This window comes from Prenolepis imparis, unplaced genomic scaffold (genome assembly GCF_030444845.1).
Source record: "Prenolepis imparis isolate NDT839.2.m4 unplaced genomic scaffold, iyPreImpa1.0 SCAF_7, whole genome shotgun sequence".
NCBI classification, from domain to species: domain Eukaryota; kingdom Metazoa; phylum Arthropoda; class Insecta; order Hymenoptera; family Formicidae; genus Prenolepis; species Prenolepis imparis.
This window is the reverse complement of record NW_028141165.1, coordinates 19,511,290-19,583,378: the sequence shown is the minus strand read 5'-3', so window position 1 is coordinate 19,583,378 and position 72,089 is coordinate 19,511,290. Positions and strand designations below refer to the sequence as shown.

General features: G+C 37.8%; 7 protein-coding genes, 1 long non-coding RNA gene and 1 other non-coding gene across 10 annotated transcripts; 7 read left to right on the top strand and 2 right to left on the bottom strand.

Annotated features, from left to right (window-relative positions):
• Nucleotides 1–12,842: 12,842 nt before the first annotated feature.
• Nucleotides 12,843–17,326, top strand: LOC145938755 (uncharacterized). Its single transcript, XM_083042505.1, has 2 exons — nucleotides 12,843–16,570; nucleotides 17,287–17,326. Exons 1-2 carry the CDS (start codon nucleotides 12,843–12,845, stop codon nucleotides 17,324–17,326), a joined length of 3,768 nt encoding a protein of 1,255 aa, XP_082898631.1.
• A 7-nt stretch (nucleotides 17,327–17,333) lies between these two features.
• Nucleotides 17,334–18,068, top strand: LOC145938754 (uncharacterized). The gene has a single exon (XM_083042504.1). The coding sequence runs from the start codon at nucleotides 17,334–17,336 to the stop codon at nucleotides 18,066–18,068; it is 735 nt and encodes a 244-aa protein (XP_082898630.1).
• A 5,701-nt stretch (nucleotides 18,069–23,769) lies between these two features.
• Nucleotides 23,770–25,732, bottom strand: LOC145938121 (uncharacterized). The gene is made up of 3 exons (XR_014425680.1): nucleotides 25,677–25,732; nucleotides 25,107–25,303; nucleotides 23,770–23,921 (listed from the first exon to the last, which is right to left on the bottom strand). It is a non-coding gene; the product is annotated as an uncharacterized LOC145938121 (long non-coding RNA).
• Nucleotides 25,733–38,827: 13,095 nt separating this feature from the next.
• On the top strand, nucleotides 38,828–42,375 carry LOC145938899 (uncharacterized). 2 transcript variants are annotated; one of them, XM_083042782.1, is made up of 9 exons: nucleotides 38,828–38,933; nucleotides 39,244–39,434; nucleotides 39,543–39,606; nucleotides 39,671–39,806; nucleotides 39,915–39,977; nucleotides 40,045–40,159; nucleotides 40,641–40,833; nucleotides 41,240–41,437; nucleotides 42,089–42,375. In XM_083042782.1, exons 6-9 carry the CDS (start codon nucleotides 40,076–40,078, stop codon nucleotides 42,250–42,252), a joined length of 639 nt encoding a protein of 212 aa, XP_082898908.1. In that variant the 5' UTR covers nucleotides 38,828–38,933; nucleotides 39,244–39,434; nucleotides 39,543–39,606; nucleotides 39,671–39,806; nucleotides 39,915–39,977; nucleotides 40,045–40,075; the 3' UTR covers nucleotides 42,253–42,375. The 2 variants fall into 2 exon arrangements, with proteins under 2 accessions (XP_082898908.1, XP_082898909.1); XM_083042783.1 differs by having other exon boundaries at nucleotides 38,922–39,004.
• An 8,779-nt stretch (nucleotides 42,376–51,154) lies between these two features.
• LOC145938753 (uncharacterized) lies at nucleotides 51,155–53,725 on the top strand. Its single transcript, XM_083042503.1, has 3 exons — nucleotides 51,155–51,209; nucleotides 51,263–52,122; nucleotides 52,205–53,725. Exons 1-3 carry the CDS (start codon nucleotides 51,155–51,157, stop codon nucleotides 53,723–53,725), a joined length of 2,436 nt encoding a protein of 811 aa, XP_082898629.1.
• Nucleotides 53,726–53,736: 11 nt separating this feature from the next.
• Nucleotides 53,737–54,117, top strand: LOC145938752 (uncharacterized). The gene has a single exon (XM_083042502.1). The coding sequence runs from the start codon at nucleotides 53,737–53,739 to the stop codon at nucleotides 54,115–54,117; it is 381 nt and encodes a 126-aa protein (XP_082898628.1).
• A 44-nt stretch (nucleotides 54,118–54,161) lies between these two features.
• Nucleotides 54,162–55,883, top strand: LOC145938751 (uncharacterized). The gene has a single exon (XM_083042501.1). It carries the CDS (start codon nucleotides 54,162–54,164, stop codon nucleotides 55,881–55,883), a length of 1,722 nt encoding a protein of 573 aa, XP_082898627.1.
• A 759-nt stretch (nucleotides 55,884–56,642) lies between these two features.
• On the top strand, nucleotides 56,643–59,205 carry LOC145938906 (uncharacterized). Its single transcript, XM_083042790.1, has 4 exons — nucleotides 56,643–56,897; nucleotides 57,232–57,502; nucleotides 58,383–58,673; nucleotides 59,120–59,205. The coding sequence occupies exons 1-4, from the start codon at nucleotides 56,744–56,746 to the stop codon at nucleotides 59,181–59,183; spliced, it is 780 nt and encodes a 259-aa protein (XP_082898916.1). The 5' UTR covers nucleotides 56,643–56,743; the 3' UTR covers nucleotides 59,184–59,205.
• On the bottom strand, nucleotides 57,878–57,950 carry Trnaa-ugc (transfer RNA alanine (anticodon UGC)). The gene has a single exon. It is a non-coding gene; the product is annotated as a tRNA-Ala (tRNA).
• Nucleotides 59,206–72,089: the final 12,884 nt, after the last annotated feature.

The window sequence follows — 72,089 nt, the reverse complement described above, 5'->3', positions numbered from 1 at the left end:
CGCAAATCCTGTTTTGGAAACGAAGTCCGGTGTCCCGTGTCTGTGGGAATATCGCGCGGTAAAGTAACATAACCCAGTAGAAAAAATATTATTGCGACAGCGTTGTAATTCTTACTAATCGAGCAGCGTGCAAGAAGTATTTGTATTTTTTCGAATTGGCGACCGTGACAGGACGTTGCTAACCAAGTGTCGTGAGTGCTTTACGAATACGTGTTCACGCGGTGAAGTCGAGTAGCGAGCGTGACGAAATAACCGTGTTCGATCGTGCGTAGCGATACGGCAATAGTTAACGGTAGAGCCTGATACGTGGATATAGCATAATGACCGACAAAGACGAGAGAGAGTGTGAGGAGCGGGCGAGCGAGATCGCTACGAAAATCCCGGGACCGGTGATGCATTCGCCGATTCGTGGGGAAAATATCGCGAAACTCGTAACCGGAAGTCAAAACGAGAGTGCGACGGACGCGAACGAGGACGCGAATGATGAGATTACGTCGCGATATACGGAAGTACGCGAAAAAGTAACGACGCGTTCGAAGTCAACGTTGAGCGCGGAAGAAATGTTGGGTGTCAAGTGCGCGGAAGTGGATATGCTGCGTGCACAGTTAGACAAAGTGACAAGTAGGTTAGGAAGGATGATGACAGAGTCGTCCAAGACAATTCCAAAGTCACGAGTCGATAAGGAAGGAAGGGACTTGACCGACGGGTACGTCGGTAAAGTCGATAACTACCAAACCGATCCAACAGTCGGTAAGGTAGGAACTGACCGTATCATGCGAGTCAGGCAAGGCATGGTCGGTAACCCATCAACGGATGATAAGTTATCGACACTGTTGAGGTCAATTAGTAACCGACTAGACGCGATTGAGGCTCGAGGTAAAGGAAACGCGACCGAAGCGAGACGCGCCGAGACTAACAGGGTCCGCGACACAACGTCGAGCGATGAAGAGGTTTCCAGGGATCCTTTCGTAACTATAGGTGAAAATACGATCGTACGAGCTAAGTTACCGAGGGGGGGGTTGGTTAAAGAACCCATTCGAGGAACTAAAGTTCACCGGGAGAAATGACGAGCAGAATCCTATTAAATTCCTACGGAAATTCGAGAATATCGTAAAGTACGAGGGGGTAGACGAGCGTGACCAGCTCTATTACTTTGGTAGGTGCATGCGTGGCGCGGCAGCCAGCTGGCATGATATCCGCGATCCCGACGATATAGTGGACGCGAAAGAAGCGTTCAGAGACTATTTTTGGGGCGAGGAACAACAGGCGCGATTCCGCGAAGAGGTATACGACGGAAAGTATAAATACGACTCCGCGATCTCGATGTCGGAATACGCGTTGAATGTATCCAAGCAAGCCAAATACTTGTCACCGCCAATGGCGGATCACGAAGTCATAAGATGCGTAAAAAGGCATTTTGGCGAAACCGTAGCTAGGGAAATTAGACCGACTACGGTAAAAACAGTCGAAGAGTTTATAAAACTACTAGACGAACTAGATTACGAGCGTAAAAGGATACAAGCGCAGAAACCGCGTACCGAAACGCCGAAAACTAAATCCGAATATCCAAATAGGGATCGGGTAAACAACAAACGGTTCGCAAACACGAGTGAGCGAAACCAAACAAGCGCGAAACCTAATACGGGTTATCAAGCTAATAACGCGAAACGCGAAAATTCGGAATATACGCCAGAAACCGCGAAAACCTCAGAACCAAGAGAAAGTGTCGGTAAAATGGGCAATAAAGGGGTCAATAAATACGACAAGAGCGCCGGTAATAAAACGTTCAAACAAGTGTCGGTAAAAAATGATCTTGCTCAGCGAAAACAAGTAGCGACTATCGATACGAGGGAAGAGACGAGCGAAGCGGAGGACGACGTAGAACCCGATAAGAAGATCGCGATTATGAGAACGAAGGAAATAATTCGCGAAGTAGACGATCTATCTAAGGAGGATCAGAAAAAAACCAACGCGAGGGCGATGCCGTACGCGGAGGTAAAGATAGGGGACGTGTCGGTAAAAACGTTAATCGATACCGGGGCACAGATATCCGCGATAACTAAAGCTTTATACGACACGTTAAACCAAAGAAAGATCCCAATGAGGATCATACCGATAACGAAATTTTCCTTGGTAGGAGCGTTTTCCGACCGAGGACAGCCAATCGCGAACCGAGTACAGTTGACTTTCCTTTTAACGGGTAGAGAATTCACTTACGAGGTATACGTGGTTAGGAACTTGTCTTACGACATGATTTTAGGGCATGATTTCTTGTCCGAACAAACCGCGACTTTACGATGCGATGTAAGCCGGTTTACAATAGATTTTCCGGAAGGAGAGGAACCGATTGTCGAATTAAACGCGATAGACATAGACACCGCGGAAAGACAATTAAATATTATAATCAACAACAACGGCGAGCTGTTCGAAGACGTGATAGGGTGCGTGACGCATTACCGACACGAGATAAAAATGAATTCGGAAAAGCCGTTTAAAACGAAAATATATCCTGTGCCGGAGGTACACAGAGAACGGGTGCGCGAACACTTAGCGGAACTCGAAGACCAGGATATAATCGAGAAAGCCACGACTCAGTATATAAACCCAGTCGTGATAGTAGTGAAAAAGTCTGGTGACATTCGACTTTGCGTAGATGCGCGCGAGTTGAACAAACGAATGACCAACGACCACGAACAACCTCCGACGATCGACGAAGTATTTCGCCGAATAGGCAATAAAAGTTACTTCACGACGTTGGACGTGGCCAAAGCGTTCTGGCAGATACCGCTAACCGCGGAAAGCAAGCGATACACCGGATTTATGTTCGACAATAGATCGTACGTCTTTAAACGTTTACCTTTCGGGCTGAAAACAGCGGGTGCTTCGTTTACGCAAGCTATGCGAGCGGCGATAGGGGACGAATGCGATGCGTTTACCATCGTATATTTGGACGACATACTGATCGCGTCGAATACTATAGAAGAACACTTGTTCCATGTGAACTATGTGCTCGAGAAATTGCGCAGAGGGTTTAGATTGAACCGCGACAAATGCGAATTTCTCCGAACTGAAATAACTTTTCTGGGACACACGTTCGATAACGTGAAGGCCGAGATGAACGAAAGTACGAAAAACGCGATTAGAAACTTCGAGAAACCCAAAAATAAGAAAGCCATTCAAGCTTTCCTGGGACTCGTAAACTGGGATCGTCGTTTTGTGCGAAATTTGTCCAAATTGACAAAACCCCTCGAGAACTTACTAAAGAAATCGATAAAATTCCTGTGGACCGAAGAAACGCAACAAGCGTTTGAGGCGATTAAACGAGCGTTCGAGGAAGCGGATAGTTTATTCGTAATTCGTCCGGGGATGAAATTTGGTATTTACGTCGACGCGTCGAAGTACGGACTAGGCGCGATGCTTTACCAATACAACGACGATAAATCGGAGGAAAAATTCACGGTAGCCTATGCGAGCCGTAGCCTGAAGGGGGCTGAACTAAACTATACGGTAACAGAGATAGAATGTCTCGCATTGGTGTGGGCGCTTAGAAAATGGCACACTACGTTGCTAGGCCGACACGTTAGAGTTCACTCCGATCATCGGGCGTTAAAGTTTGTAGGAGCATGCGCGGACGACAGTTCGCGAATCGCGAGATGGATGTCGTTTCTCAACGAATTCCAGCTCGAAATAATACACGTACCGGGAAAAGAAAACAAAATCGCGGACACACTGTCGCGAAATAATGTCAAAAACGGTTACGTAAAGAAGGAGGAGAAAACTAAGCATATCGCAGCGATAAGCAAACCGAACGACGATACCGAAACGTCAAATTGGTGCGAGATCATTGCGGAAGCGCAACGAGCGGACGAGGAACTGTTAGAGCAAACTCGCGAACGTCCATACAATTTTATAGAACGCGAAGGTTTAATTCGATTAAATAAAACAGGCGGAGATCGAGTAATTGTACCAGAGTCCATTAAATGGAAGATTGTAGATAGGGTACACAATTACCTACTGCATTTTGGTACCGACAAAGTTACCGACTTCGTGGAACGATATATGTCGATATTGAATTTAGAGCGCGTGGTACGAGACGTAGTAGCGTCCTGTGAAGCGTGTCAAGCCACGAAGTACTATACCCGACCGACGAGGGGTACCGAGTACTACACATTACCTGAAAAACCTGGCCAAGTAATATCTTTGGATTTATTTGGATCATTGCCGCAAACGCCACGCGGAAACAAATACATACTGGTCCTAATGGATCAGTTTTCAAAATTAACGCGACTCTTTCCGTTAAAAAATCAGAAATTAGACTCCATAATGGATTGCTTGCAATTAGAGTACTTTCCAACAGTCGGTATACCGGACGAAATACTTACCGACAACGCGGGTCAATTTATAACGAATAGATGGCGAGAGTTCGGGACGGAAATAGGGTTTTCCATCCGAAAAACGTCGCCATATAACCCTCAATCGAACCCGGTTGAGAGGGTTATGCGAGAATTAGGCCGAATTATTAGGCTATATTCGCACGAGAGACAAACAGGATGGGACAAGATCGTCAAACGCGCGGAGATCACAATCAACGCAACGACACACCGAAGTACGGGTTACCGACCGGTGGATCTACATCCTAACTACGAAGACGCACTGCATATCGATCCTAGATTCGAATCACAGCGTAACATCGATGACGAGGAGGAAGACATCGATCAAGCCGAGGAGGAAGAAGATCTAGAAGGAAAGATCAACAAGGCGGCCGATACACTCAAAAAGAGGGCCGACCAAAGGAAAACGCAAACCGACAAGCACGGAGAGGCTAAGCCATTCAATCCGGGCGACAAGGTTTGGCTGAAACTACATAGAAGGAGCGATGCCAGTCGACGGTTGACAAAAAAGATTCATTTAGTCTTCGAAGGTCCATACACCGTACGACAGGAAGTACGTCCAAACGCTTACGTGTTGGAGGACGAGGAGGGGAACAGTCTAGGAACGTTCAACTCCAGACAACTGAAACCGCACCGCGAGGCAAAACTAAAGCCCGAGATGCAAATAAACATGTTGACAACCGATAAACCAGTCGGTAAAATTCAGCATAAAGAAATCGACAGATTTATCAACGATCTAAGAGGTCAAGATGAAACAACAAGGGAGGAGGAACTTACCTGGAGCGAGCCGGATGGAAACTCAACGCCGATTGATGTGGAAATCACTGACGACGAAGCAGGAACGTCAACGGTCAGCCAGGAAGTCAGCCAGAAATCCCTGAAAAGAAAAAGAAGAGAAAAGATTAGCGAGAAGGGGATGCGCCATATATCAAGAATAACCAAGTTGATATACGGAAACAAACAAATTCCGTTCACGATGGGTCTAGTAGAAGGTCAAATAATGAAGATCTTGATGGACACACGTGGGGAATTCAATGTTATCACTAAGAAAGCAGTCCAACGGATTGAAAGTGATGGACACATCTTGGAGAGGATAAAAACTCCAAAAAACATCCCAGCTTATCTGAAAAGGGAGAAGAACATTAAAATCCGAACAGTTCCAATAAAAATGGAAGCATACGGAAAACAGTTAAGAATTGAAGCGATGATCCTCGAAGGAGACGAACCATGTCTTATGATCGGGAGGATTACGCGAAGAGAACTTGCCAAAAATCTTAACAAGAGCAAAGGTGCATCAATCGAATCACAATATGCTCTAACGAGATGGAACGAACACTTATCTTTGGAGTCCAGGGTAGCAGACAGCCACGGTGACCAGAAGGATGATCAGGAACCCGGAAGCAGCCGAGCTGACCAGAAGGATGATCGTAAACCCGAGGGAAGCCAATGTCAACCCCAAAACGAAGGACGACCCAAAATAAGGCAAAGTGTGCGCGAAAATAGTTTTCGGGTGCGCGAAAGCAGAGAAATTCCGATGCAATCGGAAATCCGTATTCCCGACAGTGCAAAAAGTGCATGCGTTGCGGGAAATCCCCAATTTAGGGATAAACCGAATCAGAAAAAAGATTTCGGCAAAGACTTAACAGACATTCATAGAGACTCTAAACTTAGTCTTAAGAAACCGAAACTGTCCGAAATTAATCGGAATTTAACTTTAAGTCACTTAGATTTAAGGTACGATGTCGAAAAGTCACTAGATTCTAGTGATAAGATATTTATAAAACAAGAATCGACCAATGAAGTCGAAATAGTCGATGAATTAACGAATTCATCGTCAGAATCAACATTTTTAATACCTATCGATAGCGAGATAGAAAGCGGTGCAATGGCGATGCTAAGTACCCAAAAGCTGAACAAGTTACTTCAGAATACAGAAAAAGGCAAAATTTTCAATAATTTAACTAAATTTAAAGAAGTTACTAGGGAAAAATCACTAGAATCTAGTGAAAATTCACAAATTAATAATAATAAAACAGGAATATGCGTTTCCGAAAGGAAATATTCCAACAATCCGCTATCAATTGAGAAAATAGCGGATAACAACGTTAATAATACTAATTTAGCGTTTAAGAATATAGAAATTAGTTCAAACTTTAGTAATAAGGTAGAATTAAGCGAGAAATCGCGAGAAACAGCGAAAAATACGATTTCCTCAAAAGTTACTAGCCTAGGGGAAAATATTAATCGTATTAGCAATGAAAGGAAGACTTTAGAACACACCAAGGATAGATGGCAGGACAGCGACCGCAGCCACATGAAAGCAAGCCCTAAGGTCGAGATCCAATATGGCCGTTTACGTGTGACAGCCGACAGCACGTGCGACAAGTTAAGAGTGAAATCCAGTGAGATCATGGAAAGTGAGCAGCAATCGAGCGCCGTGCGAACATTTTTCGAGGAAGAGGACGACGCATATAAGCGTGCGTTACAGATCATCCGTCTGAAGGGTGTAAAAAGGCGAAAGGAGACCCGCACACAAATGTTACGGAAATTCGCCGAGACAGAGGAGGAGCTAAACGTTTTCTCGGTCGAAGAAATCGATGAACTCATCAAGACTGAAGACGAGAAAACAAAGAGAATAAACGCGATGATCATCTCGGCAATCAAGGCTCAGGGGTTATCGCAGACTTATTTTGACAAGTCAATTGTAAAAGACGTTGACGGATCCGACCTGTTCGAGGTACAGACAATCATGGAGGTCAAATTTTTAAAAGAACAGGCTGAAAAAGCTAAACCGTTCACCGCAGATTTTCTCATCGAAAATGGCCTGATGCGGAAAAACGTAAGGATCATAACGGAAGAAGAAAGTGACGTCATCGAGATAAAGCAACCGGAACGGAAGGCGATCGAGGACGACGTCAAAAGACAAGAGCCGAAGACGAAACTAAAAATAATTAGTGACGTCATTCTAAAAGAGGCAAAGAAGAAAAGAATTATACCGGAAGATGACAAGGAAAACATCGCCGGGAAAAGATTCAAAGCATCAACACCTGACAAGCCCTTAATAAATAAAGAGCCTAGTCGTGATTCGCAGGATGCGAAGTCACGACGAAGCCCTTTAAGGGGGGCAATGCAACCGCAGGTATGAGTGGAGAGAATGGCCACAACAACAACCAGCAGGGAGCCGGCAAATCCAGCCAAGCAGCCGCCAAGTACATCCGTAGTGGAGGAGACGGCTGAAGAGGTCCCGAAAGGCCAGATGCGGGACCAGCAGAAGAGGTCAGCCGCAGCTGATTTTTTCTGAGGAGGCGCTGGCGCAAGGAGCTCGCCATGATGCGGAGTGGGGGCTCGCGCCTATATAGGGAGAGCCGAGAGAGGAACCATGGCTCTTGCTCTCGCGACCACCGCCGTGTACGGATGCAATGAGTCGAGTCGTGCAACATTAACCAAAGAATAATTTTATTTTATTTGTACGCAGTTTTATTTTGTTATTGGAAGTGACGGGAGATATATATATTTTATATTTTATTCAATAAATATTTTATATTTATAATATAAAATCAAGTGCTCGTTCATTTATCCATTAACGAAATCCTGTGCGTGGAGACGTCTTCGGTGAATCCTGGACAGATCCTGATGCATAGACGGGAAGCTGCCACATCCTGGTGATTCCTGAAATAATAATTAATACGATTAATTATTAACAACGCGTGTGACGCGAGTGTTGCGTCATTGCGTGTGACGAACAAAGGTGACAGTTGGATGACGTCATCTTGTGCCTTTGTCTCTGACAAAGGAAACTACGCAGTACAGCGAGCAGTGAAGCAGTAAAGGTGCTCATCTGCAGAAGGGGTTCTCATCCTGGGGATCCATAAATCTTGTCGGGAGACAAGGTAAACCAAGTAGCAGTAGTGACCATCTGGAACAGGGGTTCTCATCCTGGGGATCCAGTGGTCCTGTCTGTGGACCAGATAGACTACGCAGCAGCGGTACTCATCTGGCGAAGGGGTTCTCATTCCGGGGATCCAGAGATCTTGTCCGTAGTCTAGAGAAACGGACTGGCGACCGTGTTAAAGGTAGGAAAACTACCTAAATCACATAACTCCCGAACTCTCAAGACCCATCGTCCGGTCACAACAGTACTAGGGATATGTTAAAAAGGTATAATTAAGAATATAGGTTAAGTTAAAAACTAAGAAATGTATTGTAAGAAATAAATAAAGGATGGAAGAGTCTCTTTGGCAAAAACAGCTGGAGACTATAATCCTAGCTTTTTAAATAATCACCATTATCGTCATTATCATCATCATCAAATTTTACCATTTATTAAATAATATCAATATACATGTATAAATCACACATATATATATATATAAGAATAATGCATAATATACAAAAGAATAATGTAGATAATGTAACTATAACATCAATCATTAATCAATTAACCAATATAAAACGTAAAATCTGCTTATAATTATATTAATATTAATCTTTATACACACAATTAATATTAATATTTATACACACTATTTGTATTATTTATTCTTATTCTTCTTATAACTTCTTATGATTAATTCTTCTAATTGCTCTTCTTCTATTATACATTGTCGCTCTCGATCCTGAAACAAAAAATTATAAATTAATATATTTTATTTAATATTTTAATATTTAATACACAGTGTCTCCCAAACTTTAAATTTTAACAATAAGAATTACTATTAAGGCTCTTCCGTAATAAATACAAATATAAGTGATAGGGCCTTAAGAGCCGAACGCGGATGTTGATGCGTATTCCAACGAAAATTTAATTTTTTCGCTGGAATTAAATTAATTGTGCATAGGGCACGAATTTTACTGCTTGGTATACTGCCAAGTCTTGTATGGAATAATCTCATACTTGAGATTTTTATTCTATACATCCCCCTCTAACCCCCCTAAACCTCCCTAAAGAATTAAATGCGAGAGAAAAATATAAATCCGAAAGTCGCTGAATCGGGAATTGAACCCGAGAAGGCGTTAGTTAAAGTATTTATTTAAAAAGCAGAGAAAAATGTAGAATCGAAAGGATCTGAATAGCTCAGATGGAAGAGCAGTCGCCCGGCAAGCGAAAGGTCTCGGGTTCGATTCCCGATTCAGCGACTTTCGGATTTATATTTTTCTCTCGCATTTAATTCTTTAGGGGGGTTTAGGGGGGTTAGAGGGGGATGTATAGAATAAAAATCTCAAGTATGAGATTATTCCATACAAGACTTGGCAGTATACCAAGCAGTAAAATTCGTGCCCTATGCACAATTAATTTAATTCCAGCGAAAAAATTAAATTTTCGTTGGAATACGCATCAACATCCGCGTTCGGCTCTTAAGGCCCTATCACTTATATTTAAATTTTAATATTTAGATATCTTTTCTGCAAAATTTTTCAAACAAAAGTAGGATTTCAAAGCAGACGTATAGTAGTAGTACTATTGCATTAAATTTTAGTTAGAGGATCAAGATAAAATATAATCAACTTAATTTTTTTTAATGGAACTAATCTAATTATTTTATATAAATGGATTCCTTGTAATAGTACCAATATAGTACCATTATGTACCGATGGTACCATTATGCAACCTTTTTAAAATCCTACAACTTTTGTCTAAAACATTTTTATTTAAAATGAGTTACAAAAAAAATATTAAAATGCATTATTTAAAATAGGATATTTTGTATATTTATTTATGAGACACTAAATATTTAGAAAATATTTATCATACAGAATGTTTTGTAATCTTGACCATTTGAAATACGTATTTCTGTTGTTTTTAATGATAGGAAAAATGTAAAGAAAAAGAGATACATTGTGTAAAAAGGTAATTATGATGTAAAAAAGATTTACCCTAAAATTATTTGTTCAAAAAATTTCATGATCAAAATCATGAAAACGAATTTAGAAACCTATAATAACATGACCTTTAAATGATCTTGAATATGAAAAATTACATATCAAAGATAACTAAAAACTAAAAAAAAATTTCTTTTCAAAACCAAAAATTATTTTATACGGTGTTCAATATATAACAAACAATGAAACTCTCTTGTAAATATTTTAAGTGGTCAAAATATACAAAACGTTTTGTACAATAAAAGAATATATTTAAACATTATTTTAATATATATACTGCCATCCCAAGAAGTATTTGTCTATCCACAATTTTGTTATTTTTACTAAAGATATTATAGTTACTTAATTAAAAAATCTTGTTTCTTATAAAAATCGTTTAAATAAGTAGTATATTAATAGATAAGATAAAATAATGACATAAAACTTAAGAAAAACATTACAAAGTGTAAACAATATTAGATTCAAACAATTATCTTTATGTTGACATTAATTTTACGATGTATTGATTTATTTATTTGAAAAAAAGGATCAATAGTTAGTTGCCAAGTCATTAAATTGTAAAAATAAATTTTTTATTACTTTGAAAATATTAAAAAATTGCTTAGAAAAATGCTTTGACTTTACACTACCGTAGTAATTGTTACAAAACTATTCTACTTTTTATTGTCTTTAAAAAATTTTAAAAAATAAAAAATTATGATAGTGATTTTTATCTTTTTATGAATACAATCAAAAAATAAAGTTTTAACGAAAGGCATTTGATCAAAAGTGAGTCAGATTTTTTCGTAAAAATGTTATAAAAATCAAATTTGAATACTCTTTGCAACTTAAGTTTATATTCATATATTAATATATTTATTTTCCTAGAAAATCCTTAAATATTTTAGGATGACAAATACTTTTGGCGGTAATGTGTGTATATATACCAGGTGTCCCATTTTAAAGGACCCACTCAAATATCTCATTGTCAGAAACACTGCGTTAAATCGAAAAATGTTTCCTACAAAAGTTGTAGGGTTTCGAGGGGGACATAACATAGTAATATTCATTTGACCTTGGGCGGCGTCTCCAAGGTTAGTGAAGGTTAACCTTAAGTGAAGGTGAGAATGAATTTTGAAGAAAATAAAAAAATGCTTCAGATAAAAGTTGTTCAAATTAATTAGTAGAAAAAGATGTTATAATAAAAAATATGGGTTTCCATTTAAAAAATTTATTCTCACCTTCACTTGACCTTGGAGACGCCGCCCAAGGTCATACGAATATTAGTATGTTATGTCCCCCTCGAAACCCTACAACTTTTGTAGGAAACATTTTTTGATTTAACGCAGTGTTTCTGAGATATTTGAATGGGTCCTTTAAAATGGGACACATATATTTAATTATATCGTAATTAAAATTGTGTTTTAAAAATTTAATTTCTAACTTCATATGTAAAAAATTAGAAATTAAAAAACACACGCACGCACGCACATGCACGCACATACAAATTGTGTTCTGTAAAGGACGTTACACAAACCTTATGTTGAGAGATTGCCGAAGTCTAACGCGCTGCCCCGATTATTATTCCTCGCGCCTGTTTGGTTCTCGCGCTCTCGGGCCCTTCCCCCGCGTCTAGGTGGACCGAGTAGCTTGGAGAGCAGGGGGATGGGGAGCCGGGGAAGCGACGACCGAGAACCCCGACTTTTGCGACTTTAGTCTGTTTTTCACCTCGGAACGATAACACTTGCGACAGCCAACTGATACTCAGTTTCGAGTGCGAAATATATCGAATCGCCGAGAACGTGCCGAATAACCCCGCGCTAGCTCGGTTATATCCATCGTTTACGCGCTTGCGTGCGAACATTAGTTATTCTATTAACCATAGTCGAACATTAATCATTGTTATCCCGAAGTGATTATCACGTAATAAATGTGGAAAGTTTAGTGACCTCTGACTCTATTTTCAATGCATCTCCGATTTCCTTCTCTTTCTCTCTCTCACTCTTTCGCTATACTCCGATCTCAGTAATCGAGCAACCGGTCTTGTTAAGTGAATCCCGTTGACCGTTCTACACGAGAACGTCGCGGGTGAAATGAACATTGGTCCTTCGAGCCGGATCGTTCGAGTGGAGAGAAAAGAGAAGAGGCTACGTGGATATCGGGGTTCGTGCCGCGTGATCATACAGACGACCTTGCATCCGCAGGGAATGAGACAGAGTTTCGATATTGTGCAACCGTCAGTGTCGCATCAAGAGTGAATTGTAAAGTAACTTTGCAAACCACGTTGCATAATTAAAAGCGATTCCGGACTCTCGCTGCACGATCACGTGCAACCCGCGCCGTCGATCGCGTGATCTGCGCGTGCGGCCGCGCGCTCCCCGCGTCCACGAACGCTCGCGCGCATCGCGCTACCCGCGCCGTCGATCACGTGATTCGCGCGTGCGGCCGCGCTACCCGCGTCAACAAGGACTTTCCCCGCGCCGCGCGCTACCTGCGTCCACAATCTCTAGCCCCGCGTCGCGCTACCCGCGCTCACGGATTTTCGCTTAACGTTCCGCTTTTCCGCGGCTACATATCAAGTGCTTAGAAACTATGGCCAACATGGAGGTCCTGTTAAAGAAACACAACACGACCAAGGGCTTTATCGAGCGATTTTGGGAAAACCTAGCCAAAGCAGGCAAGGAAAAGATGACGTATGAGTATATGAGGACCCGCCTTGCTTTGCTTGAAACCTATTGGCAGAGGTTCGAAGATGGCCACTATAAACTGCACGAGTACGACACGACAAATGTAAGGGAGATTCAAGAATATCTAAACGAGGACGTTTACGCGAAAACCGAGGATAACTATGTGGCAACCAAGACTCGGATACAAGAAAAGCTCGAAGCAATATCATCTAGTAAAAACCAAGATCCAGCCCGCGCGACGACGTCTCTTTTGAAACACATTCAGCTGCCTAAGATAGGCCTGCCAAACTTTTCGGGAGACCAGCTAGCATGGGAAAGTTTTCGAGACTTATTCCGATCACTCGTGGGTGATGTGCCAGAACTAGCTCCAGTTCAGAAGTTGCAGTATCTTAAAACCAGTCTCACAGGGGAAGCTGCAGCTGTCGTCGCCAACATCGGATTGACAAATAAGGGCTATGAGACAGCATGGTCGGAGCTGGTGGCACGCTACGATAATAAGAGAGTCTTACTTGCGGCTCATATGCGTACCTTCTTGAACAGCACGCCTATCACTAAACCGTCAGCAACAGAGCTCAAGCGGTTGAGCAGCGTGGCGTTACAAACGCGTCGATCTTTTGAGTCTCTCGGACGTCCCGTCGAGCACTGGGACGATTGGTTTGTCCACGTGGTTGTGGAAAAGTTGGACTCATCGTCGCGACTCCTGTGGGAGGCCTCTCTTCAGACCAGCACCGAGTTTCCACAGCTCAGCAAGCTGGAGGACTTTCTACAGACACGTATTCGTGCACTAGAAGCTGCCAATTCAAGGCCAGCTCCCACAGCAGCGACCTCTTCGGCTAAATCGCAGGATCGAAAGGCGAAAGTAAACACACTAACAACGTCGACTTCTGGACCATCGAAGCGTGGCAAACGCTGTTCGGTATGCCAAGGTAACCATTTGTTTAACTATTGTTCCCGCTTCAAGGAACTTACGGTGACGCAACGTCGAGAACACGTAAAGAAGCAGGGAGTGTGCTTTAATTGCCTCAAGGATAATCATTCGGTGTCGAGCTGTCCTTCCGGTTTTCGATGTATCAATTGTCAGGGTAAACATCACACTCTCTTACATCTTAAAGAAAACTCTTCGACAGCGGACTCCGATCATACCGATAAGGCTCCGGTCACGGACCACTCGAGTGCCAGTGGGAAAGCTACAACGGACTCTTCGGTGAACGCCAACTTGGCCGCTCTCGTACTTACGACCAGGGGTCCGATTCTTCTGGCTACTGCTCAAGTATCCTGTTCAAACAGCAAGGGGGACTCTCTAGTGGTACGAGCCTTGCTGGATTCAGGATCTGAGGCCACCTTCGTCACTGAACGAGTGGCACGAGCTCTGAGACTGCCTCGTAAACGCGTACATGTTCCTGTGTCGGGCATACAGGGAGCTTCCTCCGGCGTCGCCTCGTACTCCGTGGATTTAGGGATCAGCCCACCCCGAGATCCTGCCGTGCGTCATCATCTAACGTCAGTGTTAGTACTTCCGAAATTGACTTCGGCGCTGCCTTCACACGCTGTCCGACGTGGCGATTGGCCTCACCTAACTGGACTGGAGTTGGCTGATCCGCACTACGAACGACCCGCGCCGGTTGACGCCGTATTAGGAGCTGATGCATACGGTCTTCTACTTAGAGAAGGCCTAAGAAGGGGACTTGCTGGATCTCCATCGGCTCAGGCGACCTCCTTAGGTTGGGTGTTGATGGGTCACACTACGACGACGCCCTCGTCGCCTAGCGTGTCAGCTTGTCACGCTACAGTGTCTTGTACTGAAGTGGACCGGACGCTTCAACGATTTTGGGAACTAGAGGAGGTACCATCGGAGCCGATTTTGGAACCGGAGGAGCAGCACTGCGAACGTTTATTTGCGGCGTCGCACGCTCGCGACCCGCATGGACGCTACATCGTTCGCCTACCAAAACGCACGGATTCTCTTGTGCCTCTAACGAATAACCGCAAGGAGGCTCTTCAACTGCTGGTTAGCTTAGAACGTCGCCTGATGCGCAATGCGTTACTACGAGAACATTACACCATGTTCTTGGAAGAGTATCAGCGTCTTGGCCACATGGTTCCTATTCCAACGAAGGAGGTTCATAGCGAGGATGCCTACTACCTACCGCACCATGCCGTCTACAAGAAATCGGGTCCAATGGATAAAATACGCGTCGTGTTCAACGCGTCTCACCGCACGTCTTCCGGCTACGCGATCAATGACCTGCTGCTGCCAGGTCCTAAACTGCAGTCGGAGCTTTGGGTAACCTTGACCCGCTGGCGTCTCTATCCTTACGCATTTACATCCGACATCGTCAAGATGTTCAGACAAATTCTGGTTAGCTCGGAAGACACAAAGCTACAGCGTATTTTATGGCGTTCGGATCCGGCGCAAGAAGTTCAGGACTTCCGACTGATAACAGTGGTCTACGGGACTACCTCAGCTCCGTACTTGGCTCTGCGGACTCTACTCCAGCTAGCAGACGACGAGGGACTTAGGTACCCTTTAGGGGCAGACGCCATCCGCAACCACTCTTACGTGGACGATATCCTTGCCGGAGGCAATTCTCTCGAACAGGCAACGGAAGTTCGGCGTCAGCTGGTCGCGATTCTTGCTGCAGGGGGATTCAACCTAAGCAAATGGGCAGCCAACGTCCCACAACTATGTCCAGATGATGGGCCGTCCGATAAGCTATTCCACGATCGGGAGGGTGTGAGCACGCTTGGCATCTTATGGCAACCGTCCGACGACACCTTTACTTTAAGAGTGGCTTCGGTGACCAATAAAGCAAATTGCACGAAACGGACCGTCTTGTCGGACGTGGCTCGCTTTTTCGACCCCTTAGGATGGGCGTCGCCTGTACTTATTTTCGGCAAGATCTTCATACAAGATTTATGGATGGCTGGACTCAAATGGGATGAACCTCTGCCAGATCAACTACAATCGCGCTGGACGAAGTTTGCAGACACCATGCCGGAACTGGACACGCTTTCGATACCCCGATTCGTTCATTTCCACGGAACAGAGAACGTCGAACTGCACGGATTCTCCGATGCCTCGAGCCGTGCATATGCGGCCACTATATACTTGCGGTCTACAAGCCCTTCGGGGGTCATCTTCACCCATCTTTTGGTCGCTAAAACCAAGGTAGCGCCCGTCAAACAGATCTCCATACCGAGGTTGGAATTATGCGGCGCCTTATTACTAGCGAGGTTAATCCGCTGCACACTCAAGGGCCTCGACATGGAGAACATGCCGGTCTATGCTTGGACTGACGCTGCCGTAGCGCTTGCCTGGATTCGGGGCCACCCGGCGCGTTGGAAAACATTTGTCGCAAACCGGGTGGCGGAGATACAATCTCTCGTGCCGCCTCAAAACTGGAGATACGTGCCGACCACGGACAACCCTGCTGACGCTGCTACGCGAGGAATAAAGCCGCTAGAGTTAGCCGCTTTGGAACTTTGGTGGGCTGGTCCGCCTTGGCTCGCTTGGCCAGGAATCCACTCAACGGAGCCGAGCCCTCCCACGGACGGACTAGAGGAGCAGGAATCACGCGCGGTGGTGGTTGACCTTGCGCGTCCAGCCGAAGAGGACAACGACTTTCTAACCAGGTACTCAAGTACGCTGAAATTGCTGAGAGTAACAGCATTCTGTTTTAGATTCTTTGATCACGTACGTCGTCGTAACCCGAGGAGGACAGGATTCCTGTCTCGAGATGAGCTGGAGACAGCTCGCATCCGCTGGGTGTGGATAGCTCAACGACAGGACTTCGCGGAGGAGATATCTCGTCTAGAGAGAGCGAGGCCGCTGCCTACCCGGTCTCCGCTCCTAGCGTTGAGGCCTCTATTGGACGAACATGGACTACTGCGAGTGGGAGGCCGTCTCCAAAACGCTTTGCTCCCGTTCGCGGAGAAGCACCCGTTAATCCTACACAAGGGCAGCCGCCTATCGCTGCTCCTTGTAAGGGAAGCACATGCGGCCTCACTTCATGGGGGCCCCCAGCTCACCCGGAGTCTGCTTCTACGGCGGTATTGGATCCTACAAGCCAACTCTTTAGTGAGATCGGTGATTCACGCCTGCGTGCGATGCGCGCGCTTCCGAGCAGCCACCGCCGAACAGCAAATGGGTCAGCTGCCGGCGGAGCGTACGCGACCTTCACGCCCTTTCCAGTCTTCTGGGGTGGACTACGCTGGGCCGGTGCCTCTCCGTTCCTGGAAGGGTCGAGGTCACCAGGCCACCAAGGGCTATATTAGTCTTTTTATATGCCTTTCCTCCAAGGCCGTTCACTTAGAACCGGTCTCTGATCTTTCGAGCACCTCTTTTATAGCCGCCTTCCGACGTTTTACGGCAAGGAGAGGCCATTGTGAGCTGCTAATGAGTGACAACGGAACTAATTTCCGGGGCGCTGCCCAGGAATTGAGGTCTATGTTCCGATCCGCCTCTGAATTCTATAGGGAGTGTGCAGCTTCTCTCGCCAACAGCGGCACCCAATGGTCTTTCATCCCGCCCGGGGCTCCTCACTTCGGAGGCCTTTGGGAAGCCGGAGTCAAAGCAGTCAAATTCCATTTGAGGCGTATCATCGGAGACACCCGCCTCACCTTCGAGGAGATGGCGACGCTCCTGGCGCAAATAGAGGCCTGCCTCAACTCAAGGCCCTTATATCCGCTCAGCAGTAACCCGACAGACCTGAGCGCTCTCACCCCCGGTCATTTAATAATGGGGGAAGCGACCGTAAACTTACCGGAGCCGTCAAGAGCGGACGTCGACGTCAATCGCTTGACGTCGCGCTGGGCCTTAACCTCGGCTTTGAGAGACCATTTCTGGCGGAGGTGGTCATCAGAATACGTTCACCACTTGCAGCAGCTCCGGAAATGGACGAAACGAGCACCTAACGTGACGGTGGGCGGTCTCGTGCTATTGAAAAATGAACTGCAGCCCCCGACAAAATGGGCATTGGCTCGCATCATCGAGCTCCACCCTGGCGCCGATGGTCTTGTCCGTGTAGTCAGTGTACGAACCGCCACCGCTACCTTCAAACGACCGATCGCTAAGATCGTACCGCTGCCGGTTGAACCGCAAGCCGACCCGGAACTCGAACACGACAACTGATATCGATTCCATTGCGATCAAACCGCGCCTTTGCATTGTTGTCCCACAAGTCGTTGCATCCCTCTAATTGCTATACTATAGTTGTTACAGCCGTCACCTCATGGCGGGCGGCATCTCATTTTGTAAACGAATCTTCGTCCCAACGGACGAGGCGGGCGGTATATGTTGAGAGATTGCCGAAATCTAACGCGCTGCCCCGATTATTATTCCTCGCGCCTGTTTGGTTCTCGCGCTCTCGGGCCCTTCCCCCGCGTCTAGGTGGACCGAGTAGCTTGGAGAGCAGGGGGATGGGGAGCCGGGGAAGCGACGACCGAGAACCCCGACTTTTGCGACTTTAGTCTGTTTTTCACCTCGGAACGATAACACTTGCGACAGCCGACTGATACTCAGTTTCGAGTGCGAAATATATCGAATCGCCGAGAACGTGCCGAATAACCCCGCGCTAGCTCGGTTATATCCATCGTTTACGCGCTTGCGTGCGAACATTGGTTATTCTATTAACCATAGTCGAACATTAATCATTGTTATCCCGAAGTGATTATCACGTAATAAATGTGGAAAGTTTAGTGACCTCTGACTCTATTTTCAATGCATCTCCGATTTCCTTCTCTTTCTCTCTCTCTCTCACTCTTTCGCTATACTCCGATCTCAGTAATCGAGCAACCGGTCTTGTTAAGTGAATCCCGTTGACCGTTCTACACGAGAACGTCGCGGGTGAAATGAACACCTTATGAAAAATGGTAGATTTCGTTCTAACTTTAGGATTTAGTTCATGTAGTATTGAACAAAAGTTTCAATGGGCATAATTCTCTAAGAGCTACAATTTAGCCTGCAGAGAGTGTTGAAAATTGATTCTTATTTTGCGAAAGGACCTGACTCAAAAACTTTTGATCAAAATATATTTTTCTTTGAGATTTCGCCCATCGATTGTATTCATAGAAAGATGAAAAAAGTCAATGGCACCATAATTTTTTCAAAGGAGTAAATCGACATTTGACAATTATATTTTTCATTGACTTTGCCATAGGTTAATATAAATTCTTTTAATTTATATTTTTAAATATCGATTTGATCCCTTTAAAAAATTATGATATGAATGATTTTTATCTTTTTATGAATAAAATCCATCGAATGCTATTTTCCATAAGATTTATGCGGATTCCTTTAATTTCTAATTTTATTATACAAGGTGATTTAGAAGTCATGGTACACCTGTTAATGGGAGATTTATAAGGTTATTTGAAGATGATTTTTCCTGAGCAATAAATTCATCATTTTTGAAGATTGTCAATTTTTACCATCATGTCATCTTTGTAACAAAGCCTTAAATTAAAATTAAAGTAAACTATACTTGAAATTAACTGAAAAATGTGGTTTTGTTAATATTTTATTATTTCCAAAAGGCTTAGTTTGCGAAAAAGCTTTTATTTTTAATAACTTGTAACTTATAACTTGAATATTATTGATGTCTCAACATTTTTGCTAAAGAAAAATCATCTCCAAATAACCTTAAAAATCTCCCATTAACGAGTGAATTATCACTTCTGAATCACCCTATGTATAAAATGATATACAATGTGGGCCATTTTAATGTTCCACCCCAAATTTCTCTTTTCGAAGTCTTTTACAAAAAAATATGTCAAACAAAATTGTAAGATTCGAAGGGAGACATAAAAGAATACTATTGGTTTGACCTTAAGGGAACGTGCTAAGGTCATATAAAAGTCAAATTTGTTTTTTTATATAAAACTTCTTATTTTTCATTATATAAAGCTTACCTCGAGAGTTTCCAAAACACTAAAATAAATACATTTTTATTAAGCATTTTTCAAGTTATGAGGCTTGAAATTTTCAGTATTCTGCCACAAAATACCAAACATCTCGTAAAATAATTCAGTTTTCATTAATTTTACCTGAATACTTTTATGCATAGAATAATGAGACGAATCAATTGGCGTAAAGAAAACGCATAAGAAAAGTATATAACTGCGTGTTGCAATTACATATTTTTTTTCAAATCAACTGTACGTTTTCTTTAGACCAATTGATTCGTCTCATTATTCTGTGCATTGTACATAAAAGTATTTAGGACATTCAATATTAAGCCAACGATATTCTTTTTTGTTCCCTTCCGAACCTTATAACCTTTTGTTTGAAACATTTTTTTTTGTAAAAAAATTAGGAAAAGAGATATTTAGAGTGGGATAATAAAATGACCCACCCAGTGTAACTATTATATAAATAACTATGTATATAACTATATATATATTATATATATGTGTGTGTGTATGTATACACACACAGGATGTTAAATTTCAAACGTAACAGGTGGAATATATCTCGTAAATAATGCATTTAATAAAAAATTTTTCAGACAAAAGTTGTTCGATTCGAAGGAGGACATAAGATAATGCCATTGGTTTGACTTTAGGCAAACATTCCAAGGTTATATGAAGATCAACTTTGTTTTTAAATAGAACCACCATAATTTTTTATATAAATCGAATCAATTATTACATTCTATGTAAAAAGTTATAGATATAATGGCCAAAATATGAATAGTTTACGATATTTTTTATCTTACTTTGATATATTTTGTCATAAAACACAAAATATCTTGACAAATATTCAATTTTCGGTAATCTTACCTATAATACTTTTTTGTATAGAATAATGAGACGAATGAATTGGTGTAAAGAAAACACATAATTCCTTTTAAGAAAAAATATACAGTTGCATGTTGCATATATTAAATACTTTTTTTTAAAGCAACTATGTGTTTTTTACATCAATTAATTCATCTCGTTATTTTGTGCAAAAAAGTATTAAAGTAAAATTACTTTTACGAAAGGTAAAATTATTTTTCGAGATATTTTGTGTTTTATGATAAAATATGTCACAAACTAAGATATAAAATATCTAGTAAACTATTCCTTTTTGGCCATTAAACTCTTACGCAGAATGTAATAATAAATTGATTTATATATAAAAAAATTATGGTTTTATGCATAAAAACAAAGTTGACTTTTACAGGATCTTGAAATGTCACCCAAAATCAATGGTACTATCTTATCCCCTTTCGAATCAAACAACTTTTGTCTGAAACATTTTTTCTAAAATGCATTATTACAAGATATTCCACCTGTTACGTTTGAAATTTAACATCCTATTTTATTATACATAAAATTAGAAATTAAATTTACAAAACACATTTTAATTACGATACAATAAAATATAAATATGTTAAAATATTGAATTATTTATTTACATATTAATTATAATTTATTTATACATACATACCTTTCTTTTCAATTAACTCTTTATCTTTTTCTTCTATCATCTATTTTCTCTTTCCTCCTATTTCTTTCTCTTTTTCCTCTTTTACCAATTTTTTTCGAATCTTCTTTTATAATTTTACGTTTTCTCTGTCGGATAAAATTGATTTTATATTTAATAATGTTTATACTCCACTAAATAAACTATCACAAAATTATAATAATCACCATATCACAATTCATATAATAATTTGACAACAAACATTAATTTTTTTGTCAAACATTTTGTCAAATTTTCTAACAACAATTTAAATGAAGCTATATTTTTTAAAAATTAATCATATAATTGTGTATATAATACATATTTCCAGAATCCGTGTGGTATATTTAAAATCTAAAAATTTTTCATTAATTGCTCGAATCAAAATTTATTTTTACACGAGAAGAAATATTAATAACGTTACGATAATTGAACGTTCTAATAATATGCATAATGCAACATAATAAATGCCATTTTTTTTTATTAAGATTTATTAAAAATTGGATAAAAGCGAAGAGAGTAAATATACTTCTCGTTATAATCGCGCAGAAAATTCAACGTCGAGCAAAAAGAAAGCTAATCGACTACGCAAGGAAATGAATAAAAATATCGGCGCGTGGCACACATCGAACGGAGAAGAGAGTGAAGACACTATTTTAACGCATGGTGCACAATAATTAGCCAGGCATGAGATGTGACGACGGCGCATCTTCTGAACATTATTAATTTAATATATATTTATATATATATATACCTTTTTTTAATTTAACTATATTTCTTCCTTTTCCTCTTCTTTTTCTATTTTTTATACTTTTTCTTTTTGTCTTTTCTCTTCTATTCTTATCCTTTATAATATTTTTCGTCTTCTACATATGAAAAATTGATAATATTAACAATCAATCACACAAACTATGAAAATTCTATGGTATTTACATTTTAATTCTTTCTAAATATGATTAAATAATTTAGAGTATAATTTAGAGTATAATATAGAGTTTATTAAAATGTGATGGGAACAATTCCGTTACTTTTTTGTCTCTTTTTGTTTTTTTGACTATGTCATTCTCTTTTATATGATATATTAATAATAATAATCTCGATTATCTCTCTCAATGAAATCTTATATGAAATCTTAATTTTTTAAGTAATTATTAAAATAAAATTAAAAGATAATTATGAAGGAGAGGGGCTTCCTCATCGATTTGGCTAAAACTTTACAATTTTGTGTATTTTGGTGGGTAAAACATGAATCTATAAATTAAAATTGTCGCTCTCAATTGGAAAAAAAATTATTAAATACTAAAGTTAACAGTTATATGGTTAGGATATTTGTCATATTGACATGAAATAGACGCCCAGTTTATATATCAACTATTTTCTGCTTTAAAAAGAACTAAAATTATTATTTTCTTTAATAAATATGCAGTTTTGTTGGACTGAAGATGCTGTAATATATTAAATTAAATGGTTTAAAAGATGGAAATAGAATTTATTTTTTTAAAGCTGAGAATAATTGATACATTGAAAAGTAATTAATAACTTTTTTTATAATTCAACGCGACAATTTTAACTTGTAGATTCGTATTTCACGCACTAAAATATACAAAATTGCGAAGTTCCAACCAAATCGATGAGGAAATCTCTTTCCTTCATAATTACCAATTAAAAGAAATAAAAAATTATGAACTACATTAAGAGAAGAAATAACAGAAATTTTGAGAAGAATTTAAAAGGAATGAAAAATACATAATACATAATAAAAATAGATACCTTTTTTTTAGTCGACTCTTCGTTTTCTTTGTTCCTTCTTCTATAATAACTTCTTTAATAACTCTATCCTTCTTCTTTCCTCCTTCTACTTCTTTATTTTTTATTAAAAAAACTGATATAGAGATCAATACACAAGTTACACGAGATGTCAAAATTTGCACAATAACGGCAAATCGAGACACGCGTGAAGCAAGCCATCGCACTTAGCAACCAACAACAACACTGAAAAAAAATTATTAAATTCAAATAAAAATCTATTTCAATACTCCTTAGTAAATCATTTATTTAATACTAATAACATTGATTTGATATATTATTTGTTCTCATTTCTTATTTATTTTAAATTAATGACAAAAATCTTTTAATTATCAAATATTTTAATTATTTAAAAATTTGCCATTTAAAATTAATATTTCATTACAAAACAAATTTGCAATAAAATTGAAAAACACTGTTTTTTGTTGGCGATCTTATATTATATATTGTATTATTTAACATGTATTAAACATTATTATTAAGAACAATAATAAAACGAAATAAAAGAATTTAATTAAATTAAACTTAATTAAACTTAATTAAAATTATTTTAATATATAATTTGCAATTTAGTTTTTCTTTTCTTTCTTATTCTCAATTTTCTTTTCTTCCTTATCCTCAATTTTCCTCTTTCTTGGAGTTCGTGTTGCCTTTAATAGCGCTGCTATGGACATTTGTCCTTCTATTTTTTTATGTCTTTTAAATTGTTAGTTGCCAAATATGGTGGAACAGCTGTAAAATTATAAAGATAATAAATTATTTAATATTATAAGGCTTAAAAATTAATAAATTAATTATGAGTTAGAGAGAGCAAGGAGCCATAGCAAGATTTTTGTGCTACAATTAACACGTTTATTCTCGTGGTATAACAGAAGTATCAGTCTACTTTAGACCATCTTCAGTGTTATAAAAATTCAATGAATATTAAAATTGTCTTAATTACAACGCATAATATGGATTGCCACAAAAGTCAACGCAGAATTATAGATTGTCGCAAATTTTAAAAGTCAACGCAGAATATTCACGAAGAATGTAGATTGTAAGAATGTTTTTTCCTACTATAATAATATAGACACGAATATGAGTACTATTATTGAATTTTTATAACACTAAAGGTGGTCTAAATAAAACCGAGATGTCTGTTATACCACGAGAAGAGAATAAACGTATTAATTGTAGCATGAAAATCTTGCTGTGGCTCTTTGCTCTCTCTAACTTATTGATGATTTAATAAATAAATAAATTTTTGATTAAAGATTCAATATATGTTAAAATAAAAAAATGCCCAAAAATATTCTAAAATACCGATATGTATATATATATATATATATATATATACATATATATATATATATATATATATATACATATATATATATATATATATATATATATATATATACATATCGGTATTTTAGAATATTTTTGGGCATTTTTTTATTTTAACATATATTGAATCTTTAATCAAAAATTTATTTATTTATTAAATCATCAATAAGTTAGAGAGAGCAAAGAGCCACAGCAAGATTTTCATGCTACAATTAATACGTTTATTCTCTTACTATATACTATATACATATATATACTATATACATATACATATATATATACATATATATATATATATATATATATATACATATCGGTATTTTAGAATATTTTTGGGCATTTTTTTATTTTAACATATATTGAATCTTTAATCAAAAATTTATTTATTTATTAAATCATCAATAAGTTAGAGAGAGCAAAGAGCCCCAGCAAGATTTTCATGCTACAATTAATACGTTTATTCTCTTCTCGTGGTATAACAGACATCTCGGTTTTATTTAGACCACCTTTAGTGTTATAAAAATTCAATAATCTCGATTATCTCTCTATATATATATATATATGTATACACACTTATATATTGTTTACCTGTAGCACACATGGTTCCAACTATTTTTATTTTTCTCCTTTACTTATCTCCATTTCATAGTAATCGTCTTCGTTAAAATTTAAGATGTGTACTTCTAATTTGTATGTTCCATCAGTAACCGATTCGCAACCAATCGTTTTATTTAGTTTATTGTTATGAATAAGTGTGAAGTTTGTTTTGACGAATCCTTCTAATACTATAAAAAAAAAAATACAATTTAATGTTATACAATATAAATATAGTAATAATGACAAAAATAATATAAATACAATAAAAAAACTATAAAAAATATATATTTGTTCTTAAAGAAAATTTCTTGTGTGTAAATATATGTAAGTTTATATGATGTGTATATGTATATATGTACATATGTATATACGTATGTACGTATGTATGTGTGTATGTATGCATGTACGCATGCATGCTTCATTTCAAGGCTCCTTTCGTAAGACAAGAGGAAGGTATGGAATGTAGCCAATGCAATATGTGACTATGGCTGTTCTTCGGATTCTCCTTGACTCGCGGAAGGAGGCGCGAAACGAATGAACGAAAAAATTAATAAAACTTACCAATACATTCTGTACTATTAAGTACTTCGCTCAGTTGAATTGGTACTGGATTATGTATTGTAATCTTGGGCACATATTGCCCCAAATTATCAATCATACTATTACTACGTATTAGTAATTCGTATGTAGTGTTTCCATTTTTAAATTGGGCAGCCTTAGGCATCCTAGCTTGTACACCATCTAAATGGATAATCTACAAAAACATTTTTTAATATTAAATGATAAAGTAATTTTGAATATAAATTTTAGAAAAAAAAATTGAGATAATTTCTAACGTACGTAATTATATATATTATTATTGTATAAATGATAAATTCAAAGATAATATATATGATACATTAGATATAATTATATTACATCAATTTAGTAGAATAATATGAGGTATTACTATCAATATCAAACAAACACACTTATGCAATTTGGTAAAATAAATGATGCGACATTAGCAATGTCTTCATTCCAAGCTACTACTTGCACGCGCCTACCTTTGCCATTATTTAAATAAAATTTGAAAAATCGATATTGTTGATTATTTCTAACTATTCGCGGAGATTCCATCCCGTCAACAAAGCCTATTATTTCGCTACATAAATATAATAATTAATAAAGATAATAATTAGAATATAACATGAAAAAAATTGTGATTAAAAATTACTTGTAATATATACAAATAAAATGGTAGTAATTATGCAAATATAAAAAATATATGATCTATTTTTTCATATAAGACTTCTTAAGAAAATATATTAAATTTAATGTATACTTACACAATCGAATCAAAAACTTGAATGTTATCTAAAGCTTCGTTTGAACTCAATAAATCATTTTGATCCATATTTTCAAATTCTTGGTTTTTTTTTTCGCTATCCATTTTTCCCTAAATAAAATTTTAAGTTTAATTTCATTAAAATCTTAAATTTATGTTTTTTATCTTATATTTTTACAATATACAATTTATAAATTTGTATATCTTATTTATTATTTTCGAAAGAAAAATTATTGTATATTATTTAGCAGGCTTAAAACTTAACTCTAATGCATTAAAGTAAACCCAGATATGATGGCCATAGATTCTAATTTCTCTTATAATCTCTCTAATTAATATGTTTTTCAAAATTTTGTTGTTATTTTCAAAGATAATCGAAATCGAATAATGAATAATAGATCGAATAATGAATCCTTTCGTATCTTTACGGATCACGAATCGCAAATTACGAATAATGCTAGCTTTAGAGTGAATTATAAATAATATATGTACGTACCTTCTTTCACTAATTTCTTCTTTCACTGTTCACTATAGCGTCTGGAAATCAACTGCACCGTCAATGATGTTAATTATTTGGTTATAAATATTGTGTAGCAATGATAAGTAATAGAATTACGATTCGATAATCGAATTATATCTCGTCCTGCAACTTCTTCCTTAACCAATTCGTCCCTGTCGTCCCCTCTTTTTTTCTCCCTCCTCCACTTCTCTTCTCTCTCTTCTATCTTCTTTTATATCTCCATTTTTTTTCCTTTTCCACCCCCCTCTTCTTTTTTCCGCTCCTTCTCTCTTCTTTCCTCTCTGGCTCCACCTTTCTCCTCGTCTTCCTCGTCCTCTTCTTGCACCATCCTCCACCACTCTTCTTCACCGTCACCCATTTCTCCTCTTCTTCCCCCGCTTCCTTCGCTCTTCATCTTGTCCGCCAAGTCCTTCTTTCTGTCTTCCTTCCCCTTTCCATTTCCAACTCCCTTCTCCACCATTCTTTTCCTCTCCCTCCTCTCTAACTTCTGCCCCTTTTCCATCATCTCTAACTCCTTCTCTTCCTCCTTAACCTCCTTCCGCTTCTCCTTCCTTCCCTTCACCATATCCTTCCTTTGACCTCTTAGCCTTTCAGTATTTACTTCTTTCCTTTTCTTCATTTTCTCGTCTCTTATTGCCCCTATCCTGATTTCTTCCTTCCTACATCCTGCCGCTGCCTTTCCTCTCCTACTTGCCGCCTTCTCCTTTTCTTCCTCCTCTGTCTCCTGTCTTTCCTCCATCCTCCCCTCTTCCATCCCCCAAGCCGCTTCCTCCATCATTTCCTTCTCCTTCTTCTCTCTCTCCTCTCTCCCTGCCAACGTCCTCTCTCTTCTCCTCTTCTTCCTTACCAATGTATCTCCTTACCTCTCTCTCACACATTCTAACCTTTCTCCTGTCGTTCCCTCCAAAATCTCCACGATCCTTAGTAATAACTTCTTCCTCTCCCTCAGCTCCTTTATTCCTGCCTTCATCTCCATAGCCTCCATCATCCTTGTCCCCAACCCTTGTCAGCCTTCACAACTCTCTCTATCTCCTAATCTCTTACTTTCTACCGGCTCCTTAACCTCTTCAACTAGTATCTGACAGCTGTATCGATCTGCCTCGTTGATCATTCTCTCCGTCGCCCACGGCGCCCTCTCGCCTTTTTCTCTCGCCTCTCACTACTTCCTATCTCCGCGACGCCATCTCCCATGATCTACCTTTCCTCTATCTAGTCATTCTCCGTCTTATCCAGCGCCCTCTCTGTCCTTTCCTTTGCCATGTCATGTCTCCTCTTCTCTACTACCAGCTGCTCCACAATTTTCATCCTTTCGCCTGATCCTTATTTCTTCATCCCTGGTCACTCCAACTTTTCACCTGTCTCCTCCTTAGTTCCTCCATCCGTATCTTCACTCCTCTACCTCCACCCCACACTTGATACCACCTTTTCCTCGCTCCATCACGGAGCACTACATACCGCCTTTTTTTTTTTTTTTTTTTTTTTCTCGATGAGGAATCACAGTCTTTACTGACACCCTCCACTTCGGGGGAAGCTTCGGGTAGTGCGACGGTTCAGGCAGGACTGCATCCAGTCCTAACCCACTACGCGCTAAACCTCACCGGTGGCATCCTGACGCTTAGTGAGGGCTTCCCGGGAACCGCTTGCGCATAACTTCCGGGAAGCCCTCTTGCGCCTGTGCTCAAAAGGGCACACATATCTAAAGAGAACCGAATTAGATTATACAAAATTAAGTCTATAAATTATTCATTGATGGCCCCAATGCAAAGGGCCAATAAAAACACTCTATTATATACGAAGAGGGCGAGACAGCGCCACGGTGCAATGCCGCTCGCCCCCGCCCGCCATGACCGAGGACGTGCTATGGCGTATTCAAACAACCCCGTTTGAATTACCTGTCCAACGATCATGGCGGGTTATCACTCTATAATAAACACTCAGAATGGGATGGAGATGAAATGAAAGTGAAATGAAATGTGTGATTAGATGACAAATGCATGAGATGTAAAGTGGACAACACAGAGAGGTTAGGCTAAGTTATTCCCTCCCTTCTCCTTTCCTCCTCCTCTTTCGAAATTAACACCGCATTAACATAAGTAATAACTTTTTGCCAATTAGATACATTCTCTAAAATAAACCCTGTTAATTTCTCTAACGTGAGCAATTCTTCCCTATCAATGTTCATATAGTTCATAAGCACTTGCCTTTGATCGCTCCAGGCTGCACAAAAGGTCAGTGTGTGTTCGGATGTATCGTCGTTGCACGGACAATGATAACAATTCGCACTAACTCTTCTATTCAATCTATCCAGGAAATGGCCAAAATTACCATGTCCCGTATAGATCTGTGATAATCGGAAATTCATTTCCCCGTGTTTTCTATCGAGCCATTCATTAAAGTACGGGCGGATCGCAACAATTGTCTTTTTCCCCCAAACACCAGTTCTATTTAGGTACAATTGCCACTGTCTACGAAGAAGAATTAGTTCTTCCGACTTAATTTCTTCTACCGCGTCTTGCGTCAAATTATTATCCCTTTTAAGATCGGATACTCATAAATTCTGCGTCTAAAAGCAGCTTCTAAGAACCAAGGTGCCATCCTGGCCAATAACGTCACCGCGTCGAACGAAACCGTTCTATAAGCCGAAACGACCCTAACAGCAACGGCACACTGCAACCTACGCAAAGGACGGATAACCTTTTCCGGCGAGGATGCTAATGCTCTGCTCCAAATCGGAGCTTTACATAACTACAGAGGATAACACTTTAGCATAAAGTTGTCGTTTCCTCTCCCCTGGACCCTTTAAGTTAGGCATCAATCTACTTAACGCTCTTGTAACCTTGGCTACTTTTCCTTCTATATAATTAAAATGATCGCGAAAGCTCCATGTACAATCTACGATGACTCCCAAATACTTCATGGAAGCTTTGACCTCTACTCTAGTATTTCCAACTAAAACACTAGGAAAAACGCGCGATTTCCGTTTGCAGAATAGTACTGCGTCCGTCTTTTCCTCAGATATTCTGAGACCCAACTTTGTAATGTGTCGGTATACCCTAGCAATCTGGACATTAATACCCGTTATCGCATCAAACAACCTATCAGCCGTAACGACCAACAGGGTGTCATCAGCGTAACATATAACGCGGCAATTATCCTCCGCATACAACCGAAGAACCGAGTCGAACGCAATGTTCCACAGGAGCGGTCCTAAGACCGACCCCTGCGGAACACCCGCCCTAACGGCCCGCTTCTCGACGCGACCACTCGCACTCGTATAGGTAATATACCTATTCGAAAGATAATTGTAAATGACCCTTCTTAAATAAGGAGGGAAATCCCGCTCCCTCAATACCTCATTGATGACCCCCCAGGGAACCGAATTAAAAGCATTCGCAATATCTAGTCCCACCGCTATCGCGTAACCTCCATTATCGACCGTTTCCGCAGTGTACTCCCGAAGCCTCAGAAGAGCATCCACAGTCGATCTCGCCCGTCTAAACCCAAACTGGTTATTGGACAACGATCTCAAAGGATCATCATCCATCCAGCGGGTAATCCTGTCCGACAAAACACGCTCAAAAGTCTTTCCCAATTCGTCCAGTAGACAAATGAGTCTAGCCTTGACTTGTCCCGAAGCATTTACAGGTCCTTTAGGTATAAGAACCAAGGATGCCCTCTTCCAAGGCTCCGGGAACACACCGCTCTTCAAACAGATCGTGAACAAATTGGCAAAATGCGAAATAATAATGTCCGGTACCTTCTTAAGAACCCCAAATTTAACTCCATCAGGCCCAGGGGCCGTATTCTTAGTTGGACGCTTTTTGATGTACTTTTGCACTTCTCTGGTACTAACCGCAAAATCATCTCTCCATTCTATTTCAGGAAGGCGAACTATTTTCCCTTTAATGTTACAAGGAAACAAAGAATCTAACAATTTATCCAAAACATCTTTATCCAGGGTTTCCGATAGGGTGGGACTAGACCGCCTTAACTTGTTCAACACAAGCTTGTATGGAAGGCCCCATGGGTCCTCATTGATGGTTCTAATTAATTCCTTCCATGCACTATTTTTCGCTTTCTTAATAGCTAACCTCAATTCTTTTTTGGCCGCTTTATACGCTCTTCTTGCATTTTCTGTGACCAATGCATTATCTTTCTTTTTAGCTTTTGTCCAGATTCTTCTGGCCCTCGTAGAAGCCCCCCTTAAATCCGAGATCTCACCCGACCACCAGTAAACATTCTTTCTCTTATTTGTACATGAGATTTTCGGCATTGCAATGTTACAAGCGTCCTTAATTAAATCGTTAATTCTTTTAACATAGATTTCCGCATTTTCGTTAACTTCTTCGGGTACAATTGAGCTATTAAAATATTCCAATACCTGAACAAATAAATCTTCATTTAATTTCTTAATGTTCCAGCGCTTCTTGTTAATAATATTAATTGATGTATTCAATCTTAGTTTAATGAATATATACAAATGGTCAGAGTGTGTCTCGAAATCCTTAAGAACCGACCAACCATCGATAAGTTCCATAAGATCCGCAGAAACCCACGTCAAATCCACGACCGACGAATCCTGGGGCCTTTCACACGTGTACTCAGCCCCAACATTCGCCAGCCGCAGATCCAAAGAAGCCGCAAACCGCTCCAACAGCTCACCTCTTCTATCCGTAACCGGAGAGCCCCACAAAACAGATCTGGCGTTAAAATCGCCCCCAACAAATAACTTATGAGAACCTCTATTGATATAGGCTTCTATTTCCCCTAAATTTCCACTAAATTCATTAATCCCGATATTTGGAGAAGAATAACAAGAGATTATTTTAATATCTCCAAATTGCACAGCCACAAAACTGTTTCCGCGATACAAAAGCCTACAGATAATGCCAGTAGAGCCCTCCGGTCGCCACAAAACAGCCGATAAGCCATCCAAACTAATAAATACCCTATTCGATTCCCTGATTTCACGAGGGGGTTCTGATACGATACAAACACTAACGTTTGCCTCAATCATATATTGTCGCAAAATGTCCAGGGCATACCAACTCCTGTTTAGATTTATTTGAATAAAATTAAGTCTCATATTAATTATTAAAGTTGCCTCGAGCTCCTCCAAAAGCAGGACTTCTAACCCTCATTACGCCACTAGCAAAACCCTGATTAGTAAGACAGACTTGTGATCCCATTCTATGGTTATGTTCAAGCTTTAGATCACGACAAACTACGCAACAGCGGACCGCAGAACACCTATTCGCAGAATGACTGTGTAATCCGCATCTAAAGCAGGCCCCTTGCCGATCAACTTCCGATTTACATGCAGGGCGCACATGTCCGAATCTCCAGCAACGGAAACATTGTATCGGACGCTTTTTTAATAACTCTACATGGACCCTAGTCCATCCTAAGGTAATAGTTCCGACCGCCGCAATTTTCGCCGCAATCGCTAACGGGCATCGTATCCACACCACTCCCATTCCGTCTCTCATTCTTCCAACCTTACTAACCTTTAGATCTAATACGGAGCATTCCCCAAGGTCGGCCAATGAACTGCGGATCTCCTCCTGTGACGTTGAAGGATCCAAACCGCGAAGCCTGATTTCACCACAGGATTGTTGACTCTTGCATCTCCCTGAAGAGCCTCGGTCAATCTCTCACGCAGCTGACCAGCCAACTGGGGACCCCGAGGGCCCGGGATCTCAATAACCATAGAGCCGTTCATAGCCCATCTCACACGCGTATTTTCAACACCAATAGATTGGAGCGAAACACTCTCTCTTGCTTTCCGCAAGATTTCAGCGTAAGACGGACCACCATCATTAGCCGTTATAGTGACCACAGTAAGTCTCACAAACTTTTTATAAGGTAAGTTTAACCCACTATTTTTAACACTAATCACACTTTTATTTTCAGGTTTAGGTTTTATCTTATTTTTAGGTTTAGTTTTAGATTTAGGAATAGGTAACTCACTTTCACTTTCAGGAGCCTGCGAGCTTGAGATGGGAGAACTCTGAGAGCCCCGGCGCCCATAATTATCATTACCTAAGATTCTACCCTTTTTACCTATCTTTAACCACCTATTAGGTTCATCAACGCGACTTACATCCTTATAATTCCTAGGCGGAGCGACTTGTATATTTTCCAATATCTTAATATTTTTCCTATTTTCCTTAACATTAGGCTTAAAACTAGTATTATCTTTAGAGTCTTTTATAACATTAGCATCGTTCGAATGCCAAGACAAAGTGTCCCGTCCACTAGGCCATTTCTTATTTCTGCGCATATAAGGATCATCTCCAGAATAACCAGGAGTGGAATCGATTTCCATACCATGCTCTTCTTGTTGTTGTACACTCGATTTCCCATCAGATCTCTTCTTTTCCTGGTACATACTGGTAGGTTTCCGTTCCACTGAATTTGCAGCAACCATAGAGCGAGCAGGAAGACGAGGAAAGGGTCCACAACCCTCCTTCAAAGCTCTGTTCTCCTTTTCCCTCTCAATAATGAGTTTCCTAAGTTCAATTAACTCGTTACTCTGTCTCTCCATCTTCCTTTCCAACTCCTTCTGCCTTTCCTGCAGCTCGAAGTTTTGATTCTTCAAGAACAAGACATCCCCCGAAGAATCAATCTTCTCAATTAAAGCACTAACTAAAGTCTTGGCCACCCTTCCGCAGTCCTTTAGTCTACCATTAACCTGGCCAGCAAGATTAGAACATAATCCACGTTGCCTTTCCATCTCTGCCAAATAGTCTAGACAACGAGAGCCCAGATCAGCACCACTCATTTTTATCCAACCTGCAACGTCAACTCTCAGTTCCTTATCTATATCATCTTTCGACAATATCTCAGGAATCTTCGTCTTCTTCCTCGTGGGACCCTTATCCTTTGTCTTCGGTTTAGGCCCAGTTTTATTCTTATGTTTAGCCTTCTCCTTATGTTTCGAGCCAGGAACGTAATCTCCATCTTCCTCGCTGTCATCCAAAATCTCTATAGGATCCATATTCCTAGTCTTACTAAAGCTAGATTTACTTATCCGAGACGACACACTATTATCCGGACTCATACTTCGAGGAGAAATATCTTCCTCACAGTGGCTGGACTCCGCAAAGCTCTCTTCTATTTCAGAGGAGGCTAACATCTTTCCAGACCTTGAATAATGCCCTTCTCTCTTCTCTTCTCTCTTCTTGATAAGCTTGTCAAAAGCAGAACGAGTAACCTCCTTAGGTTTGACAAATCTTTGACTTCTCCTGCAGGATATCGTAGATTCCGGCGAAGAGGATATAACCATCTCCTCATCGCCAGCCATTTCCTTATCCAAATTAGCTCGATCAATTTCCTCATCTGATCCAACAATCCTACATTTCCTAGTTCTTCCTCCTTTTTCACCAGACTGCTTCTCGACAGCCTCTTCGGGTGATGATTGAGCCTTCCTTTTGATCACAACTCTTTCCTTAATTTTATCTTCAATTCCAGCAATTAATGATTCTGACATAAATTCAGAAGCATTTTTATCTTCCTCAACTTCTTCGTTTTTATCTTTAGCAACAGTAGCAGCTATAACTTCCGGTACGCATGCTGCCCCCGCATCGGAAGTACTCTTGCATGATGACGACGTGTCAACAGCGGGTACTGTTGAACGCCGGTCCCTGGTTTCCGAATCCAGGGGGATATTCTCATTTATCATTTGTTCTGCCATTGTCGTTATAAAGTCGGTTTTTTCAAGAGGTGACCTTCCTCCTTTAGAGTGATCCAATAGATAGCCAGGTCGTCGTAATTTAAATCCATCCTGCTCAATGATCGCATCTATTTTCGATTCAATACAAATAATATCTTCCTTTGTGATATTAAGCTCATTACTCACATCATTCAGAATCTCAAAAGATTCTTCTAATTTACTAAGTGCCGAAACACTCCTCAACTGGTCTTCCAAGGAAGTGTACAACCCACTTACTGATGGCAAATCTTGCTTTTGACCACCAGATAAAGATAAAGATTCGCTATCCAATGTACTGCCTGCCAGGGATGGATTAACATCATTTACATGATCCATCCTCATAACACTTATATCTAGATCATCGACACGCGACTCTAACTGCTTAACTTTACATAATAGATGCATTCTTGCGCTGTTCATACGCACGCCATAATCATACATTATTTTAACGTAAGCCTTAACACGATTTACCAGATACGCAAGACTACCCGACATTTCATGTGTAAAACTCATATTTTCTATATGATTTAATGTGGTAATGCAATTTAACGCAAAACCATCGTAATCTAAACCAGACTTTAGGATCTGATCCATGATTTCGTCAATACTCTGGCTACCCTCCATAATTGAAAAGTAACAACAACTTATAATAACCAAAGTAATTGACAAAACAACTCAAATAAAATCAAAATTAGACAGGTGTCCACTCAAACAAAAATTAAACTAGAATACAAAATAATACCGTCTTATAGAAATGTCAGATGTGTCTTACACATCAAGCAATCCATCAAACCTAACAAAAGACAATTCCTTATCTAAATCTATTTATCAATCACAATATTAGCCTTTAATATAATAATACATTTAAAGTTAATAATAGAAATAGATATCACAAATATCCCTAATATAAACCTTACAACTAAGATATGAATATATACCCGGAGACACAAAATAAGATATAATTAACAATCAATTTTCGATCAACTAAATCAGAGCTGTCCATGTTTTGCACTTTTCGATTTCCGAGGCTCACCGCCTAGCGGCCCCCACTTACGCTCGAGACCTTAGCAACGCGTGGCCCGATAACCGTAGTTGCTAAGGTCTTGAGCGTAAGTGGGGGCCGCTAGGCGGTGAGCCTCGGAAATCGGCCGAAAAGTGCAAAACGTGGACAGCTCTGAATTAAATTAAAGAATAACTAAAAAAAAAAAAAAAAAAAATACTTAAAATAATATCAAAAATAATGAAAACGAATCCTAATCATCAGCCGCATATGTTAAATAACATAATAAATAATTAAATTGCGTTCCCAGACATTAACAGCAAGAATTACAAAAGTTACTAGAATTCACCAATAATCACTAACTTTGGAGCCTAATAACTTTTAAACTAACAATCAAAACACAAAATAAACCTCGAATACATAATTAGAAGGTCTCTAAGGCTCAGATAACAAATCTAGGGGAAAATCCCCAGATCTAGGGGAAATTCCCCAGATTTGATATGTTAGAACAGAGAGAAGCCTGAGAGAGGCCATGCCGGCGATTTTCGTGGGATGCTTTTATTAGACCGTACAGCAGCGCCGTGCATCCACTTTTAGGAATTGGAACTACGTATCCACATCCACTTTTCGATACCATCGATTATTTGGTTCATGTCCGTGCTAAATACATCCACTTTCATTTCGAGAAGTAAAATCTAAAATCATTTTTTATGCATGTGTGTCCACACATCTTATATCTATAAATTATAGATAAGAAATACATTTCGTGTATATAAATAAATTTAAAAAAAAATATATATATATATATTATTTATGCGATATTTTACATTATTTTAACATATCTTTTACATTTTAACATATACTTTAATTATATATATATATATATATATATATATATATATATACATATATAGATTAATTATATTAAAGATCTCCGGATGTCGAAGCGAGAGGACGAGAACGATGAGAGAGCAAAACGAGATCATGTCGTCAGTTTCGCAGTCTTTTACGCGAGGCTTTCTTCATTTATATTATAGTATTTCACGAATATATATGTATATGTATATGTCATCTTACTGTAGAAAATAACATTTTTATAATTCGCATTTTGTCTACTGAAAATAATTTTAATGGATTAAAGATTAAATCATCCGATTTATGTCGTGTTTGGTGTCATTTTAATCGTTGAAATTTCATTAATCCATTAAAATTATTTCCAAATCGATAAAATACAAATTAAAAGTTTTAATTTTTATGTATAAAATGTTTATATTCGCGTGAATTATCGTAGATAAGGAAAGTTTCCCGATGTCGTCGAAGAGAGAGCGAGAACGAATAAAGAGCGAGCGAGATGACGTATCATCAAAGAGTTCCGAAGTCTCCTCGCGAGGCTTCCTTTATCTAATCTTTCATATATTATATCATATGTCATGTTACTATAGAAAATAAAATTTTGATAATTCGCAATATATCGAATTGAAAATAATTTTAACGGATTAATGAGACTTTTGCGATTAAAATGACACCAAACACGACATAAATCGGATGATTTTTAATTAAAAATGTAATCAAAATTTTAATTACTTTTAATTAAAAATCATCCGATTTATGTCGTGTTTGGTGTCATTTTAATCGCAAAAATCTCATTAATCCGTTAAAATTATTTTCAATTCGATATATTGCGAATTATCAAAATTTTATTTTCTATAGTAACATGACATATGATATATGAAAGATTAGATAAAGGAAGCCTCGCGAGGAGACTTCGGAACTCTTTGATGATACGTCATCTCGTTCGCTCTTTATTCGTTCTCGCTCTCGCTTCGACGAGATCGGGAACCTTCCCTTATCTACGATAATTCACGCGAATATAAACATTTTATACATAAAAATTAAATTTTTAATTTGTATTTTATCGATTTGGAAATAATTTTAATGGATTAATGAAATTTTAGCGATTAAAATGACACCAAACACGACATAAATCGGATGATTTAATCTTTAATCCATTAAAATTATTTTCAGCAGACAAAATGCGAATTATAAAAATGTTATTTTCTATAGTAAGATGACATATACATATACATATGTATTCGTGAAATACTATAAATGAAGAAAGCCTCGTGTAAAAGACTGCGAAACTGACGATACGATCTCGTTCTCGTCCTCGCTTCGACATCCGGAGACCTTTAATATAATTAATCTATACGTATATATATATATATATATATATATATATATATATATATATATATATATATACATATATATATATATAATAACAAATATATAATTACGAATTTAAATGTCTTGTGAAATATATAAGGACTTAAACCTTTATTTTTTATTTTACCTTTTTGAAAGTAAATGTATAATAGATTAATGAAATTTTTACAGTTATTAGAACGACATCAAACACACGATGACGCATGAATCAGATAATTTTTAATTAATAAATATATATGAATAATCAAAAATTATCCGATTTAAGTCGTGTTTGATGTCTTTTAATTGCAAAAATTCAGTAAATAAATATATTATAAAATTATAATTTTACTTTTACTATTTTAATTATATAATTTTAATTTTAATTATATAATTATATAATTTTACTTTTACTATTTTAATTGTATATATGCGCACATATATATAATATATATTCATCCGTGCGCGTACGTAGTGTATACATATATGTATATGTTAAAATGTAAAATATCGCATATAAAATATATATATATCTTTTTTTAAATTTATTTATATACGCGAAATGTATTTCTTATCTATAATTTATAGATATAAGATGTGTGGACACACATGCGTAAAAAATGATTTTAGATTTTACTTCTAGAAATGAAAGTGGATGTATTTAGCACGGACATGAACCAAATAATCGATGGTATCGAAAAGTGGATGTGGATACGTAGTTCCAATTCCTAAAAGTGGATGCACGGCGCTGCTGTACGGCCTAATAAAAGCGTCCCACGAAAATCGCTGGCATGGCCTCTCTCAGGCTTCTCTCTGGTTAGAGAGAAGAAGCCGCCGAGCACTCTAGTGCTTAAATAATTTATGCCCGATCAAAGTTAGTAAAGTTACGCCTCTCCAAAGTTCAAAAATATAACTGGACAAAATCAAAATCCACACCGAGTTTCTTATCTATACAAGGCTTACCACTGAGTCTTCTCTCTAATAATTTTATAGTTTACGGACCTTCAGAGTGACAACTAACCTGTGCCTCAGAGACCGAAGATCAATATAATGTAAGTATCCTTATTATTGACAAAATAATCATTCATCAAGCGGTAGTGCGCACAAAACTAATAAATACAAGGTTAATAGAAATTCTATATGTACTCTAACCTCATTTGTATGTAATATCATCTAACATCAGATTTCTCTAATTAATTGTCACAGCAAGCATTAAATCATTATAGTACAGTTTAAACGACATGCAGAGACTCTATTTCTCAATGATTGTACCCAATAGTAGAATCACGTATCAAAAAATATATGTATATATATATATATATATATCTTCAAGTCAGATTTAATAATATCTCTATTTCACAGATTCCCTTCATTCGCATGCAGCCACCACACTATAATGATCGATCTCAACGTATGGATGGCTTCCAAGAACCTACAGTATTCCAAAGAATCAAGGAAAAATGATATTTGTATCAGAGAGCCATTCCACAATCATCGCATCAAGACAACGCATAAGTAAAAAGCCCAGGGGCAGTGTATACTTGCTCGCAGAGGTACGACCAACTTTCTATTACGCATCAATTAAGATATTATATTAACAAATTAAGTAATGACATACTCAACTTATACATAATAACCTAAAAATTATTACATGAACACAGGATACAGAAGATATATTTAACAGCCAACATCGAGCACGTTTATGCCATCTTAGCCTTAAATTCAGTAAGTATGAATAAATTTAGCCTATCGTACGAAAAATAACAATATAATCCTCAATTAATTACAGGAAGCTTAGTATATCCTAGCAATCCAATGCGATGTACCGAAGAGCAACAAAATCTACTCATATGTTCCCATGCGAGTCACCAGACAGCAACTTCTAATAATCCATAGAGACAGACTGCGGATTATAACGCACTTGGGTATATTATAAATATATATTTAAGAATTATACCCTCAATCAATATATCAAACAGCTCCGAATGATATTATGCCTGGTTTATAAATAAACTAAAACTATATAATCGCAGAATACAAGCAGCTATACTGTCAGCCTTTAGCAAGCAAATTCATGCTACTTTATACATAATTTGGTAAGTATAGGCTAATTTAACTTTCCAAATGAAAAATAACGACTAAATAATCTTGTTTTAATTACAGGAAACCTATTATATGCAAACAACCTTGTACGATGTGTCAAAGCAGCAGCAAATTAAGTTATATAATCCTATGCGAGTCACTGTGCGACAACTTACATCAATCCGACAAATCAAAGTTATGGATTATTACACATTTAAGTATATCATGAGTATACATTTAAGATCATATCCTCAATCAATATATAACAGACAAATTCTGTGTAATATTACAACTTTAGTATATTATTTATATCTCTATACAAGTCGCAGTACAGTAACTTCTATTAATCCAGTGAATCCAAAAGTTGATTTATAGCATACTTAAATATATTGAATTACACAATTAAGATTATATCCTTAAACAATATGAAAAATAATTCTAAATAACACTATATCTAACTACATACCGCCTGTCACTACCTCGGCAGCCATCTTGTCCCTCAATTGATGTATAATAATATAATTATATCTAATGTATCATATATATTATCTTTGAATTTATCATTTATACAATAATAATATATATAATTACGTACGTTAGAAATTATCTCAATTTTTTTTTCTATAATTTATATTCAAAATTACTTTATCATTTAATATTAAAAAATGTTTTTGTAGATTATCCATTTAGATGGTGTACAAGCTAGGATGCCTAAGGCTGCCCAATTTAACAATGGAAACACTACATACGAATTACTAATACGTAGTAATAGTATAATTGATAATTTGGGGCAATATGTGCCCAAGATTACAATACATAATCCAGTATCAATTCAACTGAGCGAAGTACTTAATAGTACAGAATGTATTGGTAAGTTTTATTAATTTTTTCGTTCATTCGTTTCGCGCCTTCTTTCGCGAGTCAAGGAGAATCCGAAGAACAGCCATAGTCACATATTGCATTGGCTACATTCCACACCTTCCTCTTGTCTTACGAAAGGAGCCTTGAAATGAAGCATGCATGCGTACATGCATACATACACACATACATACGTACATACGTACATATACATATGTACATATATACATATGTACATATATACATATGTACATATATACATATAAACATCATATAAACTTACATATATTTACACACAAGAAATTTTCTTTAAGAACAAATATATATTTTTTATAGTTTTTTTATTGTATTTATATTATTTTTGTCATTATTACTATATTTATATTGTATAACATTAAATTGTATTTTTTTTTTATAGTATTAGAAGGATTCGTCAAAACAAACTTCACACTTATTCATAACAATAAACTAAATAAAACGATTGGTTGCGAATCGGTTACTGATGGAACATACAAATTAGAAGTGCACATCTTAAATTTTAACGAAGACGATTACTATGAAATGGAGATAAGTAAAGGAGATAAAATAAAAATAGTTGGAACCATGTGTGCTACAGGTAAACAATATATAAGTGTATATATATATATATATATATATATATATATATATATATACATATCGGTATTTTAGAATATTTTTGGGCCTTTTTTTTATTTTTTATTTAACATATATTGAATCTTTAATCAAAAATTTATTTATTTATTTATTAAATCATCAATAAGTTAGAGAGAGCAAGGAGCCACAGCAAGATTTTCATGCTACAATTAATACGTTTATTCTCTTCTCGTGGTATAACAGACATCTCGGTTTTATTTAGACCACCTTTAGTGTTATAAAAATTCAATAAAAGTACTCATATCCGTGTCTATATTATTTTATAGTAGGAAAAAACATTCTTACAATCTACATTCTTCGTGAATATTCTGCGTTGACTTTTAAAATTTGCGACAATCTATAATTCTGCGTTGACTTTTGTGGCAATCCATATTATGCGTTGTAATTAAGACAATTTTAATATTCATTGAATTTTTATAACACTAAAGATGGTCTAAAGTAGACTGATACTTCTGTTATACCACGAGAATAAACGTGTTAATTGTAGCACAAAAATCTTGCTATGGCTCCTTGCTCTCTCTAACTCATAATTAATTTATTAATTTTTAAGCCTTATAATATTAAATAATTTATTATCTTTATAATTTTACAGCTGTTCCACCATATTTGGCAACTAACAATTTAAAAGACATAAAAAAAATAGAAGGACAAATGTCCATAGCAGCGCTATTAAAGGCAACACGAACTCCAAGAAAGAGGAAAATTGAGGATAAGGAAGAAAAGAAAATTGAGGATAAGAAAGAAAAGAAAAATTAAATTGCAAATTATATATTAAAATAATTTTAATTAAGTTTAATTAAGTTTAATTTAATTAAATTAAATAATTAAAATGTTTGATAATTAAAAAATTGTATCATTAATTTAAAATAAATAAGAAATGAGAACAAATAATATATCAAATCAATGTTATTAGTATTAAATAAATGATTTATTAAGGAGTTTTGAAATAGATTTTTATTTGAATTTAATAATTTTTTTTCAGTGTAGTTGTTGATGCAACACACTGTTGCATTCTGTGTGTAATAAAAGAAATAAATAAGAAATAAGAATATATATAAGTATATATAAAAAATAAATTTAATTACAGAAAATTAATTTTTAAAATCAGAGAAAATGTAAGTAATATTTTTGCAAATAGATTAGTTTCTAATATTTCAAAATATATACACATATGTCTAAAAAAGTTGGTGATAGAAGTAACGCTGTTTACATTTAATACATTTATTAATTTAATTTAAAAGACTTCTTATTTATACGATTTTAGACTTTTTATGCGAACTGTCAATTTGCAAATAACCACAAATTAACACAAGTGACAGCTGCTCATGACATGAACTGGGCGCATCGAAAGAACCAATCGGCATCGCGGAAAACGGCAACAATTCAAGAGTCACATGCCTTTTTTCATATAGGACTAGCTCGCAACGCGCGCTAACGCGCGCGCCTTTACGATCATTCCATAATTCTCAATAATTCTTAATAAATATACATATATATAAAAATATTTAAAATATCATAATTAACAATGAACATTTTAATTCTTTAATTTCTTTTTCTTTCATTTTATTATTTAACATCATTATAAAATCATTATAAGATTATTATACATATAATATATTTAAAAATTATAATAATAAATAAAAAATCTCATTTTTTTTCCGCCTACATATAATCAATAGATTTTTTAAATATTTAAATCATATAGGATAATTCCATCTGTTAATAACAAATTAAAACAAAATCTAATGATAAATTTTAAAATATGATTGAATTAAAAGAAATCATCGCTAATCGTTTACGATGCAAAATACATTTAAGATTTAATTAAAATATAAATTTTGCATTCTTTAATTAAAAAAAAATTAATATTAATATTAAAATTTTTTATTTAATTTTTTTCATTTTTATTTCAGATGCAATTAAAATGGTATAAAAAATAATTATCAATTTTTAATTAAATCAAACATTTGAAACAATATTTCTTTCAATTTTTATTTATTATTTGTCATTTTTTGATGTTATTATAATATAATCATATATCACTCATTTATTTGTTATGTTTTATTAATCAAGTATTTCTTTATAAACATAGTTTTTTATATTTTTAGATTGATTATCATCTCTTAAATAAACTTTCAAAGAATCCCAAGAACGAACTCGTGAAAATGCGACATATAGTTGTCCATGACTAAAAATATCTTTTCGAAGATCTATTGCAATTTTGTCGAAAGTTTGTCCTTGTGATTTATTTATTGTCATAGCAAATGCCAGTTTTACTGGAAATTGTCTTCTTTTGAAAGTAAATGGATATACATTTTCACAATATAAAGTAATACGATTAAGAAAAACTATTTCTCCAATCTTTTACCTGTTAAAATTTCAGAGCGTAATAAATTATTATTTAAATCTAAAACTAATAATCTGGTACCATTGCATAAACCTTCGCTGATACTAAGATTTCTAATAAGCATGATAATAGTGTATTTTCTTAAGCGTAATTCATAAGGTGGAAGACACGTTGGGTTTAAAGAGTTGAGATACTCTATCGGAATTGTTTCATATATATCTTGATTATCTCCAGTTGTTTCAAGAGTGTCTATACTTGTGTAAACTCTCTCTGTCGTTTCATCCAACAAATTTACTACTTTTTCGTTTATTTCATCAACATTGACATTCCTTGCAGATAATATAACATAATTAGTCATAGTTTTATATTGTTTACGTTTTATAATGTCACCATACATGTCTTCAACCATATTCGAATTTACGTTTGCTATACATTTTTCTGGAATATTGATATTATCTGAAGGATCATTTAAAGAACCATTACCTAAATTTATTAAAAATTGTGCAAATTCTTTTTCTTGTGGTAAAGTTCTCATATTTTGTGTTAATGAAAATATTTTAAATTGCTTCCATAGAATACTAAATTTGATTGATAAATTAATAATTTCAGAACGCGTAGCTTTTTCTTTTATAGGTAATAATTGTCTAAAATCTCCACCAAGAAGAACGATTTTACCACCAAAATATAAATCATTTTGCATTATATCACGTAGTGTTCGATCCATTATTTCTAATATATAGCGTGGTGCCATAGGAGCTTCGTCTATAATGAAAACATCTACAAGTTTTAAATTTTCAGCTTCTTTAGATTGAACTTTAATGTTCGATGTAGAATCGGCGAAAAGAGGTACAGGTAATCCAAAAACTTTGAGTATTGTTTTACCATTTGGAAGTAATGTTGCAGCAATACCGGTAAATGCCATTGTATTAACTATTTTTTCTCTACTTTTAAGTAGATAATACAAGGTTAAATAAAGAGGATAAATAAAAGTTTTACCAGATCCACCTGGACCATTAATATAAAAACAGTTATTACTATTATTACTTGTTGTTGCTATTAAAATAGTATCAACAATTTCTTTTTGTTCTGTGTTTAATTGTTCATATTGTCGCATACCTATCGATGTATCTTCTTCAATCTGTTCGTCATTTATTTCTTGTTCCTCTATTTCTTGTTCCATTTCAGGAAAATTAGCAATATTGGATCCTTCTTTTTGAAGTAAATTAATAACATAATTATAAAGTTTCTTTATTCCTATTATAGGTCCAAATCGTCTTGTATAATCTTCCGACATATCTTTTTTAAATTCATCCCATAATTTTTTCGGATGAACTGGTTGACAATGAATCAAAATTCTTACGAATAAATTACGAAGTCGTCTTGGCATCATCCAAACTTTTGCTTCATTTATTGCACGATATCATTCTTCATCATCTTCTATGAGTCCTAATGCTAAACATGCATCGATAAAAGTTTGATGTATTTCGTTATTAACTGTTTTTAATACTTGAAAACTCGTAGCTCCTTTAACATGTAGTAAAAGTATACGTAAATGAAACAATTCTATTTGAGATGGGCTAACAGAATACATACGACCGATACAATTAAAATATCTTTGACGTTTCTCCCATCGATTAATAGTTCTGCCATTAATTGTAATTTTTTTAAATACATAATGAGATGGAATATCACTATATAAATATTGTTTTGCTTCCTCATCTCGAGCATTTAACTCAAAATAATCTAATAACATTGTTACTCGTTCTACAGCAAATTTTATCGCATTATTATTAATATTCTCATCGATTATCACATTATGTTCGTTTGGTAAATGAACTGGTAAACGGAATATAGCGTGACTTTTTTCTTGCAAAGGTTTGCTTAAAATATGCCAACATGCTTCCACGGGCCCGACATATCGAGCTTCGATAAAATCTTGAATTTCATCATGATTTATTGTTTTATCTACATTTTCTCCAATAACTACAGATGCAGCATCATGACCTTTATAAATATATTTATACAAATATTTTACAGATTGTATACTCGATACTATTTCAACATTAATATGACTATTAAAAAGAAGTAAGAGTGTTGGATTAAATGGAACAACGTATCGATTATCAACAACGTATCGTCCAGGTCTTTCGTATAGTAATCCATTATTTCTTCGACGATATTGTGGATAACCATCTTCATCCATAGTTGTTTCAGATTGAAATGGTTTTGGAAAATGTTTCGAACATTTATCGTTTATTAAACACCAATCTCCACATGGCCCATGAATCATATGTTTCATTACAACATTATGTAATCTTTCATTTTCATTAGGATTAGGAATTTCTGCAGAAATAAATTTATCAACTATTTCAGAATTTGATATCTTACAATTTTGTTTTAATGTAATCAACAAATGTATATGTGGTAATCCACGTTTTTGAAATTCTATTACATAAACGTATGCTAAAACTTCACCAAAAAATTTTTGCCTAACATAACATCGATTAAATAATTCTTTTATTAAATACCCGAGTGCATATATCTGGCCTATCTGCAGGTTGTTGATTTGGAAGTAAATTTTCTTTAATTTCTCGCCAATTTGGGTTACAAGTCATAGTAACAAAGATATCTGGTTTTCCATATTTCAGAACGATAGCCATCGCATCTTGATAATGTTGCAACATATTACGCGGTGAACCCACAAATGTTGATGGAAGTATAATAATTTTTCCAATGTGAGCATCGTTATTATTGGCGGCGTTTGCTAAATAATCAATTAATCCTTGATAAGTCTCAGCTCGTAATTGTTTTTGATTGTATTTACAATAATTAATTCGGTCTTTTTCAACTTTTATATAATTATCTACAAGCCATTGTTATCACGTATAGCTATTCGATATTTTACGTATGCAGCTCTAGTTACTCTTTTATTACTATTCTTGCGTTGTAGATTATCATGCCAACCTTGATTACCATATGGATAATATAATGGATAAATCCATGATTCTACATTTGGATTCATTGTACTGACTTGTTGTAATGTTTTATTATTTTTATTATAAATTGTTACATAAGTTTCTGGAATTTCACCATCTGCCGTAGTAGAAAAAACTGCTGCAACTTCATTTACTTTTTGCACATTATATCGGCCACGATCAATGCCCTTTTTTGTCAAAAATCCCAATTTTAATTCACGTATACTATTATTTTCAGTTATTTGCTGTTGCATTTGAATTTCTTCATGCATCATTCGATAAGATTGTGCAAAAATATTATTCGTACGCATTATATTATCTATTGATTGTAAAATTTCTTCATCAAGATTCGAATTTCGATGTAACCGATATTCTGTCGCTTCATTATTATCTACGATAAAAAGTTGACCATAACTTGGCATTTCGTTAGGTGAGGGATACAATGCAGTATTAATTTGATAATAAATTTGTCCTTGAATTTTAAAACAATAAGGTCCACGTCTTTGCGCACTAAAGTCTGATACGTTTGCATTAAATGACGCGAATGAAAATGTATTATTGTAACCACGAATACGATTATAAAAATGGTTTGATTTTGGATGATTTCCAGTAAATAATTTATAAAGTTCATATGGAGGTTGAGGTAAAGGATTTAATTCAACAGTTCCATGGCTACAATCGTTAAATGAGTTACCTTTATTAGCTATTTTTTCAGAATTAAAATGTTTCGCACCACAATGTTTGCAATATAAATTCATTTCTCCTATGTAATGTTCTACAATATTTTCTAATTGAATAATGTAAGGCGTATTAATGTCCGTGTATTCTTTTTGTAAAGTTCGATTTTTTTCGTTCCACCTTATTTGTTTACTTTTATTAATTATGTTAATAGACGTTGATTTTGATATTTCTTGATCTTTATCTTCTATTATAATATTTTGTGATGGTATTTCATGTAAATTATTACAATTTTCAATCTTATTATTATCCAAGTTTATTAATCCATTTGAGGTGCTAGGTATTGAACAAACAATATTGCTATTTAATGGAGTTTCTATATCTAAGTTTTGAACATTTCTAATTATATTAATATTATCGTTAACATTAAATAATTTTATACCATTATTTATCGCATTAACTTCATTACTATTTTTTATTACATTACAAACATTTGTAATAATTGATGTATTCGCTTGAGATGCAGTGATATCTATTTCACCTACAGAATTTATTACTTGTTTAAATAAAATGGTTGAATCATGAGTATCTATTACTACGTTTTTGGAAAAATTTGCAGAAGTTTGTTTTATATTCGAATAAATTTCATTAGTATTTGATAAATATTGATCATTTTTTTTAGATATTATTCGCTTTTTTTCTCGTCTCTCAGCTTGATATTTTGCTTTTTTTCTCGTTTATTACGTTGATATTCCTCTTCTTCTTCAATCTTTCTTCGAGGCATAATTATTATTTAATTTCGATTAAAAATTTATAAAAATAATAATAATTAATCAATTCGATATTAATTTAATTTAATAATTTAATATAATTATGTAATTATTAATATATAATCAAATTAGTTTTATTATATTTTAATTTGACGTTAATTTAAAAATTAAAAATAATTTTAATTCAACAATTTGATAAAAAGTAATTTTAATTCAACAATCCAAATCAAAGCTAATTTCAATCCAAGTCAATACCAATTATAATCCAAGTCAAAGCCAATTTTAATCCAAGATTAAGCCAATTATAATCTAAGTCAAAGCCAATTTCAATCCAAGTCAAAGCCAATTTTAATCCAAGTTAAAGTCAATTTCAATCCAAGTCAAAGCCAATATCAATCCAAGTCAAAGCCAATTTTAATCCAAGTCAAAGCCAATTTCAATCCAAGTCAAAGCCAATTTTAATCTAAATCAAAACCAATTTTAATCCAAGATTAAGCTAATTTCAATACCAGATTAAGCCAATTATAATCCAAGTTAAAGTTAATTTTAATCTAAGTCAAAGCCAATTTCAATCCAAGTTAAAACTAATTTCAATCCAAGTTAAAGCCAATTTCAATCCAAGTCAAAGCCAATTTCAATCCAAGATTAATGCCAATTATAATCCAAGATAAGGCCAATTTCAATGCAAATCAAAGTTAATTTCAAATCAGGTTAAAATTAATTTCAATTCAAGTTAAAGCCAATTGTAATTAAATAATTAAATAAATGAAATTAAAATTTAATTCAATGTTATGTTTAGCTTATTTTCCACTTAGTTTATTATCCCGTTGGATCTCTGAAAAAGAAAATATTAAATATTAATAATTATGTAAATAATTTAATTTTTTTCTACTATTACGATATTATTTTTAGTTATTTTTTAAAATAATTCGCATATATTAATCATATAATAAATTTGATTTTTAAAATTAAGTTGAATAAAAATTAACTTTGAATAAAAATTAAGTTGAATAAAAATTAAGTTTGATTTAAAGGGGGATAGAAGATGCCGCTACTGACATTTTTCTAAAAAGCTCTTTTCAAGGTGATCTAAAGGTCATTTATGTTTTTTTAAATGGAACTACTATATTTTTTTAATATAAATCAATTTTACGCAAAATCTGTATAAAAAGTTATAGGGGTAGAATAGTCAAAAATGAATAATTTACGAGATATTTTATACTTTAATTCGACATAATCTTACGTAAATTATGAAATATCTCGTAAAATATTCATTTTTCAATCTTACCTTAATACTTTTATGCACAAAATAATAAGAGGAATCGATTGGTGTAAAAAATATCAAATTGTTTAAAAAATGTAGCCGATAGTTATAAATTACATATTTCTTCTTACAAATAACTATGTGTTTTCTTTGCACCAATCGATTCTTCTTATTATTTTGTGCATAAAAATATTAAGGTAAGATCGAAAAATGAATATTTTACGAGATATTTCATAATTTACGTAAGATTATGTCAAATTAAAGTTTAAAATATCTCGTAAATTATTTTCATTTTTTGATCATTCTATCGTTATAATTTTTCATATAGAATATTACGTAAAACCAATTTATATAAAAAATATATAGTAGTTCCATTTAAAAAACATAAATAACATTAAAAAGAGCCTTTTAAAAAAATATCAGTAGCGGCATCTTCTATCTTCTTTCAAGTTAAACAACTCTTTCATTTGAAAAATTTTGTTGTACAATCAAAAATAAAAAAGTTATTTGAAGTGTAAGAGTTAAATAAAACATCTTGTATATATACAAGATGACTCATTTTAATTTAGCCATTTAAATATTAAAAAAATGTTTTAAACGAAAGTCTTTTTACTTCGAGAAGGACATAAGCTAATATCATTGGTGTTGAGGAGAGAGAGAGAGAGAGAGAGAGAGAGAGAGAGAGAGAGAGAGAGAGAGAGAGAGAGAGAGAGAGAGAGAGAGAGAGAGAGAGAGAGAGAGAGAGAGGGAGAGGGAGAGGGAGAGGGAGAGGGAGAGGGAGAGGGAGAGGGAGAGGGAGAGGGAGAGGGAGAGGGAGAGGGAGAGGGAGAGGGAGAGGGAGAGGGAGAGGGAGAGGGAGAGGGAGAGAGAGAGGGGGGGAAAGAGAAAGGGAAGAGAAAGGGGAAGAGAAAGGGAATGCGTGTGCAATAAACTCCGGTTTGCGGGTACCGAAACTAAGGGGGCAATAATTGCGCTTTTCTCGCTTTCGTATTTTGCGCGGCTTCGCGCGGCGCCGCCGGTGCGCCAATCGCCACCGCGCGCCGTAGCGCGCTTTCCCGCGCTCGAAATACCGTCGCTGTTAAAATCGTCGTTAAACACAAACAAACGATGATAACAAACGGTTTTGTCCTCCGACTCTCCAGAGGATTCCATATCGCCACGTAACGAAATCAAAAGTTCGTTGATTTTCGGAACCTTCTCGAAGGTCGGCGGGATAAAGCCGTTTGCCCGTCGAACAAACACTCTCTTGTCTTGAGGCCTTCTGTGCGGATCGATAACGAGCGTTCTCTAAAAAGTACTTTGTACCGCGCTTTTTCGCGGGCAATACTCTTGTTCTCGTTGTTGCACTTCTTGCAACTGCGCTCCGCGTCGGCGCGACCTTAGTTCGTCGCGCAAAAACTCTGTAAATTACATTCTGTAAATATAGTGCTGTTTATTTTGTGTAAAATCAAGTCTTCGATTTTTTTGTGTCGTCAGTCTGTGTGCATACCTGACTTTATCGTGTGCGCGCGTTACCGCTATGACTACTCTTTAAAGATTCCGAACATCTTTTGGTCCTTCGAGCCGGATATTTTCGCGCTTCCGTCGCAGCCAGCATTCGTGTACGTAGTTGTCAGCGGTGGGTATGGACAACGACGATATGGAGCAGATGATCGATGACCAGCACGAGATCTACGGGCGTATATCGCGGTCCCTCGATAACCTTCGGAAGATCGGGCCAAGTTGTCCGTAGACAGCGTTCACGCTGCTATACGCCTCCTGGACGAGAAGTGGAGCGCGTTCACCGAACAGCACAAGCAGCTTCGTGCAGACTTTTGGAAGGAGCTGAAAAAACATGCGTATCAGACGGAGGATTTCTTCAGTCTCGTGGAGGTCGCGTATATTCAGCAGCGCACCGACCTTGGCGAGATGGAGCGGAGACTTACCGCACCGACGGAGATAGTACCTGCCGAACGGGTGCGAGACATTACATCGTCGCGCAAACCACTGCCGCGGATGCAGCTTCCTCAGTTCTCCGGCAAGTTTGAAGACTGGCCGTCTTTCCGCGACCTCTTCCGATCAATGGTGACTGAGGAGCCCTCCTTGTTAAAGGTCGATCAGCTTCAATACCTGAAGACCAGTGTGAAAGGTGACGCCGAACATTTGATCAAAAACCTACCTACCACGGAGGACAATTTCGAGCGCGCCTGGGACATGCTGAGCTCCCACTTTGAAAACAAGCGGCTCTTGGTAAGATCATACCTTAATGCCTTCACGTCGCTGCAACGGATGAAGACGCCCTCAGCCGCTGGACTCCGCCGGATCTTCCACTGCGTCCTCACGACCGTCGGAGCTTTGGAGGGCATCGATAGGCCGATCAGCAACTGCACCGACCTCTTCGTGCACCTGGTAGTGGGACTCCTGGACAGCGAGACCAAGCGCGAGTGGGAGAGCTCGCTCGGGAAGTCATCCGAGCCCCCCTCGTACGACACGCTCCGCGAGTTCTTGCAGGAGCAGCTGATGACGCAGGACGTCCTCCTAGCAGTCGACGCAGAGGCGCCTAGTAAGCCGTCCAAGCCGGAAAGGTCTAGCCGCTCAGCTCGTGCCAACCATGTCGGAAGCAGGGCCAGACTCGAACCGCAGCTGCCCCCTGTGCAAGAAAGAACACTTTATCGCATACTGCGATACCTATAAGAAGAAGACGGCTCAGGAGAGACGAGAACTAGTGGGGATTCACCAGCGTTGCTGGAACTGCCTCGGACGACATCTTTTGAGTGCCTGCTCGTCGACTAAAGTGTGTAGCAAGTGCTCGGGTCGGCACCACACGACCTTGCACGAGTCGTTCGCCGTCGCCGCTTTGACAGCCAGTGAACCCAGTGCATCCGCGACAGTGAATGTGGCCGAACGTCCTCCCGCGGAGTGCGGACCGGTGTTGCTCGCGACCGCCCGCGTCCTAGTGGCTGACCGCGCCGGAACCCGTCACGTCGTGCACGCGCTAGTCGACACCGGGGCCGAGACATCGCTGATCGCCGAGTCCTTGGCGCAGCGGCTTCGCCTGCCGCGAACTCCGTCTTCGGTGGCCATCTTCGGGGTGGGTGGCGTCCAGTTGGGTGTCTCCCGCGGTCGGGTCGCGCTCTCCGTGGCCTCTCGCGACGGACAATTCGCGCTCGCCGTCTCAGCGCTCGTGCTGCCGCGTCTCGCCGTGTACAGCGGCCCGTCGGAAGGCAGGGCGCGTTCGTGGTCTCACCTCGACGGCTTCAACCTCACGGATCCTGATTTTCGCCGCCAAGACCTCGTGGAACTGCTTCTCGGTGCCGACGTGTATTTGGACCTAGCCTTACCGGACCTCCTCCGCGGATCACCGCGCGAACCGGGTGCCCAGCTGACTCGCTTCGGCTGGGTGTTGATCGGCTCCGTTGGGGTCGCCCACGCCGCGACTACCGTGTCGTCGGTGCAGTGCTCAGCCGTCGACGAACTCAGTGACTTAGTGCGCCGCTTCTGGGAAGCGGAAGAGCCTCCACGCGCCCCATTACCGCTGACCGCCGATGAAACTGAGTGCGAGGAACACTTCTCGCGTACGTACGAGAGACTGACCGATGGACGCTACCAGGTGCGCCTACCTGTGCGCCAAGAGCTGCCCGATCTGATCTCCACTCGCCGCGCCGCGTCACGTCTCCTGGAGGTCATGACGCGTCGGTTCTCTCGCGACCATGATTTCGGTGACAAATACCGCCCCTTCATGAGCGACTACGCCGCGCTCGGACACATGTCGCCGGTCACCGATTCACCGTTGGCTCCCAGGACACCGCTCTACTACCTGCCGCATCACGGTGTTCTACGAGGCTCCGGGTCCGAGGCCAAGATTCGCGTGGTCTTCAACGGGTCATCGCGCATCAGGGCCGGTGCGTCACTCAACGCCTCACTTCACGTTGGACCGAACCTGCTGCCGGCGCTGTCAGATGTCCTTACACGTTGGCGCCGCTTCCGCTACATCTTCGTCGCCGATGTGGAGAAGATGTACCGGCAAATCGCGGTACATCCTGCGGACCGCGATCTCCAGCGTATCCTGTGGGGAGAAGAGCAGACATCAGAATATCGCCTCAACACCGTGACATACGGGCTGGCTAGCGCGCCGTATCTCGCTATACGTGTGTTGCATCAACTCGCGGAGGACGAGAGGGAGAGGTTCCCGTTCGCGGCCGACGCGATCAGATAACACGTATATACATGGACGACGTCCTTACCGGAGCGGACGACGTGGTGACAGGTCACCAATTGGCAGAGCAGATGTCAGCGCTTTGCATGACGGGCGGCTTCCCTCTGCGAAAGTGGGCCGCAAACCATGAAGCGCTCCTGAAGGACGTTCCTCTCGAGCACCGTTTGCAGAACACCATCGGCGCTCAGATGCCGTCGATCGAGCATTCCGTCCTTGGGCTGCGCTGGAATCCGACGAGCGACGACTTTGCGCTCGCTATCCAACGGGCTCCACACATCACGCCCACGAAGAGGTCGATCCTTTCGCAAACGGCGCGTCTCTTCGACCCGCTGGGTTGGTTGGCTCCCATCATAATACGAGTCAAACTTTTGGTGCAAACTGCGTGGATCTAGCATCTCGACTGGGACGCTCCGCTAGCCGAGAAGGAAGCCGCCGCATGGACCCAACTGGCGGAGGAGCTGCCGCTGCTGGAAAGGATCCGACAGCCGCGCTGGTTTGGCTGCGAAAACCACAGGGGCACTCTGCAGCTCCATGGGTTCGCAGACGCCTCGGAGCTCGCCTATGCCGCCGTCATCTACTTGCGGGCCGGCGACGACGTCCCTGTCATCAACCTGGTCGCCGCTCGAAGGTCGCGCCGCTGAAGCGAGTCTCGCTCCCTCGCTTGGAGCTCTGCGCCGCAGCCCTGCTGGCCAAACTGGCCGAGCACTATCGTAGCCTCCTGGATCTGCCACCTTCGGCGGTACACCTGTGGTCAGACTCCACGGTCACGCTCAGCTGGGTGCGCGGCCATCCTGCAAGGTGGAGTACATACGTGGCAAACCGAGTCAGTGAGATTCAGAGAATTAACCCAAACGCCACCTGGCGCCACGTACCTGGTCGGGAGAATCCAGCCGACTGCGCTTCCCGGGGAGTTTCGCCGAGTGAACTACTGGATCATCCGCTGTGGTGGCATGGTCCGTGTTACCTCCGGGAGCCTCAAACGACCTGGCCGACGGATCTTAGGCTCATCGACGATGAGGACCTGCCGGAGCGACGTCTGCCTCGATGCCTCGCGGCCGCCCAGGAACGTGAACCTGACGAATTCTTGCGATTCTCGAGCCTTCGCCGCCTGCTTCGCGTCTCGGCGTGGCTATGGCGTTGGCGAAAACATCGGCTATGCGCCGCAAACCAAGAAGCCGCACCAGTGCCCTTTGCTGCTGAAGAGCTGGAGGCGGCCCTCGCTCGCTGGATCCGAGTGGTCCAACGTATGGCTTTCCATTCGGAGCTGGTGGACCTACGTGCAGGAAGACCGCTGCCGGGTCGCAGCCCACTTCGCAAATTGAACCCGATGACGGACGCTGAGGGCATTCTGCGGGTTGGAGGACGCCTGAAACACTCGCTCCTCGACGAGGATCAACGTCACCCTATGCTATTACCTTCGGAGTCTCACCTGACTTACCTGGTGAAAGACGCCTGTCACCGACGTACGCTGCACGGAGGGGTCCAATCCACCTTGGCGAACGTCCGGCAGCGCTTTTGGATCCCGAGGGGCCGTCAGTTGGTGCGTCATCACATCCACCGATGTCCTCCATGCGTGCGATGGCGGGCGGCGACCATGCAGCCTATGATGGGGAACCTGCCGAGGGAGCGTGTCACCCCGAGCCGGCCATTCCAGTTCACCGGCGTGGACTTTGCTGGACCTGTCTGGCTTCGAACCTCGAGAGCCCGCGGACACAAGGCCTACAAAGGTTTCCTCGTAGTATTCGTTTGTTTCAGCTCCCGCGCTGTGCACTTGGAGGTCGCCAGCGATTACTCCGCCGACGCCTTCCTGGCAGCATTCCGTAGGTTCGTGTCGCGCCGCGGACTGTGCACTATCGTGCACAGTGACTGCGGCACGAACTTCGTAGGCGCAGACAGGCAGCTACGGGAGCTCTTCAGGGCAGCCGGCCGCGAGGCTCTCACAATCATCGGGCGCCTCGCCGACGAGGGAATCCAGTGGTCCTTTAACCCACCTTCAGCACCCCACTTTGGCGGCCTTTGGGAAGCGGCCGTGAAAAGCGTGAAGCACCACCTGTGCCGGACAATCGGCGAATCAAAGCTCACCTTCGAGGAGCTCACTACGCTCCTTGCCGAGGTCGAAGCTTGCCTTAATTCAAGGCCGCTCCAGGCCTTGAATTAAGGCAAGCTTCGACCTCGGCAAGTCCGACGATCCCGAGGACCTCGGCGTCCTCACCCCGGGGCACTTCCTGGTGGGTGGCCCCCTGCTCCCCATCCCGGAACCGTCATTGGTGGATGTGGGCCCCAACCGACTGAGCCGATGGCGTCTACTGCAGCAGATGCGCGACCACCTGTGGCAGCGTTGGGCCAGGGAGTATCTCCAGGCACTGACCCCTCGGCCAAAGTGGTGGGTCAACCGCGGAGCCATCCATGAGGGACAGCTCTGCCTGGTGAAAGGGGAGAGCACGCCGCCGTGCCGCTGGCCGCTCGCTCGAATTACTCGGCTGCACACCGGAGACGATGGCCGCGTCCGCGTTGTTAAGGTCCGGACCTCCGTCGGTGAACTGACGCGCCCGGTCGTCAAGATCGTGCCACTTCCGCCGATGACCTCCGCGGATACGAAGCCGTCGATATAGAGCACGTGCTCCGCGTCTCCTCCGCGCCGATCGTGCCTTCCGCGTGTGCATAGAACTGTAAATAAAAATGTACATAGTTCCTGTTCCGTCAAATTAAATTGGCGATATTACTATCGTTTTACGCGTACTTACATGTCCTCTGTCAAAGTCTCCATCTCCGAACAATTCTCACTTCTCGCGGCGCGTTGCACATGGAGCTCCTCATGATATAAATACAAGGGTATGCTCTTCCGATGGACGAATTTAGGACATTCTTGCGCAGCAGCCTGCCTACGTCACATTCGTACAGCCTCGGCTACGTTCGGATCACTTCGGCCCGATAAAATATGGCTGTTGCAGGCATACAAACGCGTGGTTGTTGACGTTGTTGTTGCTTTTTACATTGTGTGTGCTGTGCGCTGTGACAATGAGTGCTTGTGCAGTGAAAGGTTGCAACAATTCTTACCGAAAAGGAATAACAATAGAAGGAAAGCCAGTGAAATATTTTAGGTTTCCCAAAGATGACGCAATTGCTGCAAAGTGGCGTGAAGTGTGCAAAAATGAAGTAAATACGACTTATGGTAAGAGTCAGTTATTTCATATTAACGTATTAGAAAAAATTAATAAGTCACAATCAGTTACAATCTCTTATAATAATTTAATCTGCAGTATAAAATAAAAGGTGTTAAACGTGTACGCGATAGTTAACTTTATTAGCCCAAGGCGAACTCCAACCGAGAAATTATTTTTTTTGGCGAATTTCACAAACAAATTTCGTATTATTTAATCCGATTCTTAAACCTTATCGAGAACATAGAGTCATAGTTCATGTTTTGAAGTCGAATCTAAATTTATATTAGAAGTCAAAATGTCAATAAATTGATGTGAATGTAACATACAGTTTATTTTGTTTAGGGAGGATATGTTCTAAACACTTTGATACATTGTGCTACGACAAGCCTGCACAGCAGATTACTTTGCAATATTCTCCTTTAAGAGGACGAAAGCTAAGATTGGATGCAATCCCCACATTGCATTTATTTGAGGAATCGCATGTGGTTCAAGAATTTGATGCATGTGTCGAAGATGCACCTAAGATGACTGCTAAATCCCAACCCGCAGCATTGGATAGCATTGCAGGAGATGCAATAATAACAACAGCTACTGTAGATTATCCTACGATAGTGTAAGTTCAAATTGTATTCTTTATTTCATTATTTTTTATTAAAAATAAATCAAGTCAAAATTTATAAAAAAGAAATCAAATATATATTTAAATTTTATGATATTTTATTTATATTTAGATGATTAATTTTTATATACTTTATGTATTTATATATTTTATATACAAATATAATAAATAACTAGGCAAACAAGAGTCAACGCGCGGATGGATTTTGCCTATGATAAGAAATTAAATTTAAGTTTTGTGCACAAAGCACATTACTTGGTATTTCACCAAGTATTAAAATAAATTAATTGGTCTTAATTTTGAGATTTATTTAATAAAAATTCCTCTGTACCCTCCTAAAGATATAGGCGAGAAAAATATCGAGGCGAGAGTCTAAGTCGGGAATCGAACCCGAGACCTTTCGTTTGCAGAACGAATGCTCTTCCAACTGAGCTACTTAGTCTCATATCTCGATACCTCGATATTTTTTCTCGTCTATATCCTCAGGGGGGGTGCAGGGAGGTTTTTATTAAATAAATGTCAAAATTAAGATCAATTAATTAATGTTAATACTTGGTGAAATACTAAAAAGTAATGTGCTTTGTGCACAAAAATTAAATTTAATTTCTTAGCATACGTAAAATTCATCCGCGCGTTGGCTTTATTTGTTTAATTATTTATATTTGTATACAAAATATATAAATATATAAAGTATATAAAAATTAATCATCTAAATATAAATTAAATCTTATTTGCCTAGTTATTTATTATATTTGTATTTATATACCGAGAGCCTTTAATTTTTATACTTATTATACTTTATATATTTTTGTATATTTTAACGCAATCGATATATCATATAGTGATTTATATTTATTTCATGATATACTTTCAGAAAAAATCTACAACTGGAGTTGGCGAAAACGAAGGAGGCGCTTATGCAGTCCGAGAAAAGGGTAGAAAATCAGATGAAAGAAAAAGTTCATGAAAATATGTACAGAATACTGAAGCAAGTATTTACGCCAGGGCAGATTAAAATGCTGCTCAATCCACAGAAGAAACGTGTCGTCTGGTCTTCCGAAGATATTGCAAGTGCGATATCACTAAGAAGCATTAGCCCGAAGGCTTATCGGTATTTGCGAAACGTTATAAAAATACCGCTCCCTGGTCTGTCAACGATCCGAAGGTGGGCAAGTCAAATAAAAATAAATGTGGGTGTGTTAACTCCTATATTACATTGCATGGAATTCAAGGGTAGGGGCATGCAAAAGTTTGAAAAATTAGTGGTCCTAACATTTGACGAAATTTATTTAAATAATAAAATAGCTATAGAAAAAGAGACACAACAAGTGGTAGGGCCACACAAAACTTGTCAGTGTGTTATGGTTAGAAGTTTATTTTCTAATTGGAAACAACCCGTCTATTATTGTTATGATACAGCGATGACCAAAGAGACTGTCTTTAATATTATAGCATGTCTTTATAACATAGAATATACAGTTGTTGCTGTAGTAAGCGACATGGGTCCGGGTAATATGGCTTTGTGGGCTGAATTAGAAATCGGGATTGCACCTAAAAACTCTTTTTTCCAGCATCCTTGTAACGCTGATTTAAGAGTTTATGTGTTTGCAGATGCACCGCATTTGTTGAAACTGCTAAGGAATCACTTCCTCGATCAAGGATTCAACATAGATGATCGTCTAATAGATAAGAAATGTATCGAAAAAGTATTAGCGATAAATGTTAAAGATTTAAAAGTCGCATTTACGATATCGCAATATCACTTAGATGTCAAAGGATCCGAGCGACAAAAAGTCCTTCCTGCTGCCCAATTATTGTCAAATAAGACAGCTTGTGCGATTGAATGGTGTGGGCAGAAACATTATTTAGAAAATACAAATTGGAAAGAAACATCTAATTTTATAAAATTATGCAATAATTGGTTTGATGTTTTTAATTCTTCGAATATGTATGGTAAACACGAAGGTAAAAATGCGTATGGCATTGATTTACAAAAACAAAATACGATTTTGTACGAAATGACGGATCTCATGCACAAAATAAAAATCGGAAAGCATAAAAAATTACTATTATTCCAAAAAGGAATTATTGTTAGTAATAATTCATTAGAACAATTGTTCATATATTTAAAAGAAAAGTATTCCGATGAAAATTTTGTCATGAAATACGTTATCACGAGGCGTCTGAATCAGGACTTACTTGAACATTTTTTTTCCTTTATTCGGGCTACTGGATGTGCATACGATCACCCCACGGCATTAGATTTTAAGTATAGGCTTAAAAGATATATTTTAGGAAGACACTCGTCTAATCTTTTTTGTAGAACTTCTAATGTAACAATAAGTGAATCAGATGTGTCTTATTTCATGTCTCCACTAAGTACCAAAGAATCTTTGGTACTACGTACTGAAAGTTCTTCGGTACTAAATGGAGACACGAAACAAGATACATTTGACGAGCAAGTCTTAAGCAATATGTTGGCTCCATATATTGTTCAAGAAGAGCCATCACATTTTGCTGAAGAATTGTTTGCAAATTATGTCGATGATGAAAATGATGATCCTCCTCTATGCGATTTAAGTTCGTTTAACATGTCTGTTGAACAAGAACAACTTTTAACATCGTTAGATGAGTTGGATGTCATTGACACCATAGAAGATGAAGGTTTAAAATATCTCGCTGGCTACGTAGCCTATAGATTTAAACATAAATATCCTAATTTAGGTACAAAAACGTGCTTCTTGCCAGTTAATGTAGCCAGTCTAAATAATGATGTGGACTGGCTACAGTTTATTTCACGTGACAATTGTATATATCCATGTAAAGAACTGTTAGAAACTGCGCGCGTTATGAATATAGAATTCATTAAATTCCACGGTTCGTTACTTTCTAAAGATAAATTTATTTTTAATACATTGGCGGCAACAATAACAACTTTAATACATCCTATTAAAATCCCTAAAGAGGTAATATTATGTTTAGTAAGAAGTCGAACGTACATTCGTGTACGTGAAATAAATCGTACGATTTCAATACAAAATAGAAGTAGACAGAAAAAAAAATTGTCAAAATTTATTAATAATAAAATTAAATAAAAAGATATTATATACATGTAATTATACATACATAAATGTAAACAATAGTTTTCCTTTCCATTCATAAATCCTCAATTTTTCAAGTAAAGTACTAAAATTTTATTTATTTCCATTTCAGCTAATTTTTACTTTATTTCACTTCATGTGTTTTGCAAAAAATATACATACATAAACAATAAAACTGCTACATTAATGCTACTGAAAAATAGTACAATTAATTTATTAACAATTCATTTTTAATTAATAATTTCAATGTATCCAATATTGTTTATAATGTATTCCGAGATTAATTTTAGTTTAGCTAATTTATAAACTGATGTGGCACTTTTTATTTATCACTCTTGTGAGCCTTTCGTTTATTCCATAATTACATTGTTTATTGTTCATTTAATTATTTATTATATATTTTATTTTACTGATTGTCCCAAGTGGCGATGGATCTTACCCATCGTATGTATGCAGGTAATGAGCTGCCAATTATTAAATATCGATAAGAAGAGAGAGAAGATTACTCATTATTAAAACTGTGCAAAATTTTGTTAATAAAATTGAAATAAAATTATTTTTCATCTTTCTCTACGTGTACTTGGCAAGCTAAGCATAAGCGCTTCGAATTTGACGCCTAATGATGACGTAGTCAGGCTGCAATTCTCATTGGTTAGCTGGCGTTACCATGCGCAAGAGCATACCCTTGTATTTATATCATGGAGCTCCTAACCGCAATCTGTCAACGCGCGATTGCCCACGACGCACGCACCCCCATCGGCGATTGTGTCAACGCGTCGATCAAACAGGGCTGATAATCGATTCGAGTCGATAAAGTCGATCGTCGTGCGTATCTCGACGAGGCGGGCAGGATGTTGAGAAGAGAGAGAGAGAGAGAGAGAGAGAGAGAGAGAGAGAGAGAGAGAGGGGAAGAGAAAGGGGAAGAGAAAGGGAATGCGTGTGCAATAAACTCCGGTTTGCGGGTACCGAAACTAAGGGGGCAATAATTGCGCTTTTCTCGCTTTCGTATTTTGCGCGGCTTCGCGCGGCGCCGCCGGTGCGCCAATCGCCACCGCGCGCCGTAGCGCGCTTTCCCGCGCTCGAAATACCGTCGCTGTTAAAATCGTCGTTAAACACAAACAAACGATGATAACAAACGGTTTTGTCCTCCGACTCTCCAGAGGATTCCATATCGCCACGTAACGAAATCAAAAGTTCGTTGATTTCGTATCGGAACCTTCTCGAAGGTCGGCGGGATAAAGCCGTTTGCCCGTCGAACAAACACTCTCTTGTCTTCAGGCCTTCTGTGCGGATCGATAACGAGCGTTCTCTAAAAAGTACTTTGTACCGCGCTTTTTCACGGGCAATACTCTTGTTCTCGTTGTTGCACTTCTTGCAACTGCGCTCCGCGTCGGCGCGACCTTAGTTCGTCGCGCAAAAACTCTGTAAATTACATTCTGTAAATATAGTGCTGTTTATTTTGTGTAAAATCAAGTCTTCGATTTTTTTGTGTCGTCAGTCTGTGTGCATACCTGACTTTATCGTGTGCGCGCGTTACCGCTGTGACTACTCTTTAAAGATTCCGAACAATTGGTTTGATCTTGAATAGTCATTTGAAGATCACATAAAATCACCTTTAATTTTTTAAATAGAAACTCCAATTTTTCAATGCATATTCTTGTAGTTTATCTCAAGAACGTTCCAAAACACTATAATAAAGTATTTTTTCATTATAAGTACTTCTTGAATTATGAGACTTAAAGTTTACAGTATTTTGATATAAAATACAAAATATCTTGTCAAACATTCAATTTTCGATAATCTTACCTTAATATTTTTATGCATAGAATAATGAGACCAATCAATTGGCCTAAAGAAAACATAGTTGATTAAAAAAAAATATGTTATAAATTATATACTTTTTTTAAAAATCTATTATGTGTTCTTTTTTTACAAGATTATCGAAAACTGAATGTTTTACAAGATATTTTATATTTTATGTTAAAATACTATAAACTTTAAGTCTTATAACTCAAAAAATACTTAATGAAAAAATACTTTATTATAATGTTTTGCAAAGTTCTCGAAATAAACTACAAGATTATGTAATAAAAAATAAAGAGTTTCACTTAAGAAATTGAAGATGACCTTCGCGTAACCTTGACAACACTCTTCAAGATCATATTAATATTATGTCACTTACAACTTTTGTATGAAACATTTTTCAATAAAATTATTGATTTGCGAGATATAGCATATAAACTGTATACATATATATATATATATATATATATATATATATATTATTCTCATTACTTTCTGGACACACTACGTATGTATATACATAAGTACATAAATATATACAATATATGTATAAATAAAATATAATTATAATTATATCCAACTTTCTTTTTACGTGGTGAATATATTCTGCATAAAAAATCACGTTATTTCGAAAATCACGTAAAAAATGAATGAAAAAATTTTTTTTCTATATAGTTCATTATCATACGATATGCATTAACTGTATTGAAATCTTACTTAAGCCAATTGCATCACAAAAAACTTTATAATGTAATATACATACATGTTAATATAACAATGGATTATATTTTACTTTTTTAAAATCTGTTAATAATATATAAAAATTTTTAATAAAATAATATATACAAGATGTTTTGATAAAGATGAGAGATGATGAGCTATCTCTCATGAATATGTATATAATAAGAAAAAATAAATATAATTCCATAAATTCTTATTTTTTTCTAAAATTTATTTTTATTAATATACTTATCTTTAAAATTAAACTTTAAAAAATAAAATAAACGTATTTATATATGTATATCGACGAAACTGGCAAATTGATCATTATTAACTTATTGTCATACAGACTCTGTATGATAATAAGCTAATAAAGATCAATTTGCCAGTTTCGTCGATATATATGTATAAATACGTTTATTTAATTTCTCCACTGGCGACATAAAATTACTCTTAAATTTTTAAAAAATAAAATTTTTATAATTTCATAAATCTATTTCATTTTATTAAATTTTAATATAATCAATGCTATTTTGTATTATTTCATATTAAAAAATGCATCATAAAAAAATCTAAAGAACTTATGAGATTATTTTTCTATTCTATATGATTAACCTTTATCGAAACATCTTGTATATGATTAATCAAACAAAATTTTATTTTATTATACAATTTATTCGTCTATATAGTTTATTTAAGATATTCATTTTAATATAATAATATGAGGGGATATATATCTCTAATTAAAAAAAATTTTCATTAATTCCTTATTAAGGGGATGCTGGAGTGACGGCCGAACTCCGACGGGTTAGCGCCCTCATCTAAGCGGAATTAAAATTGTCGGTAATTACCGACAATTTTAATTTCGCTATTATCGACAATAATATACAGGGTGTCCGGTAATAGTCGCATCAACCGTCGTGTGCAGATTCCTGGGATCATTTGGAGACGATTTTTCCTCAGCGAATATGTCGAGGGAGGTCATTATTTTTTGCATGTTTTCAATTTTTGCCATCATGTATCTTTGTAACTAAGCCTTAAATTAAAATTCTATTAAAGTAAACTCTACCTAAAATTAACTGAAGAATGTGAATTTATTATTATTTTATTTCCACAAGGCTTAGTTTGCGAAAAACCCTTTATTTTCAATCGCTTATAACTCGAAAATTATTGGTGTCTCGACATTTTTGCTGAGGAAAAATCGTCTCCAAATGATCCCAGGAATCTGCACACGACGGTTGATGCGACTATTACCGGACACCCTGTATATGTATAATAGATTTACATGCATGTTATAAAAAGTATTTCGAATTGTGTTCAACATATATTAAAATCAAAAAACATTTTATATTTTTACTGTTATATCGTTACGCACGCGTTTAATTTATCCAAGCGTATCAATGACAGTAAAACATATACATGTATAAATGTGTGTCTTATCTTTATCACATAGTTTGAACACAATTTAAATATTGTTTATATATATATTGCTTATATATTGACATGCAATTCTTATATATATATAGGAAGAATAGAGATGTAAGAATATGTACCGGATGTTTAAAATAAGTGTTACCAATTTTTATCTCTAAAAATATTTGTAGAAAAAAATGTTTCAAATAAAAGTTTTAGTATCTCAACGGGGGCATAGTTGATGTCATAGAAATGTTTGTAAAAGGCAATTTTCAAGCTTATTTTGGTCAATTTGATTATTTTATATAGAATTATTCTAAGCGTTTATGTAAATAGATTTTTTGTATTCTGCATAAAAAATATTCTGCATAAAAAATATAAGGAAAAGTAGCCAATAATTGAACAGTTTACGAGATATTTCACATAATCTAACATATTTTTGATATAAAATACAAAATATTTCGTAAAATATTTAGTTTTCAATAATCTTACTTTTATGTATAGAATAATTAGACGAATCAATTGGTATAAACAAACACATTGTTGTTTTTACGAAAAAATATATAGCTGCATGTTGCAAATTGTATATTTTTTCTTAAAAATAACTATGCGGATGAAGACGAAAAAATCTTTGAAAAAGAAGAAGAAACGAATACTGCCTGTGGCGAAGTGTGGTGGTATCTTGCCAATTTTACCATTGTTGGGAGTTCTCGGTTCGTTGGCCGGTGGAGCAGCGGGAGTCGCAAAGGCTGTGAATGATAGCAAGGCTGCGCAATGTCAGCTTGAAGAAATGCAACGTCATAATCGCGCTATGGAAGGTCGTGGAGTTTATCTCGCTCCATACAAGCATGGACAGGGATTCTCAACTAAGAAAAAAAAAGTCAAAAAAAAATCGCTAAAAATGCCTGTGGGTGTAACAACTAATGTACAATTGCAACAACTGGCAAGACGTATGCGTATACCATTCTTTAGAGGTGTTTTCATGCGCAATAATTTACCGATAAGCGGTATACGACAAAATGAAAGCGGTATTGTAAATTTGGATGACGTTGATGGTTCCGGTACCCATTGGGTGGCATATGTAAAGAGAGGAAATCGAGCAATATATTTCGATAGTTTTGGCAATCTTCAACCACCCAAAGAATTGGTGCAATATTTAAATGTTACGAAAATAGAATACAATCACACATCCTATCAAAATTATAATCAGAATAATTGTGGACAATTGTGTTTACGATTTCTTCAAACGACTGATATAAAGCCTGTCAATCCATCATCACGATTCAGTTTGACAACATGTCGCTAACACTAACGTTGACTGGCAAAAGTAGCGTTCTCGCTGTAAGCTACTTTCCAGCTATAGATTTATCGAATGGCGATTATGAGCTCGGTTTAACAGATTTTGAAACTTATCATACGATACCGAATGTAAATTCTAAGAATAATAAATTTTACTTTGATAACGATGACAAAGAAATTACGATACCCGAAGGATCATACGAAATACAAGCTATAGATGAGTATCTGAGACGTGCAATTTCACAATATCCTTCCAATAAAGAGCAGAATGAAGATGCAATAGCGCTTCGCGCCAATCATAATACTCTAAAGAGCGAAATCAAATGCATCTATAGAATAAATTTTAGTAACCAGACAGCATTGGATCGCTGTTGGGATTCTCGTCGAATCGTATATTGCAACCTCACAAATGGTATGATTCGGATTTACCTATAAATATTATTAGCGTGAATATTATCCGTATAGAATGTAGCGTCACCACTGGTGCGTACAGTAATGACAAGCGCGTACACACGATACATGAATTTTCACCGAGCGTGCCGCCAGGATATAAGATATCGGAAACGCCTGCACAGATCATTTATCTCCCGATCGTCGTACGGAACATTACTGATCTAACGATACGCATTGTTGATCAAGAAGGACGATTGTTGGATTTTCGAGGAGAGGAAGTTACTGTAAGATTGCACGTACGGCGTCGACAAAATTAGCGTGTGATGCTCGTGCTAAATGATACGGAGCACGTGAGAGACAATAATTTTACGAGGGACAATACTTTTGCGAGAGCAGCTGCGGCGGCGGTAGTGAGCGACAATAATCAGAGATCTCGTTACACTAAAAAGAAACTCAGCGCATTGAATCGCGAATTTTTAAAATCATTGGGATTCATCGTACGAAAAGATGATTGATATTTTGAATATTGATGGTTAACCAGTCTTTAATGATCGTATTGTCAAGGTTGAGACACATACGTACAATCCATACGCCAACTCATCGCTTGGACATAGCGATGAGATACGGATACCTATACATCACCAGGATTTGTACACGTTACCGTGCGAAAGCTTTCTGTATGTTGAGGGAAAGTTGACGGTATCTAAAATAGATGCAAATGAAACGCTGGTATTGGCAAATAACTGCGTTGCATTCATGTTTGATGAAATTCGATATGAACTCGATGGTGTGGAGATTGATCGCAACAGAAACGTTGGAATAACTTCAACGTTGAAAAATTATGTCTCTTTAACTACCGAGAGAAGTAAAATCTTGAAGAATGCCGGGTGGGATATGACGCATAATGGATCATGTGATGATAGTTGCATGTTTAACTTTTGCGTACCGCTCAACATGTTGTTGGGATTTTGCAAAGATTACAAGCAAGTTGTGATTAACACTCGCCATGAATTAATTTTGATACGTTCGCGCAACGACAACAATTGTCTGTATGGACGTGCGGAAGCTGATATTGAATTGATCAAGATACAATGGCGTATGCCGCATGTAATATTGAACGAAATCAATAAACTATCCTTGTTACGAACATTGGAAAGCGGGCGATTCTTAAACATGAGTTTTCGCTCTTGGGATCTGTACGAATTTCCGCTGTTACATAGTACGCTGTTACCAAGCATTCGTGGACTGTGAAAAACGCCTCTCAGCTGGAAAAGTCGCGATATGTGATTTTTGCACTGCAGACTGGTAAAAAGAATGTTATGACAAAAGATAATACTACATTCGATCATTGTAAATTAGCCAACGTTAAGCTATATCTAAACTCGGAATCTTATCCCTACGATGATTTAAATTTAGATTTCGATAAAAATGGTCGATTCTGTATGATATGTACTCTCGTTTTCGCAAATCTTATTACAGGTGTGATATTGAAAATGTACTAACTATCGCAAAATTTCTACATTGCGGTCCTCTCGCAGTTATTGATTGTTCGCGACAAAATGAATCTGTCAAAAATTCTACCGTGGACGTGAGAATAGAATTTGAATGTAAGGAAGATGTACCGGCAAATACTACCGTCTATTGTCTCATTTTGCACGATCGTGTTGTCGAATATTGTCCGTTGACCAACATAGTTCGTAAAATTACTTAACCAGCATTTATCCTCCGATATAAAAGATTGAGATTTTTAACAATCGACATCAGTCATCCAACATTCTTGCAACAATATGGTTGTACCAACGTTTGTGGATCTACAAGGATTTATTTTCAATAAACAGTTTATTGTGAAGGAAGCGGCGATCCTAAGAAGAGGATTCATTGTTTCACATTATTTTTTCGCATGCCCCGTACCATGGGGTGTGCTCATAAAATCGGAGAGACGTCAAGCCTCATGGTTGACTCGAAATCATCATGGATTGCAATGGGTAGATGGAAACGTTCCATACAGCATGGCTCAGCGTTTGATTACAACAGCTATCACTGGTATGATACAAGAAGGAGAAGAGTCATCCTCTCTCGTGTACGTAAAAGGCCATGAAAAGCGAGAATGGTTGACCGATATAATGGACGATGCGAGAAACGGTTTCATTATTGAGACCTTGGATGCAAACTATGAAGATATTCCTACCTTAAACAACTTAGATACTACCTATAGCCTACGTTGCGATAAACATGTAAAAAATTGCGCTTTAGAAAATGTATTTAAAATATTTAATTGGTGGTCAAATCACCGCAATGATTCGCCACACCTTTTTTTTGAATAAATTAATATTAAAATAATATTCTCTTTGTTCTCTCTCTCTCTCTCTCTCTCTCTCTCTCTCTCTCTCTCTCTCTCTCTCTCTCTCTCTCTCTCTCTCTCTCTCTCTCTCTCTCCTTTTCCTCATATGGTTACAAGAATTATATGTCCACACGTGCTCGTATTAATTTCAGTATGCGACAGCATTCTTATGTTATAATTTTTAAATGTAGTCGATTGAGGTTTGAATGTGGTTGATTGATGTTCGATCGAGGTTCGAAGGTAGTTGATTGATGTTCGATCGATGTTCGAACGTGGTTTGAAAGTGGTTCGAAAGTGGTTGATTGAGGTTCGATCGAGGTTTGAAGGTGGTTGATTGGTGTTCGATCGACGTACGAATGTAGTTCGAAAGTGGTTTGAAGGTGGTTGATCGATGTTCGAACGTGGTTCGAAGGTGGTTGATCAAGGTATGAAAGTGGTTCAAAAGTGGTTTGAAGGTGGTTGATCGATGTTTGAACGTGGTTCGATCGACGTTCGATTGTGGTTTCAATTTTAAATATTATTCATATGCTTATTCTCATCATGGAATCTTTGTCTCGGACCATCTGTTTTCTTATCTCATGTACTGAGTAAGCGTTCAAGCTAATTCTTATGTCATACATCCCCTACTCTTTTTAACGTGAGCGGGTCTGTCTCCGCGATGTTCGTCATAAAGTTTTTAGCGTTTGTGCTGTTAAGTATAGTAAAGTTAAATTGTAAAAATAGTGAAAAAAAATGACTGGAGGGTTTCTGCGCCGTACGCTCCCCGAAATAGTAAGTAGTACAATTTATTTAAAACTATTGTACAGAATATTGCAATATGTTTAGATATACAGGGTGTCCCACAATTCGCGAACCACCCGTCAGTTGCAGGTAGAGCATGTTGAACTGAATAGAAAAGTCCTCTACCATTTTGCGATTTTCGCAATAATTAATGAGAAATAAGTTAAAGAAGATCAGCCAATTCGCGTGACGACGACGAGAAAAGACAGCCCAGTTTCATATCGTTATTAAGCATGCGGCGAAAAGAAACAGTATAATGTTACACGGTTGCTAGGCGCGCGATGAAGCGGGGAGGAGCGCTTTACAAAAGACAGTAACTACATACGAGTAGCGCTAACTCTGGACCCTCGAGTGGGCTGTCTCTTCTCGCTGCACGCTTATCATCGCTCGAATTGGCTGATTTTCTTTAATTTATTTCTCATTAATTATTGAGAAAATCGCAAAATGGTAGAGGACTTTTTTACTCAGTTTAACCTACTCTACCTGCAACTGACGGGTGGTTCGCGAATTATGGGACACCCTGTATATATATTAAATATTCACATTTTTCAGATAATCGATAGCATTGTGCAAAATTTACGGCCGCAACATATGGTTGAGCAAGGTCTAACTGAACGAGAGTGGGTGAGAATGGTTAGGTGGGAAAATCGGCGAATATTCGCAGAAATGTGATGCGAAACTGTGGAGGCGCGGGAAATTGATAAAATTTATAATGGGCTATGGGAGAACATGTACGCTCTTCGGGAGCTGTTTGGTCTAGAACCGTGGTGGTTTGATCCACCTGAACCTGTGGTGGAAAATTGGAACTAGTAAGTATTTCTTTTTACTTTTAAAAATTATTAAAATAATTAATAAAAATTTTCTGTTATGCAGGAGTCCCCGCCCAGCCGTCGCCTCGTAGCACCTCGCATTCGGCCGCCCCACTATTCTCACCCACTTAAATTTCATATTTTATATTAATTTATATCTTATTTTATATTATATTTTATATTTTCATTTTTATATTTTTAAATTCACACACACACACACAATTATCAATATTACACATACTCATTTTAAAAATAAACATTATTTTAAATATTAAATAAATGTATTTATTTTAGAATAGGTCCTCTCCTTGCATCCCTACTATTAATAATAGCATAAGAAATATTAAATTATTATTAAGGATATTATTATAAAAAAAGTCTCTCTCGCGTCCGCCTCTCGCGCTCTCCTTCGCTGCATCAGCTCTCGCGTTCTCCATCGCCGCATCATCTCGCAACCGCTATCTCTCTCGCTCTTGCGTATACGCCTCGCTTGCGTCATCTCTCTCGCGTGCGCCTCGCGCTCTCCTTCGCGTCATCTCGCTACCTAGCCATCTCGCACTATCTCTCTTGCTCTTGCATATACGCCTCGCTTGCGTCATCTCTCTCTCTCATGTTCGCCTCGCGCTCTCCTGCGCGTTCCTCTCTCCCCGCGGACCCCTCGCGGACCCGGCACCAAAATCGCGGACGCTCCCCCTCCCCGCGGACCCCTCGTGGACCCTAACCTCGCGGACGCCTCCCCCTCCCCGCGGACCCCTCGCGGACCCGGTACCAAAATCGCGGACGCTTCCCCCTCTCCGCGGACCCCTCGCGGTACATCGCGGACGCCTCCCGCGTGACGTCATTCCCCCCTCCCCGCGTGACGTCATTCCCCCCTCCCCGCGTGACGTCATTCCCCCGCACCGTAGGTCCCCCCCTCACCCCCCAACCCTCATTACCACTGAGTTAGAACCGGCCTTATATCACTACTGTAATGGTTCTTTAAATGATTACTCAGATAATGTTCATATTCCAGAAAAATGTATAGCAAACGCAAATTCGGATATGGTTAAAGACATGTACGGAGACATTATAAAACGTAAACAATATAAAACTATGACTAATTACATTATATTATCTGCAAGGAATGTCGATGTTGATGAAATAAATGAAAAAGTAGTAAGTTTATTGGATAAAACGGAAAGAGTTGACTGGAGATAATAAAGATATTTATGAAATAATTCCGATAGAACATCTTTACTCTTTAAATCCAACGTGTCTTCCACCTCATGAATTACGCTTAAGAAAATACACTATTGTTATGCTTATTAGAAATCTTAGCATCAATGAAGGTTTATGCAATGGTACTAGATTATTAGTTTTAGATTTAGATAATAATTTATTGCGTTGTGAAATTTTAACAGGTAATAGGACTGGAGAAATTGTCTTTATTAATCGTATTACTTTGTATTGCGAAAATGTATACCCATTTACTTTTAAAAGAAGGCAATTTCCAGTGAAATTGGCATTTGCTATGACTATAAATAAATCACAAGGACAGACTTTCGATAAAATTGCAATAGATCTTCGAAAAGATATTTTTAGTCATGGACACCTATATGTCGCATTTTCACGAGTTCGCTCTTGGGAATCGTTGAAAGTTTACTTAAGGGGTGATAATCTGTCTAAAAAAATAAAAAATTATGTTTATAGAGAAATATTTAATTAATAAAATGTTATAAACAAATGATTGATGTATAATTATGTTATAATAATGTAAAAAATGACAAGGTAAAAGCAAATTGAAAGAATTTTTGTCTCAAATGCTTGATTTAATTAAAGATTAAAGATTATCGATGGTTATTATTGTTTGTTTTATATTATCTTAATTAAAATGATTAATATTTACTTATACTTTTAAAATTAAAAGAAAATATCTTATAACA

Bases quoted from the DNA above. Each gene is read 5' to 3' on its own strand.
- LOC145938753 (XM_083042503.1), top strand. From the start codon at position 51,155: ATGGACAACGACGATATGGAGCAGATGATCGATGACCAGCACGAGATC. The intron at 51,210-51,262 runs GTATATCGCGGT...AGTTGTCCGTAG, and splicing joins CCAGCACGAGATCTACGGGC to ACAGCGTTCACGCTGCTATA. The intron at 52,123-52,204 runs GTCGGAAGCAGG...GATACCTATAAG, and splicing joins GCTCAGCTCGTGCCAACCAT to AAGAAGACGGCTCAGGAGAG.
- LOC145938752 (XM_083042502.1), top strand. From the start codon at position 53,737: ATGGACGACGTCCTTACCGGAGCGGACGACGTGGTGACAGGTCACCAA.
- LOC145938754 (XM_083042504.1), top strand. From the start codon at position 17,334: ATGAGTGACAACGGAACTAATTTCCGGGGCGCTGCCCAGGAATTGAGG.
- LOC145938906 (XM_083042790.1), top strand. From the start codon at position 56,744: ATGAGTGCTTGTGCAGTGAAAGGTTGCAACAATTCTTACCGAAAAGGA. The intron at 57,503-58,382 runs GTAAGTTCAAAT...ATATACTTTCAG, and splicing joins GTAGATTATCCTACGATAGT to AAAAAATCTACAACTGGAGT. The intron at 58,674-59,119 runs GTGGGCAAGTCA...ATGTGTTTGCAG, and splicing joins GGTCTGTCAACGATCCGAAG to ATGCACCGCATTTGTTGAAA.
- LOC145938755 (XM_083042505.1), top strand. From the start codon at position 12,843: ATGGCCAACATGGAGGTCCTGTTAAAGAAACACAACACGACCAAGGGC. The intron at 16,571-17,286 runs GTACTCAAGTAC...CCTCTTTTATAG, and splicing joins GACAACGACTTTCTAACCAG to CCGCCTTCCGACGTTTTACG.
- LOC145938751 (XM_083042501.1), top strand. From the start codon at position 54,162: ATGGACCCAACTGGCGGAGGAGCTGCCGCTGCTGGAAAGGATCCGACA.
- LOC145938899 (XM_083042782.1), top strand. From the start codon at position 40,076: ATGTGTCAAAGCAGCAGCAAATTAAGTTATATAATCCTATGCGAGTCA. The intron at 40,160-40,640 runs TTATGGATTATT...ATGTTTTTGTAG, and splicing joins ATCAATCCGACAAATCAAAG to ATTATCCATTTAGATGGTGT. The intron at 41,438-42,088 runs GTAAACAATATA...ATAATTTTACAG, and splicing joins TGGAACCATGTGTGCTACAG to CTGTTCCACCATATTTGGCA.